Source organism: Thermothelomyces thermophilus, chromosome 4 (assembly GCF_000226095.1).
Source record: "Thermothelomyces thermophilus ATCC 42464 chromosome 4, complete sequence".
Taxonomy (NCBI): Eukaryota; Fungi; Ascomycota; class Sordariomycetes; order Sordariales; family Chaetomiaceae; genus Thermothelomyces; species Thermothelomyces thermophilus.
The window spans coordinates 2,983,942-3,038,684 of record NC_016475.1 but is presented as its reverse complement, the minus strand read 5'-3'; the positions used below and the strand labels follow the sequence as shown (position 1 = coordinate 3,038,684).

The 54,743-nt window shown below is 53.0% G+C and overlaps 10 protein-coding genes across 10 annotated transcripts; 5 read left to right on the top strand and 5 right to left on the bottom strand.

Moving 5' to 3' along the window:
• Nucleotides 1-6,032: 6,032 nt before the first annotated feature.
• MYCTH_2307097 (uncharacterized protein) lies at nt 6,033-7,906 on the bottom strand. The gene has a single exon (XM_003664307.1). The coding sequence runs from the start codon at nt 7,455-7,457 to the stop codon at nt 6,228-6,230; it is 1,230 nt and encodes a 409-aa protein (XP_003664355.1). The 5' UTR covers nt 7,458-7,906; the 3' UTR covers nt 6,033-6,227.
• Nucleotides 7,907-20,092: 12,186 nt separating this feature from the next.
• MYCTH_2111341 (uncharacterized protein) lies at nt 20,093-21,030 on the top strand (the record flags this gene model as incomplete). Its single annotated transcript, XM_003664306.1, has 4 exons — nt 20,093-20,214; nt 20,377-20,841; nt 20,896-20,921; nt 21,005-21,030. 4 exons carry the CDS (start codon nt 20,093-20,095, stop codon nt 21,028-21,030), a joined length of 639 nt encoding a protein of 212 aa, XP_003664354.1.
• Nucleotides 21,031-21,692: 662 nt separating this feature from the next.
• Nucleotides 21,693-22,865, top strand: MYCTH_2111340 (uncharacterized protein; the record flags this gene model as incomplete). Its single annotated transcript, XM_003664305.1, has 2 exons — nt 21,693-22,245; nt 22,744-22,865. 2 exons carry the CDS (start codon nt 21,693-21,695, stop codon nt 22,863-22,865), a joined length of 675 nt encoding a protein of 224 aa, XP_003664353.1.
• Nucleotides 22,866-23,101: 236 nt separating this feature from the next.
• Nucleotides 23,102-24,999, top strand: MYCTH_2063443 (uncharacterized protein; the record flags this gene model as incomplete). The annotated part of the gene is made up of 3 exons (XM_003664304.1): nt 23,102-23,354; nt 23,633-24,030; nt 24,091-24,999. The coding sequence occupies 3 exons, from the start codon at nt 23,102-23,104 to the stop codon at nt 24,997-24,999; spliced, it is 1,560 nt and encodes a 519-aa protein (XP_003664352.1).
• Nucleotides 25,000-27,185: 2,186 nt separating this feature from the next.
• On the top strand, nt 27,186-29,165 carry MYCTH_2119394 (uncharacterized protein; the record flags this gene model as incomplete). The annotated part of the gene is made up of 5 exons (XM_003664303.1): nt 27,186-27,342; nt 27,511-27,912; nt 28,078-28,107; nt 28,390-28,594; nt 28,709-29,165. 5 exons carry the CDS (start codon nt 27,186-27,188, stop codon nt 29,163-29,165), a joined length of 1,251 nt encoding a protein of 416 aa, XP_003664351.1.
• Nucleotides 29,166-30,438: 1,273 nt separating this feature from the next.
• MYCTH_2307086 (uncharacterized protein) lies at nt 30,439-32,247 on the bottom strand. Its single transcript, XM_003664302.1, has 2 exons — nt 31,920-32,247; nt 30,439-31,775 (listed from the first exon to the last, which is right to left on the bottom strand). Exons 1-2 carry the CDS (start codon nt 31,985-31,987, stop codon nt 30,461-30,463), a joined length of 1,383 nt encoding a protein of 460 aa, XP_003664350.1. The 5' UTR covers nt 31,988-32,247; the 3' UTR covers nt 30,439-30,460.
• Nucleotides 32,248-32,700: 453 nt separating this feature from the next.
• Nucleotides 32,701-33,895, bottom strand: MYCTH_2315630 (uncharacterized protein). Its single transcript, XM_003664301.1, has 5 exons — nt 33,825-33,895; nt 33,566-33,748; nt 33,425-33,476; nt 33,183-33,366; nt 32,701-33,124 (listed from the first exon to the last, which is right to left on the bottom strand). The coding sequence occupies exons 2-5, from the start codon at nt 33,693-33,695 to the stop codon at nt 32,978-32,980; spliced, it is 513 nt and encodes a 170-aa protein (XP_003664349.1). The 5' UTR covers nt 33,696-33,748; nt 33,825-33,895; the 3' UTR covers nt 32,701-32,977.
• A 2,954-nt stretch (nt 33,896-36,849) lies between these two features.
• On the bottom strand, nt 36,850-37,259 carry MYCTH_2307080 (uncharacterized protein). The gene has a single exon (XM_003664300.1). It carries the CDS (start codon nt 37,163-37,165, stop codon nt 36,956-36,958), a length of 210 nt encoding a protein of 69 aa, XP_003664348.1. The 5' UTR covers nt 37,166-37,259; the 3' UTR covers nt 36,850-36,955.
• A 6,480-nt stretch (nt 37,260-43,739) lies between these two features.
• MYCTH_82189 (uncharacterized protein) lies at nt 43,740-46,041 on the top strand (the record flags this gene model as incomplete). Its single annotated transcript, XM_003664299.1, has 2 exons — nt 43,740-44,075; nt 44,166-46,041. The coding sequence occupies exons 1-2, from the start codon at nt 44,032-44,034 to the stop codon at nt 46,039-46,041; spliced, it is 1,920 nt and encodes a 639-aa protein (XP_003664347.1). The 5' UTR covers nt 43,740-44,031.
• A 2,795-nt stretch (nt 46,042-48,836) lies between these two features.
• On the bottom strand, nt 48,837-49,457 carry MYCTH_2111332 (uncharacterized protein; the record flags this gene model as incomplete). Its single annotated transcript, XM_003664298.1, has 2 exons — nt 48,837-49,147; nt 49,211-49,457. 2 exons carry the CDS (start codon nt 49,455-49,457, stop codon nt 48,837-48,839), a joined length of 558 nt encoding a protein of 185 aa, XP_003664346.1.
• Between the last annotated feature and the right edge of the window lie 5,286 nt (nt 49,458-54,743).

The window sequence follows — 54,743 nt, the reverse complement described above, 5'->3', positions numbered from 1 at the left end:
CCGCCGCCGCCCGACGTTTAGGCACCACGACCATCCCGGATCAGCAGCGCGCCCCCGACCCCTTCGAGCCGCTGGCCCGGTTCGTCCTCCGCCCGAGACAGCCTGGGCGACACCGTGTGTGGGATACAGTGCTGCTTCGCTGACGAGAGAAGCTCGTAGAACAGGGTGAATGGACTCGCCCCAAACCTGCTCGAGTGTATGGTTGGTGTGTGTGTGTGTGTGTGTGGTTGTAAGTATGTAATCCGTACATACATCCGTTAGGTGGCTGGGAGGGGGGTGCACCGAGTGAGGGGCGGCGTTTGCGAATGCAGCCTCCCGCTTGGATTCGAACAGAACAGCGATCCCAGCTGCTCCACACCACCCCAAATCATCTTGGCTTTGCCGTCTGACAAGTTTTGCTGCGCCCGATGGCCAGTGCTCACCGCAGCCACAGGGCAACGCATTTTGGTGACTGGGATAATGATCTGATTGATGGGATGGGAGGGAAAGGGATGGCATGCCTGGGCGCCACACACCGTCGCGACTAAAAATAATTGGACGTGATGCTCTTGATGCCTGTAGTCGCGTGGTGATGGAGTTGAGATCCCTGGGGGAGCCTGATGATCTTTTCGGTTTTGGGCTGCTCTCTCTGTGGTGTGCGGAATGACCCGCACTTTCTGTCCAGCATCTTTTCCTCGAGAGTTTCCTCGAGCAATATGTCCTGCCTGAGTCACCTACTTCCTATGCACACTTATTTACTCACTTATTTACTCGCATTCATAGAGACGTTCTTGACTGTGAATGTTGGGATGGCAGATGAACGAATCCGTGCTCTATATCCGTACCTTCTCTGACCGGGAATATGACGACATCCGAGACTTTTCTAGTTCACCCTCCGTAGCATGCGATCGCAACCACTCCCCCCCAGTTTCCAGAACACCTGCAACCATTAGGACAACCTACGTTATGCGAATCTAGTGTGGTAAGTTGTGAACCTACCGCTAAAGGATACGGACTGCGAGGCGAAGACCTAAAATGGCCGAGGTGTGAACACAGGCACGCTCTAATCGCTGTGACACAGGCACAGCACGGCACCCTGATTGGGCCGTTTGTACTCACGACTGCGTGCAATTGTAGCTAGCCGCCCGTACTACCCTGTTAGGTCCCGAGATCCCATCTACTACGGTCTATGCTGCCAACTATGGGACGCTGAACGCCATAAGCGTTATACTATACTGTAAGGTATGTATGTATATGTGTATGTATGTACAGTACATACATTACATACATACAGTACAGGCGTGCCAGCGGCTAACCCACCGCTAGAGGGGGCCTGAGAGCAGCAGGGGAAAAATAAGTGAGACCTTATTGTATTAAGTGATACCAATTCACGCCGATGACAGTTGTACCAACTTGGAATTTTAGCATTACTTCTTGTTACTTATCTGTAAGATCTTACCACTTCGAAGATGAGGTGTTGAGATTGAAAGTACGATGCGCTATACTTTCTAGAGCCACGTGTTGCATGGACCTCGGAGACAACCAGGATTTCTCAGCGTTGCAGGCAGGTAGGTACTGTAACTTGCGTGTTCCATGACGATTGAGACCTAGTCTACTACCTCATTCCGATGCTGCCTCGCGAAAGTACACAGCATGAAGCCTACGCATTGATTCCTACAAGGCTATAGTAACTTTTCCAGCGGAAATAACCTACGGGCGTACACGAGATGACCGAGGCGCAATATACAGTGTTCCGCATTCCAGTGCTGTGTTCTCCGAAGAACAAAGGTGACACGGACCCGATGATGGCCTCCAACTAGACAAGAAGTCCGAGAATCAAGACTGGAACCGGAACTTGAGTGTGGGTACATACATACATACCTATCTCGTCAAAGCTACACGCAACACGGGTTAGAGCTAGGGATGGAAGTGTACGGATTGCTATGCTGTGACATCCGTACTTGCGTTCTGCCATGGTATCACAAGCCTGCAACCACGCGAAAAGCGATTTACCACCAATACCCTGACCGCAGCAGATGCAGTTTGTCCGCTCATCTCGGGGTCGAATTGAGTACGGAGTACCTGGGCAGGCAGAAAGCTGAGAGCAGAAATGCAAGTTCCATCTCCTTCCACCGGACCCGCCGCGAAGTCGCAGATCTGCGGTTTGTCATTGAGGAATCCGAGGTCGCTCGTCCCTGCCTGCACGTCAGTTTGCCTCCCCAGCCACCCCACTCTACCCGCGGCGCGCGCGCGCACAACTGCCGACCTCCCGCAGCGACTTCCATTTCCATGCGTCGCGCTAGAAGGAAAAGAGCAGGGCACACCTTAGAGAAGGATCCGCGCCGCAGGCAGGAGGCACCTATGCACTACTCAGGAGGGCGACGGTCGACGACTCGAGGCGCGGCGTAGCGAACATTCCATCAGGTGTTCCAGCCCAGCGGCGCTCAAAGAACAAACGCAGCACGTCAGATCGTTCTTTTCTCTTCTTCTCTCCATTCTCGTCCTTTGGAGTCTCCTCTTACCTAGACTACGCTGCCCGAAGCGCGCCTATATAGTAAATGACAAAAGGAAAAAAAATACAGAGATATATAGAACTCTAGGCGCCTGCTTGCATCGTCCTGTCTCATCACGCCACCCGAAGCGCGCCAAAGGACGGGGATCGACACTGTAGGTGGCAGTGATTGGGGCCGCTGTTTGGCGCTGGCAGAGTATGAATGCAGTTAGTGCGGTGTCGCGTACAGTACGCGAGTTCACTAAAGTTTACGCTACGGGCCCACCCGTAGGGCTGGGCTAGGGCTGATCGCCACCGTTGGGTCGGTCGGTCGTGTACCGTGTGCACATCCTCACCTATGGTAGGATATGTATGTACATACAGTACTTACATACATCAGGTTGTCATGGAATATCGCTTGAAGAACTTTCAAGGCTCCCTACTACCATGTTCCATCCTGCGTTGGTTGGCTCCAAACAGGAAGAAGTCATAGTCATCGCTGGTGGTGTATTGTACGCCGCTCATCAACTGAGACATGCTTCGCGGCGTAGAGCTTCAGCTGCCACAGAGGACATCACCTTATGAGAGGAGGGAAAAAACAATCAGGCAATTTCAGTACTTGACTGCGAGCTGGAGGAAGAAACATGAGTAATTTTGCCCATTACACGACAGTGCGACATGGGCTTACCAGGCATGACCTGCAACCTCCGATCATACAAGTCCAGTGCATGCGGATCAGGAAAGAGGAAGGGAAAAAATGATAAAACGGGTGCATGCATCGAGTGCATCTCTGAATGCGGTTTCAGTCATACACTACACCAACACTAGAAGACGTACGCAGACACCAACGCGCACCGGTATGTTTGTACAATTCTCGTAATAGTTTGCGTTGTAGCCTGTCAAGGGTAGTGCGAACGTCCGGGACGATGGATTCCAGGCTACGGCGACTGATATCGGATGGCTCGGAGCCAGGCTGGGCACAACGGAACACAGCAGGGTGACCGGCCGTTGTAATCGGGCCGTTCCACCCGATAGAGGCCAAAAAAAAACGCCCTTAGGTGACCTGTCTCTCTCGCTCTCTGTACATACCGCGCCGCAGCTAGGAGATGAGCCACGCTACCTACCTACCTACCTAACTTACTACTACTACCACGTAGGAAGAATTTTTCTTGGGGGCGGTATGGTGGCAACCTCCCTTGTTAGGTTTCGAAGACGAGTCGGCAAAAAAAAAAAAAAAAAAAAAAAAAAAAAAAAAAAAAAAGGGTTGGGAAACCCCGAAACCGGGAATACGGTATCTCGTAACCGGGCCTTGTGTCCCATCTCATCAATCCGGCCGTTTTCCCTGTCCGCCAAGGGTTCCTGCATAGCGCTTACTCACTATAGTATGTACACACAGTACGCATTCCACCGCAGAGCACAAGTAGCGACCGGACCCGAGTTAGGCCTAGTGTATCCGTAGGTAAGGTCTCTTTTGTGCGCCATAGTGGTACCACTGTGTACAGGTACTGTACAGCGTGTGAGGTAATCTTCCGGTCGCGGCCACCTTGCAGTCCCGCTGCCCCTCCATTTCCTGAACCCGGGAAGCCCGGTTAAAGACAAGGAGGGAGGGAGGGATGGCAGGCTTGGTCAATCGGTTCGCTTGCATGCAGTCCGGCGTTCACACATGGGAAGTCAAGCAGGGGTCCCGTCCTAGGATGTTCATCCCATCTTCTATGCAGCGAAATCCCTTCACAACCAGAAAAAGGGAAAACAGGGATAGCCTTGTCTACAGGCCACCCATTAGCAAGTGTATTATTACGAGTACTTCCTCTATACTCCGTACCTGTCAAGGAGATAATATTCCATGACAATATGACGCGATATGTGTAGCCTTAATTCGACTCTTTGTGAAGGAAAGAGAGCGGGTCATAGGAGGAAAAGGAGGGGTTCGGAGACACATGAGATCTGGAAACCAAGGAAACATGACCAAATGACAACCGGGTGTTTCACGTTTTTTCCTGCCAGCCAGGGGAGGCTGAACTTGGGTGGACGGAAGCGAGCATCCGTCTGCTGTCCGTGCATCGGGAGGCTTCATCCAGGTAATGTACACAGTAAACTAACGGGGGAAGTAGAGGGTAAAACCACACGTTTCGGAACTTATTTTGTGTTCAAAAACGTTCAGAGCGTGACAAGCTTAAGAAAGAGGTTCAAGGGAAAAGGCAACCTCATATTAGACATTGTTAAGTGTATGGTGGAACAACAAGTGAATAAAAACCAGGTACCATGGTCTTTAGCTTCTAACTACCGGGAGCAGGGAATGCGTGCCATTGTTTCATCTGAAACCCCAGGCTGCAAATAGTGAGGCGCAGAGCTCAGCGAGGTGACGGAAAAAAAAAGAAGAAAAGAAAAGAAGAAAGAAAGACAGAAAGAAACCTTGACAGGGCCAGGCACGAAATAAGCACCAATCTCAGATATTTGAGGCAGTGCATCAACCGACCAAAGGGCAAGGACCGGAAGTGCAGCGTGCCGTGCCCGCTTTAGGGTTAATGCCTAGGGTTGTGCACGGAAAAAGGCCGAAACGAAAAACCGGGCACAATCATCGAACTTCCTGTTCTTGGCTGCCATGATTTTCTGCTGCCATCTTTTGTATCCTTGATTCTGTGCGAGTTCATCGTCTTGGAGGGCTCGGAGGAGAGTGGAAGGTATTACCATAGTATGAGCGAGCCTGGCCTAGACCAAGCTCCAAGCCATATGGGTTGGGCACACACACGCCATCCCAAGACTACTGCTGCCCAAACATACACACCAAAAATGAGTGGACTATTATCAGCCAAATGACAAACAGAAACAGAAATCCAGGTTCCTTCTAATTGCTGCCCACTAGTCTATGATAGCTGAAACAAAACTCGAAAGGGTATATCCATCCTGTGAAACCCAGGAGATCAAAAACAGCGAAAAAGTGAACGGCTCGCTGGAATTGTCGGAGCACGCCGAGTCCAGGAAAATAGAAAAAAAACTGAAATCTGGTGATGTCCACAGCCCTCGTGAGGCCTTTCGAGTGTAGCAAAACAGACGACCAAAATGAAAGACAAAATCGTTCCTTCCCAAGGTCCCCGCCGAGTAAGAAATTTGCCATTAAATCCTGAAGTACCGTTGCTTCTTTGCTGAAATCCGCCGCTAAATATCCCACAAAACCGTTTCAGAACTTGAAAACAACAAAACAAAAAAAATGAAAGGAATGCCGCTGTAAAGGAGAAAAGAATAAGACACCAGCAACTTTTTTGAGTCCCTGTACACCTCCTGGAAAATAATGAACGCAGCCTTTCTCGTAGCTGTAGCTGTGTCGACGTGATCGTGTGGTTCGCTGCATCCTTGCTTCTCATAAGCATGGCTGCTCCTTGTCGTGTTGAAGAAACGACAACCGTGCGCGCTGGGTATCTCTGTAAGACAGAAAGAGAAAGACGGCCACCATGATGCGGGACTGCTCCCGACGGAATATGTCTTTTGAGTCTGAAGGCGAAAACCGGCCTCCGCAATGGAGATGAGGAAAAGAAATGACTCCCCCCGTATAAAAACCCGGATGACCAAACGACTCCGAAAAAGAGACCTAATCGTACAGCCTGGTTTTATGGGTATCCTGTTGTGTTTTGCTTTTTTTGTTGTTTTGGTAATGAGAGCTTGTCCGACCGGATGGTATCCCATGATGGCAAAGAATCCGGCACCAGGGAGAAAAGTCCAGGAGGAAAGGGGAGGGAGGGATATATCCCCATTCCTGCTTTTACATGGTGGGCTTCCTGAGAATCTCCTCGCAATTGGTGTCAAAGCGAAAGTTCCAAAGACGAACAGAAGCCATGAAGCGCTCAGTCCGCTCCATCTCGCGATCGCGGCCGAAGAGAGTCTCAACAAACTCAACACCGGCACTCTTGCCAAGCTGGCCTTCCTTCTTCTGCTTGCTGGACCTGAGCATGGGTGCTTCGCAGGCCTTGAGCAGCTTCCGGAGCTTGTCGGTGAGTCGGTAACCGGCCTCAATGAATTCCTCGACCATCTCCCGGTTGTCCTTGGACCTGATCTTCTCGACGGTTCCCTCGGCACGCTTGATCTTTCCCGCCAGCTGGATAAGGAGGAGCCACAGCTCGCCGGCCAGGTCACCGATGGGGGAGCCGGCGCCGTGGTGATAGACGGTCCAGTCATAAATCCACTTTCCTAGGGAACTGGCATCGAACACGCTTCCAAGCAGCATGATGGGCTCCTCGGTCGGGTCCCAGTTCTTCAGCGAGTAACCAGGTGGGATCTTGTGCCGCTTGGCATCGTCCTCCGTGGCCTGGCGGGATTGGGGAGGAACCGGTGGTTTCTTGTGCATGGTGGCCATGGGCCGGGCGGTCTGGGGCCGTTGGGGCACCGAGGTGGAGTTGCGGCGGGCGTGACCGGCGACTGGCGGGGGCGGCCGGCGATCGGGCTCGAACCGCGCAGACGCGAACCCAGCATCCCTGTCGAAGATTGGACCGCCCTGTGCATAGTAGCCGTAATCAGTTCCGTGCCCACCAGCGTTGACAGTGAAGTAGTCCTTGTATGGTCTCGGTCGCGGCCGCCCCGGCAGCACAAAGGCGCGGCCGCCGAGATCGACAAACTCGTCCTCGTCGGATTCGCCGTGCGATATCGAGGACGGATAGTAGGAAAAGGAGGAGCGACGCTCGCGCGTGGGGCGCGGCGGACCCGAAAAACTTGGCTTGCGTGACCGCGAGACACTCACATTGACAGTGGCGTACTGGCCGTCGCTCGTGTAACGCGGTGAGAAGGAGGGACCCCGAGGGCTGGCGTAGCCGCTGTTGATGCCGCTGGTGCTCCCGTTGCGGAAATGTGCTCGCGTTGCCGGCCGTTGAGGTGTGGCGCCGTAGTAGTAGCCCGATCCCCGGGGGGAGGGAGTCGGGGACGGGGTGGGAAACTTCGTTTCGTCGTAAAGGTACTCCTGACCGGGCGTAGACCCGTAGGGGGAATATGGGGCAGCCATGATCTCTGGATTCTGCAATGTCCAAGACGTCCAACACAAAAACACTTCTGCAGCCCCAAAACAGTTGAGAGATATGTATCTCTCCGGTAAACCCCCCCAGCCGCTGCGAGGGGTTGATGGCGGCGCTCCTGTTCAGCTCAAAATTCCTGGCAAAATCGCGCCTGTGTCGTTGCGCGGGAGAAAGTGACGCCCGTCACCTTGGTCTGTGGTCGGTAGGAAGAGGAGAGGAAAACCGTCTTCTGATTGCGAACATGTCAAGGGTCCGAAGTCGCTAAAATCTCCAGCCGGAGATCCGGGAGCACCAAAGTCGGGGCGGCGACCTTGATGGCTGCTTCTGGAAAAGTCTGGACTCTTCTGTGGCCCAGACTTTTTTTTTAAAAAAAAAAAAATCGATGGTGAACAATCGTCAAAATCAAATAGTGTTGGGGTGAACGAGGGTATTGGCAAAAGCCAAAGTTGACGGGAAAAGGGAATTTTGGGAGGCTGGACCTGGTTTATAAAGCGCAGCCAAGCTGTGCGCAACGACGACTCATTCAGGCTGGGAGGGGCACCGCCTGGGAAGGTAGAGTTCGGGGGGGAAGGCGGAACGTGCAAGGGAGAAGCCTGGAACCCCTGTCAGTAGAATTTTTTTAACATGGATTTGGTGGAGGGGCGTGCGTCTAACAGAATGTTCCCTGATCCTTGCTTGCTGGGGTGGTATTAACCAACCCCTCTTACGCAGTACACTACAGAGTACGGACGTAGTGTAACTACCTTGCCATCGCGGCAAGAAGTGACCGCCACACCCTCCCAAGCTCCAACAGTTCTATTGGCACTGTGCTTGCACGAGCTGTAATGACGGGCACTAAGCGCGGGCGCTTTGGGTCACACGCGTCGGTCTGATTCCTGTCCCTCCCATGGAGTATCGGTCCCGACGGTGAAAAGCAGCCAAAGCTACAAGCAAGAGTGACTCCTTGCGCAGTACGACTGAGCTATTTGTCTGGGGCTGATCTCGTTCAATGATTCACTTAACAAACTTTCACCGCGGAAAGTGCCCGAGATCGTTCGGGTAGGTGTGCGCTGCAAATTTGCAAGCGCGGAAACCGCTCCCGGATTTGCGGTGGGCAAGCCTCTGGAGAGCTAAGCGAAATTGGAGCGCGCCAGGACTGGGAAAATCCAGCTTTTTGGCAGGGGATTGCTTAAAAAACCAACCGCCCGTGAAAAATTTTCCCTTCGCTCACGGGCAAGCAACCAGGGCTTGGAACTTGGCGGCGATCAAAGTGAAGATTCGGTGAAGGAGGCTGGCGATATTTGGGACTGTCGACGAGCGCCAATAATCCCGGGCAAGCTGATACGACTCGGCAGCTTGTGTCGTAGGTCGATAAATGGGTATAGCGTAGTGTAGTAGTGTGAAGGTTTTGCCGAGCCTAGTGTTAACCCTCATGGCATGGCTATCTAATCAGCTCACGGAAGCCTCGGGAGGCAACTCCCCTCGGAATCGCGCGACGAGACAGACGGTTAGTTGTCCGTGACGACCGCGACAGCGCGCACATGCGACGAGGCTGATTTGTGCTCTTCTTTGGTGAAGACGATTGTTGTTGCCTCAAACGAGGGTAAACTAGGGTATAAGCCATGGGCGGATCCTCCTAATGCGAGAGGCGGGAGGGCCTCTTTCAGGTCATTGAGAGTGAGGGTGTCGGTGACAAGAGCTGACGGTTGCTCTCGTCCGTCCGCTGCTGCATTGTCTCTCGAACGTGCTTGATCGGGGTCAGGTTCACACTTCCCCCCCTTCACCATTTGACTGAACGAAGGGGAGCGAGCCCCTCACTTACACTCTCATCTCATCTGTGGAAACAGATCTTATGCTGTTGCTGCCTGTTCTAGACTCCTTCCCCTCGACTTATTCTATTCTGGCATAGTGAAATCTGGGGTTGCCAAGCACTTGATGCACATCCACTGCGATTTCAACTGCAGTGTAGTTGCGGATCCTGCTGTTCGAATTGGTCCGCGCTCGCGTGCCGCGGATGCATGCAGTTACAGGCCGCTCCCAGCGGGGTTACAGCGAGTACAGCGCTCGCATGCTACACTAACTTCGGGAAGCTAGACTAGTGTCGGGGCCAATGATGTTTACTGTGTATAAGCAAAGAGGCTCAAACTCCGTCACTCCCCATACGCGATTCATATAGGGCATCTCAACCGCCATCAAATCCTTGACTTACTGTCTTACACATCCGTCAAATTAAACCACACTGGCGACAAGCGATTGGTTTTGACGCGCGCTATTTCCAGCTCTTTAATGCATGCCCGGTACTCCCGTCGAGTCCGAGCACTCGACACCCTTCCCCCGTACGTCCGTAATAATCCGTACTCCTTACGGGTCTGTTATCTTAGCCTTGCGCAGAGCAATCTGGCCATCAGCATGCTCAAGCTGCATGTAATCGAGCTTGGCAACCGCTTCGACTTTTAAGCATTCAGAGGCCAGCCGATTTCTTGATGAATTCTCGAGACTTGTTCAGGTCCGGAAAGGCCGGTTCCAACATCCGCTACTCCGCGTCCTGGTTCTTTTCCTTGTTCCCTTCACCGCGTCCTGGGTATGAGTGCTCGGTGCGGATTTCCTTATCCAGTATTGGCACACCGTCTTCGGAGTCGGGCCGTGTTAGTTAAACGACGGCGAGATTATGTCCACTGCCTCGGGTCGATCCATCAAAGGCATTGCCAAACGGTACGAAAAATCACAAAGCGACCTTGGCCCTTTGGCGCCGTCGAGTGGACCGCCCAACTCTCCGCACCTCCCAATTCGACCCGCTATACGTTACTAATACGCAGTAGTGCACCATCGGCCTTGGCTGGCTTGGCAACCATCTCCCTTGGCCCAGCCTGGGTGTGGTTGTTTTGTTGTTTCTAGAATTACCACCCCCTCCCCCCCCCCGGCCCTTGGCCGCCCCGGTGGCTTTTACACTCGGCTCTCTGGTACATACACAGACCCTGCCCCTATGCCTTCTGTCATTTGCTCGTTTCGGCTCACCGTCACGAAGAAAAAAATTTTTTTTCTCTTGCCGATGCGATCATTTCCCAGAGGCCTTAAGGACAAGATGTCGCGAGGACAGGCCCCCCCAATCTGACCACAGCAACCGTGAGTCACGCACGGGTCCAGGGGATGTTTTGGTGCCCTAATGGGCCCCTTCTTAGGGACGCCGTTTGCTGCGTTGATGTCCAATATCAGCGGGCTGTTTGGTCTTGACCGACGGGTAGCCAATGGGCGAAGGCGGGCTAGTTCTGGCTGCAGTGTTCTCGACCCCCGATTGGAGAAGGGCGACCGACCGGCCAAGGGAGCGGCAACGCTGCAGCTTGTGCTGCTCACCCTGGATCCACAAGTTCAAGGTGAATGGCATGCTCTTTGCAGCCCATCATGGGCGTCAAAAATAGGCAATTCTCCAAGCAAATACTCGGTAATGGGGCAAAGCTAGCCGACTTCGCTCCCAGTCTGACCTTCACCGACACTCCCAGGCCTTGGAGAGGTACCGAACGTGCATGGGCCGGTGCACATGTTCACGCCGGGAGGGCGGGAAGAGGTGCGCGGCAACATCTCATACGTCGAGAGCTCTCCAGACCCTGGACCAGGGCCTCTGACGTAGCGGATTGCGCACAAAACCTTGGACGAGATGCGAAATTAACGATATCTCTGTCCAATACCCGGCGCTGCCGAAGGGAGTTTTGCAGAAGCTGAGAGAAAAAGGACGAAGGAGCACCTCACCGATGACCGGAGGCGAAGTTCGGGGTGCGTTCGTATCCTCAAGGGAGACTTACAGAGTACTCGACCTTCGGGGCCCGTAAGGTACGACACCCGGTGGCCGCCTTAACGGGCCCCTTGCCGCGACAGAAAGAGGGGCAATAAGACCAGTATGGTAAGAGAAAACAACACCTTGACGGTGCAGGCCCTTCTCGAGCTGAAAGCGGCCGTTGGGTGTGTCAATACACTACCGCTGGTGTTACGCCGGCCGGAAGTCCACACACGGACTGGATCAACCATCTGGGTCACCAAACGGACTCTCGTTCATCATGTGGAATGGCTTCTTCCAAGATTCAGCTGCCCCTCCTGATCTTAGCCTCCTGGGCCAGTTACAGGCGCACATCAAGTCGACGATGTGCGCATCTTCGGTCAGATGGCCCGGCGTCACCGCCCAATGCGCATCCGCGAAATCCCAGTTGGAGGCCTTAACTAACTCGAGCTTGGAACCAATGGGAGCAACACCACAAATGGGCCCGCAAAAGGATTCGCCGCTTTGAGAACGAGACATGGAGACGTTGATTGTCGCTTCAGGCTCAAGCCGAGAGATACACGACACGAGGGGTTATGCTTTGCTCGGAATTTCTCTGCACCGTCGTACCCAACGAAACCAGGAGATCGAACGCCGACTACCTGATGCAGATTCGGAAAAGGCGGACAGTAACACTCGGATTGTCGGATCTCAATTGCGCGCGTCACCAATCACTTCCACGTTTTGCTCATTTTTTTATTTTATTTTCCACAAGCGCATTAGCGCAGCGAGGCTGCTTGGTGTCACGCAGCCAAGTGCGTCGCGCGCAGAGGGGTCCGCAGGGTGCAGGCAGACGCAGTACACACGCAGTATGTGCAGAGTTACGGATTGTTGTGAAGCACATGCTGCCAAGAGCTGAACCTCTTGAGAGCCAGGCTGCCAGGCTGCCAGTCAGGGCTCCATGTTTGCTAAGCCAAGTGGACTCGGAGGGTTCGGGGAATTATCGAATGCTGGCGGGCTGGTTGAAGGCAGGTCCGCCCCTGCAAGCCTCCAGCAACTTGGTCAAGCCTCCGCTTCCCGAAGCCACGGTTCCATGCTACTGGGGCTTGATGGTGCCTGTGCACTAGCCACTCGGTGGCTCATTCAAATTCATGATGACGTTTGCTTCCGCTGCCAGCTCCGGCAAGCTCGCGGAACCCCCTGTCGCTCTTTCCACCAACGACCGGATACCCCACAAGCCGAGACGGCAAGATGCCTGATTTGCCCGGCGTCCATCCGAGCCTTCGAAAACCTTCCCCTGTGTGGCGAGGGTTCCGAACGGTTGGGGCTGTGCTTCCCGAGGTTTCACAGCTTGTGTCCCGTTTAGCCCATTCGATCTTGAAAAGCTCGGTCCACTTTTTGTTTGACTTCGTTCTGGCGTGGCCTTGTCGCCCAACGTCAACGTACAACGTACCACAAGAATTATCATGGCAGGCACTTTTCTTGGACGCGAGTTGCTTCGCAGCTTGAGCCACTAATTCGCCGCTCTGACAAATCTACGCTGTTCCATACGTCACCCGGTCTCGCCTTCCCCATTGCCCTCGTCTCGACACCCCACCCCGCGTCCCTCTGGGATTCATTCTTTCCTTCACCGCAACCGGAAGAGGTGTCGGACTGATAGCTCTGCGGCGCCTTAGGCCGCAATAGGTTCACGCTTGCCCTGTGGCTGGGGCCAAGACTTTTTTTTCTCGTTGCCACGGGCAGCGTTTGACTCACAGTCGCAGAGCTGCCGCAAGTGCGGTCATGAGGTTCTCGAGCGAAGCTGTTTGCCCTGCATTTCATGGTTGCCAGAGCTTCCAGCTCTTCGCCGCCAGCCATGGAGGCCGTTCAAGTTGAAGGCCAACCACAAACTTCGCTCAGAGAGACGCGAACACAAATTTTGGGGGTGCAAAACAACGGCAACTACCAGCGTGGCCTTGAACGAGACATCCACCGCCCCGTCATGCTTCACCTAGTCGTCCGCTCTACGCAGTATTCCTTGGCTCGACCTTTTTTTATCATGACTCACACACCCCTCCCGTGCATACTCTGCGGGTAAGGGCCGAAATCCCGCCGGTGTCCTGCACCAGCAGACACCGCCGATTTCCTGTTGTCTTTTCTTGTCTTTCTCGGCGGTGTGTTGTCCATTTGTTGATTTTCCCCCCTCGTTCCCCTTTAATCTCTTTCCCACTTTATCCTCCCTCTGCGATTCGCCCATCCAGCTCTTAACTTGGTAGTCCCGATTGCACCAGTTAGTCCCCGGGTTTCGCCACTTTGGGCCGTGTTGTCTACAATAGGGGCTCTGCCCTATCTGCCTACACTGTTGGTTGGCGTTACCCTCCCTCACTTCCGGCTTTCCCACATTCCTGTGTCTCTCTCTTCTGGCCTATGAAGGGAAAAGAGGGGCTCCCGCCACTGAGTCGAACCTGTTTTTGTTATGGCTGACGCGGGCTGGCGCTGACGGGGCGCGATGGTAACGGAGGACGATTCTGCTGGTGGTGGTGAAGGCTGCTTACCAGGCAACAACGACAGGAGCAACTGTAACAGTGCAGCAGGACCACAAGACGTCCCACCTGTCCATTCCTGCATCCCATTCGGTCTGGCTCCGTCCCGGATGCCTTGCGACCCAACAATGACCGGGTTTGCTGGTTCCTGCAGGCGACTTGCAGTGTCAGTGCCTGCCTGGGCTGTTCTTTCTGGGTTGATCTGCGTTGCCACGAATCTGTCGATGTCCCAACTGCCGAGGTCGGTGTGGTGTGGTGTGCAGAAGAGACCTGGGCAGGCTCGGCCCCGCGGCAAGCGTCGAGGTGGAGGATCGAGGTGGAGGATCAAACTGGCTCCCCACGACATCATCGCTCCGGTATCCTGCCACTAGGCGTCCCCTCATTGCAGGGCTGTGGTCCTTTTGATGCCGTTACCTTCTGGCGTATTGGACCAGTCATGACCGAGCCACCTCGTCCCCCACGGCCAGTCGTCCCGACTCACGCTTCACTCCCTCCAGGTGAGGACGTCGATTGGTTTCTCCGTAAAGGCGCTGCAGGGTCTGCTGAGCATGGCAATGACCTCCTGAGCCGCTCCCAATTCCACATTTGAGATAAGTACACCCCCTTCGTCGGTCCCAAAGGTATTGACATCACTGAGGTGTGTTGTCGAGCATGAAGCACAAGCAGGTGTATCTGCTTGACACCGTGCAGATGCACTGTGGATTTTCTCGACTCTCAGAGGGGCTGTGTCGAGAAATTCCATCGTGCTGTGGTGATAGGTCGAGCCTGTGTCAGAGAAAGGCAAAAGCAACCGTCACGAGACTCGGTTGAGATGTGCTTTTCCATTGCCCAGAGATGGAATTATTTTTAGTGTCAGGACGGATATCTGGATGTTCTTGAACATTTTTCGCTAGCTGGAGGGATTGACATTACCACAGGGCTGGAGCCGGGGGGGAAGGGGGATGCATCAGACGGCCGTTGCCTCGTCTGGGGCCGAATTGTCAACTCCAGCTCTCTGAACAAGGTGTCGTGAGTCGGATACCTCCGCTCACCTTTCTTAACACATTTTCCGCCCGTTCTCCGCCTTGGGAGCTCCGACTTGCAGCCTGTCACTGTGCCCCCTTTGCGGTGACTCAGCTTGTGTAGCACCCCCGGGCTCAATCACCTCCGCCTTCACAGTTGCTCAATATTTTTTTTTTCCCCGGGTATGGCTCTTCACTCCTCCCCCCGCTCTCTTTTCTCCAGGGTTTCTGTTGGTTGCCTGGCATTGTGCGACCCTGGAGCCTCCAACTTGATCCCGTCCAAGGCGAAGATAGCCCCATTGGGTCAGGGGCCACTCTGCACGTCTTCCACTCATCAGGTCTTTATCATGACGCATCTGTGAGGCCTTGCTTGAAATGCAACTATGTACCTCGTCCACTGGGCTTGTGTTACCTGAATCCTGTATGACACCGAAGTCATTGGTTGGAGAACCTCCGGAACGGGCTCAGCGCAGCACTCACCTGCGTGTCGTGTCGGATACGTGCTGATATGACGGAGAGGTGTACAGCGACGATGCCGAACTGCGCTCTTCAGTGGCTCAGTTGTGCTGGAGCTCCCCTTTCCAAGACCCGTCCCGCAGCGTCAGAATGGTTGAGGGCGGTTTCTCCTGATGATAGCATTCCATGTCATGGTCGAGCGGAAGGCAGGGCGGGCCTCATTCTGGCCTTGATGCTGCCACGCATGCGTCGACATGTTCAAGGTTGTAAATACATATGCATTAGGCCCGGAGCAGAGAGCCATAGGGTTTAAGTGCATTCTTATCGTTGACGTCTCGTTGAGCTACCTAAACCCTTCCTCCCTTGCTCATGTTACAATCCATCCCAACCAGAAGCGAAGCGAATGGGGTCTCAGAGACGCTTTGGCGTCATGTAGTCGGGCTATTGTGTGCACACTGCCACGTTTCTCAGACAGAGCATCGAGTCTTGTCATCACAGACCCCCCCCCCCCTTTTTTTTTCCCCTCTCGTCCTTCTCGTAGCCAGCGCCGCCCTTCACCGGCGTACGTCGCGTCTTGTCAAATTTCAATCGCTCTGAATCAGCAGAGACCTAGTCTCATCTGGTGAACCTTGGTACCAAATACGGCATTCTTGCCGCTTCACCTCCCCCATAGAGCGCCGAGATGGTTTTACCGTCCTCAGGTGTTCAAGTGCCTGCCTCACTAAACCTGCCAGATGTCCACTTGGTTGAACGGCGTCTGGCTTCCTCCCTAGCGCGGTGCGCAGCCAGAGCCTTGATTTCAACCAACTGGACATCCGCAAACTCGTCGTCCTTCTTTTCCGGCTATTGTCTGCCTCAATGGACTTGATTGATACTTTGCCAGCCGGGAAGAATGACTCTGTCCTTCTTCCTTGTCCCACTAGGAAGCGAGTGTTTTTTTTATTGCTCACTCGAGCTCTGGGCTATCCTCTGAAAGCCCGGCTGCTAGGGACCGTTTTTCGTCGATTAGGACATTCCGTCTGCGGCCTCAGAGAATGTCTAACTGCATCTCATCATTAACCTTGCCATCTCCTTACTAGGTCCCAACCCAGCCGAATATGTCTGACCTCGTTTTTTGCTCCTTCTTCCGGCAGAAAAGTATAGCGATGCACTGGGGGGCATATTCGTAGGTAAAGAAAAGAGAAGAGAAAATGAAAGATTGTCTGGCAAAGAGGCACCCTGCCCGCTCTGAGGAAGGAATTGATAGATGTAAGAAGCGAAATGAAATTCACAGAAAGAAGCTTTGGACCTCCCGGGGTAAGAAAGAATGACAACAAGGGATGTTGACCGGCAAGTTCGAGTGGCTGAGCGGCCTACTTCGTCGAGACACTTGCCCCATGAAGTGCGTGCTTTGCTCCCATTGTGCGTATTCGACAAGCCGATTGACCAGCGCGCAGGGGAAAAAAAGAAAAGGAAAGAAAGGAAAAGGAGATAGGCCATAATATTGGGAATGTCTGCGCGTCTTTGAGCGGAGAGCGAACGTGTGGGCCGAGAACAGCAGGTTGTGGTTCCTCAGACAGCAGCGTTCGATGCTAGGGAGGGAACAAGCCCCCGAGTCGAACAAAAGGAGTATCTCTTCATGGTAATAATAGCTACTCGGTGAGAAAATATTTTGCGCCATTGTAAAGGCTGGCCAGGCCTTCACTGATTGCGCTTGAGAGCCGTAGGTCATCATGGGAGCCGCCTGGAGATGAAATGGCACAAAGAGCCAGATGGGGAAAGCCGGAGAAAGAAAGAAAGGAACTGGAAAGAGCAGCAACGTTGAAAACATGAAAGGAAGGAAGAACGATGAAGGATGCGAAAAATAATTAAAGGTTAAGAAGGGAACGAACCAATGTGCCCGACCTACTAAGCCTAGGGCAACAGATGATTGTTAGCCTCCTCAGTGAATGATTAGCCCTGGCTTTTTTATCCCGAACCCACTGGGGCTGGGTAGCCGCAAATTTCTTTTTAGGCACTTGCTGTCCGAGAAATCGCTGTGCATCGCTCAAGAATGACCAGGTCTCTCAGCGAGCGGCACAAGGACTGCTTCATCATTGGAGTGTTGTGGCGGTAAAAGACGGTATATGAGCGGTGAAACGGGAAGAGGAAAGGAAAAAAAGCATGGACGATCCGGATTACGTTCCTTCATGGCGTATAATGAGGAGATAATGAAGATTGTAAAGCAACACCAGACTCAAAGCGAGAGTAGCCCACCAGGCCAGATCGCACTCTTTTCTGGCGCTTGTTGGAAGAACCGTAATAAACACTGAAAAGGAAAAGGAAAAGGAAAAGGAAAAGGAAAAGGAAAAGGAATAAAAAATTAGAGGGAGAACTGGATAAGAAATGGTAAAGTGGCCTCCCAGTAGTCAATTCGCTCCTCAGAATGAGTTCTGTCCATGGGCTTCCTCTGGTCCGCGACACCACTCGGTGCCTTAGACGGGCACGCAGCCTCTTCCCGAACGGAGAAAGACCCCTTTTGGTACTTTGTGGCTGCGCAAAAGTGGTTCATCACGGGAGCTGTGCCAAGTGATTCTGCTCTGGGGATGGGTCAAGTTCTAGAATCTGGAGGTGGAAAACTTCGAAAGAAAGAAAGTGAGAGAGAGTGTGTGTGGGTGGGTGGGTGGTTGGGTGAGTAGGTGGATGATGTTTGTCTGTGTCTGTGTGTGCTGCTGTCTGGAGGCCAATAACTAAGCGAACGAGGGGAACGATCCCGAGTGTGCACGACGCGGTCTGATGTCCGCGTCTCATCTGATCGGGTTAACGGGGGCGCCCGGTCACTCGCGGGGATGTTGGACCCGCGCGCGGAGACCATGTCAAACCTTAAACCGACGACGACTTTGCAAAGCCGACGACGTCCGTTGGGCTGGGCATGGGTGTAGAGTGTGAAAAGACGATTATCTTGCGGCAGCAGATGCCCTGATCGGAAATAGGGGGTATGTGGGAGGTGGCTTGTCAGAGACGTGAAAAGAAAAAGAGTTCGTTTGGGTTCCTGTGGGCGTGTATAATCAATATTAGCCAAGGCTTTCGGACCTAGGGAGCTCCGCTGCAAGATTGGGCACATGTCTAGAGAGAGGAAGAGGCAGTCGGGCACGCTGGATATTGTGCTGCTCACCTTCGGGTTCTAGTGGAGGAGCGTTGTGTGCGTAAATCACGCGTCAGACGCGAGCGCACGATCTGAAACAGAGAGAAACTGGTTAGGAAAGGAATGGGGAAGGCAGGGGACGTCCGATGGCGAGGGACTTGTTGCTTTGTTTATGCTGCGGTCGCGCTCACGTGAGTGACTCGCTGGTTGAGTTTGAAGGGGAAAGGAACAAAGTCTGGCGAAGAAAAGAACGATGGAGGAGGAAGAGAGTCGAAGGAGCAGAGTATCGAGAGAAGTAGTAGGACTGGCCTTGAAGATGAGCGTGGAAGAAGTGTTTCGAGCCGGGATTGAGCGGGATGAAGAGTGGAAGAGAGTGTGGGAAAAGGGAAAACGACTCGAGCTGGGCAATTTATGGCAGAGGTGAGGGATCTGTGGCCAAGGGGAACATTGGGCGCGACGGGGAGAATAGCAGAAGGCAGTGAACAATGGATAAGCAGGGAAAATAGTAACAAGAAGGTGGAAAGATGGAGAGAAGGATAATAACGAAAAGGAAACTGGGTAGGGGGACTTACGAAGGAAGTAATTGGAAGAGTGGTACAGTGGAAGACAATGGAGAGTCAAAATCAATGTAGAAAAAGTAAGGGGATGGGCGCCAGGCCTCGAAAAGCAGCGCAAAAGGAAGATAACACCTCGCAAGTGATTGATTGATTGACTGATTGATTGATTGATTGTTGCTGCCACGGATGAACGAGGAGAGTGTGGAAGAGTAATTACGTATTAGATACCTTAGGTAATTAAAGGCAGGGGCGCGGAGGAAGCCCACTTCTGATCGAGAAGGTTAGCAAAGATTGGAGGCCAAGTCTCTCAGAGAGCCGGGCTAAGGGGATCAATCCGGGCTAGAGAGCTTCCAGTTTCACAGGCATTTTGGTGTCCAACGCCTGAATGGCCGTTTCGTGCCGGCAGCTAATTACAGCCCGGCTTCAATCGCCGGTACGGCTTTTTGCTCTCTTTTTGGGGTCCCATCCGCAGGGTCTGATTAGGTACAGGAACTGGTGGTGAAGCGGAACATCGAACACATCTTTGCCCGTTCGACTATTTATCACTCGAGTCACCCTTGCACTAGTTACAAGTCGTGGATGATTCGAAATATCTGACTCGACTGGGAGAGACCGTGTTTCACCGGCAGCAAGACCAAAGGTTAGGAGCGCGCCATGTCATGGCAATGCCAGGTCCCTCGGGCCATAGCACCGAACTTGGCTACCCAGTACAGAGCAATCCCGTTTGCAGTGGAGAGCTTGGAAGGGCCCGGAAACTGCCTGGCCCGCCCAGTTCATTGCTCGATTGCACGTTTCCCACTGCCCCTCGCAGCGGTGATGCATTCATTGCCCGCAACAACTTGGGCGACCTGAAGTACGCCTGAAGCCCCCCTCAACTGCCCCTCGGAAACTTGGAAATGTGAATTGCACTTTGTATGAACGTTGGCTGACCCGTTAGATGCCAGAAGAATTGGTATCAGCGGATGCGTTACCCTAGCTGACGGGAAGGACGACGACACCGCGACGACCCTCACTACCATTTCACAACACATCAATTACAATCACTGGAATGGAGCAATGCTAAGAGAATAGACACCGGTGAAAGCGTTTCGGAACATAAGCAGGAGCTTGAGCAACTTCCTAATGAATCTGCCAGAATGTCCCACCAGCAGCCAATCTATGGGCCAGGGCCGTTCCAGCTGCGCGACCATTTCTTTGAAAAAGTCAAAGTCAGACACGGAAGGCTGTAACAGTGTAAGAGTTGGATGTTTACAACTAACATGGACTCGGGTTCCAAAGACAATGAGCAGGGAGAAGTGAGGCTGAGCAGACAAAGAAGCGAGCGCAACAGGAAGAAAGGATCTGGGCAACTTGAAGAGCTGCTCGGAGCAGGACAGAACAAGTACGTCGCAGGATAAGGGTATTGTTTGATCTCCTGAATTGCTGACAGCGGAAGGACAGCAGCATGTAGTTAGTGATTGATGATATTATAATTATAGCACCACGCCGGCAGCCCGCATGTCGTCTCACAACCGACACTCCTGCTGCCTCCACCCCCCTCCAGGACGAGATATCCCAGCCCAAGAATAACCAGCACTATGACCGGGCCGGAGTCCCAGAAAGGCGACGCTACCACCACCACTACCGCCAACAACAACACCATCATCATCATCAACAGCAAGAACGACTACGACACTCCTGCCGGCCTGCTCGCGCTCCAAGCGACCGCGCAGACCCTCGTCGCGACCCTCGACCGCCATGCCCGCCGTATCCTCGCCGCGCTGGGCTCCGACCGGGCGACCCCGCGGGCAGAGGCCGAGGCCGAGGCGGAGGCGGTGCGGAGGATGCTCCGGGAACTGGACGCCGTCCGGCACCGGGTCTGCGTGGGGAAGGCGGAGAGGCCGGCGGTGGCGGCGGTGGCGGTGGAGGACGTGGCGCGGAATGTGCGGTGGTTGTGGAAGGTTGGGAACGCGCTGGGGGACCTGGAAGTCTGGGGAGGGAGAGAGGAAGGAAGGAAGGAAGGGGGGAGGTGAGTAGGTGTGTGGGATGTGTTTGTAATTAGTCTTTTGCTTAGGTTAATTAGAGCCAGAGTAAGAGGCAGAACCAGAGGTGAGATTGGAATAGAAAGGGATTACTTTTTCATGATGTTGTATTGTGGCATCGCTTGGGGTCGTATACTTAATTATGTGAAGAATCAGCGCAGCCGCATGACGATTGATTAACTATCCTTATTCGTGTGACTGACCCCTCTTTCTGTTCTCCCATTATGTACAGTACATTAAGCTTCCGACCTGAATGGCGTCCATCCCCAAAGAGACTTGTTCTGGGTCTGTCACGTTCGAGGGAGCTCAGGGACGGCAGATAATAATTAGCGAAGAATTCTGGGAGACAGTGGCTACATTAATTATCCCTCCGGAGAACTTACAGCGAAGCGGAATAGTGGAACACTGTTGCTGAAAGGGCCAGCAAAGGGAATGGCGAAGGCCCATCACGGGAGAGCATTCTTCTCTTGCCAGAAGTTCATTCACAGCTCAGGTCCGGAACAGAGGGACAGCCATACTGATCCGAGATCCTCTTGTGGGCCGGCCAGTCAGTCAGCGGTAGCCCAAAACCCAGCGGTTGACTCCAAGCGAAGCTTTAATCAATAACAGCACCGGCACTTCCCACTCATTCTTGGTACCATACTTATATTGTCCCCTGGCTACTTATCAGTGACCTTTAGTTTTTTAGTTTTTTTTTATATCGATCTATCCATCTCCCTCGCTGCGAAGACTAATTACCCCCCAAGATTAATTAGTACAAACACCATAATTACCTCAATCATTTCCCGCCAAATCACCCGGGGGAAGGGCGTCCCGAGTACGACGGATCTAGTTCGCAATGAGCAGCAGCGACAACATCAACACCACTCGCCTGCATGTCCTTGCCGCGGTCGCCAGCCAGGAGGAGCATCTCCCTGCCCACGAGCGCCTCCACTACGATTGCCTGCTCATCCTGGCCGAGGCCGCAAACCGGGCGCTCGCCGGGCTTATTAGTTCAGAAGAGGGAAGCGAGAAAGAAGAAGAAGAAGAAATCGACGGGGGTACCTGGGAAGAGAACCCCCCGGGCGCCCGCACCACTGAATCCGACTATGACGGCGGCGGCAGCACGAGCGAGGCTGAAGACACGATTATCGCCTGGGCCAAGACGTCCACCTCCGTCTCCCGCCGGGACCGCCGCCGCTCTCCACCGAACCTGCGCCGAGAAAACAAGAACATGGCCACGCGACGCCGCCGCCGGCGGCTGGAGCAGCAGCGACGGGGCCGACAAGCCCGCGGAGGCGGCGACGACTGCCCGCGGCGGGACGACGACGGCCACCGGGTAGCTGACGGCGCATCCCGGGCCTTGTGCCAGGTCGTCCGGCGGGACGGGTTAGGCGGCGCCTCCCTGCGGTGTGCGTCGCGTCGGGGGAAGGGGGGGAGGGGGCGGCTGCGCTGACGAGTGCAGCCTATAACGAGAGGGAAAGGTCCCGGAGGGTGCCGGGATCGGTCCGAGGGACAGAAGGGGGGGGGGGGGGGGCCAAGGGGATCGATGGGCGGCGGCCAGGAAGAATAATTAGGCTTATCGGCGAGAGAGGAGACTGAGGCGTGATATGGTGTAAGAATCATAGGGTTGAGGGTTCTCGGAGCGAGTGAGGTTGGCTATGTCAAACGGACTTCGGAGAAGTCGAGGGAGGGATGGGTATGACAGACAGGCTGAGCGCGTCTTCTTGTCCTGATGAGGGGGTGCGATGCATGGCTTTCCAGGAGTTCTGAACTGAACAGACTAAGAGACCGGTATGGGGCTGAAATCATGACTCGGGTCTCGTACATACATTGCATCCGCTCCTGAGACCCTTGCGATTCACGATCAGCTTGTATTCCCAACAGGTTATTTCTCCATGTACTAACAGATCAACGGCAAGCGGCAATCGCCTTTTCTGCCGTAGGAGACCGTACCGGTCTGATCTTGACCATGACCGACGCGGGACACGTCCGAATAGAGTTTACCCATGCACGTACCGAGGACAAGTAGCACATACCTGCAAGCAAGGTGACCCCCACGAGGGCCCTGTGAACTAGCCAACCATGAGCCAGGTCGACGGCCAACCAACGAACGGCCCGTCGGACGGCCTCACTTAATTATCGCTTCCCCGCTCATCAACATGCACGGAGGCATTCTGAAAGAAAGAGGGAAGACGGGATAAACGAACAGACACAAGAAAGAAAAGAAGGCAGAAAAAAACAAGAAGAATAAAAGCCTCCGTTCCAATGGACGAACGCGCTAAGATCCCCGTCTCTCTTCCGTGCGACAAGCCGACGGTCAGCTACTGGCAAGACCCGCCTGATCCCATCGCCGACCACCGCACCACGCCCGACCTGCCGCCCACGGCCGACACCATCATCATCGGTAGCGGCATCACGGGGGCCGCCGTCGCCTGGAACCTACTGCAGAGTCGCAACCCGGGCACCATCGTGATGCTCGAGGCCCGCCAGGCCTGCTCCGGCGCCACGGGCCGAAACGGTGAGTTGGATTCTCGATTTCTTGTAGACGGAAAAGAGGAGGAGAGGAAGAATAAAAAAAAAGAGAGAGAAGCAAAATTATCAAAAACGCGATCCTGTAGCTAGTGTGCCGCTGCTGACACCGAGGGCCGAGCCGGGAGCCCCGGGGGGAGGGGGTGGTTTGGGTGGGGGGGGGGGAAGGAAAATGTCTCTTTTGTATTTTTTCTCCTTCCCGCCCCCCGCCCCGCCCCCCTTCGGCCGGCGCGCTTGCCCTTGCCCGTGCGCGCAAAAAAAAACCAGGCGGTCACACCAAGGCGGCGTCGTACCGCACCTACGCCGCCCATCGCGCCGCCCACGGGGCCCGCGTCGCCGCGCAGGTCGCCGCCCTCGAGCTGCGCGGCATCCTCGCCCTGCACGACTTTGCCGACGCCCACGCCATCCCCTGCGACCACCTGCGCCCCGACTTCGGACCCGGAGGGCCCGGCGAGAAGGAGGGAGGAGGAGGGAGAGGAGGAGAAGGAGGAGGAGGAGGCACTGCCAGCACCAGTACCATCGACGTCATCTACGACCCGGCCGAGTGGGCGGCCGCCGTGTCCGGCGTCGCCGCCATCCAGCGCGACTTCCCCGCCGGCGCTCCCGAGGCCACCTACACGCTCTACTCGCGCGAGGAGGTGTTGGAGCGGTTCCGCGTGCACGACGTCGTCGTCGTGGGCAGTGGCGGCAGCGGCAGCGGCAGCGGCAGCGGTAGGGAGGAGCAGGCGGAGGAGAAGGTGCAGGGCGGGGTCGGGTACCCCGCCGGCTCGCTGTCGGCGTACCGCTTCGTCATCGGCGTGCTGCGGCTCTGTCTGGAGCGGGGGCTCAACCTGCAAACTGGGACGCCGGTTCTGGAGCTTGCCAAGGTAGAGGCGGCCTCCTCATCCTCCCCCTCCTCGATCTCGACCTCGACCTCGACCTCGTCGCCGCCGCGGCGGGTGTGGGAAGTGCGAACGGCGCGGGGCGTAATCAAGGCCCCGAGGGTGGTGCTGGCGACCAACGGGTACACGGCGGCGATCTGGAAGCCGTTCCAGGGCGTTGTGGTGCCGGTGCGCGGGCAGGTCACGGCGCAGAGGCCCGGGCGGTCCATGCCGCGGGGCGGGTGCCTGGAGACGACCTACAGCTTCATCTACCGGCGCGGCTATGAATACATGGTCTCGCGGCCCGACGGTGCCAGGTTCGCGGGCGACGTCGTCATCGGGGGCGGCCTGGCGAGGGCGGAGCGCGGGGGCCTGTCCGAGTTCGGAACGGCGGACGACGGCGCGCTCAACGACGGCATCAGCAGCTATCTGAGGGAAGCGGCGGCGCGCTATTTCGGTCCCGACTGGGGCGACGACCATCCCGACGGGCGGGTCCGGAACGAGTGGACCGGCATCATGGGTTTCAGCCCGGACGGATTCCCGTTCGTCGGCGAGGTGCCGGGGGAAAGCGGGCTATGGACCAGCTGTAGTTTCCAGGGACACGGCATGGTCCTGTGCTGGATGTGTGCGAGGGCTCTGGTGGACATGATGGAGGGTCGGGACGACGAGCAACTGAGGGACTGGTTCCCGGACGTCTTCCGCATCACCAGGGAGAGGCTGGCACTAAAGTTTCAAGGCCGTCTGGACTCGATCCCCCACGTCGGAGACGACTAGTGTAGTAGGAAGCGAGAGGGGGAGGTAACCGACAGTGATGTAGCTTGGCTAATTAAACGCTAGCTTGATGGTAGATCATTAGTAAATGGAGTACTGTGTAGAAGAGTACGGAGTAGACCCTTGTGCCGCCGATATTTCGGCTCCTTCGACTCTCAGAACAGAGAAATTTTGAGGCTCGAGTCACTTCGAACATGTGAAAAAACCCTCCCCCTCTAACCAACCCAAAACTTTATAATATAAAAAAAAAAGGGAATGCAGGGAGCATTGTTCAATGCTCAAACGTTGAGGGTTTTTAATCAAGCGAATGAGCAGCCGGGCACTGTCTGACTGGAAACTTTACCGGGCTGCTGCTGCGAGCAGTTGTGTCAGGCAATCGAGGGGGTGCTTCCGCAGCTGGCTTTTGCTATCTTTGGCTGCAAGATTTGGCCGGGATGTCGATCCGTACTGTGTATGGAATTAGTCTGCGTTTGACGTCTGAAATCCCCGTACCTGTCCTCCGATGCCTTTCGGCAGTCGTATCCATCCCGTACAAGTATGGTACACTACTATGATACACATCATACACTACGCTAGTCGGGTCGGACGAAATTGCGAGGAAGGGGTACGGAGTAGGACTAGTGTGTCCGGCCAATTGGGACGGGGAACCGAGCCGTGGGTCTTGAGAAATTATGCGAACGACCGAGATGGAGAAGCAGTGGAACTGGGAAGTGAGGTGGCTGCAACTCCACAGGAGCTACCGACCCGCTATGGGCCCGGCCGATTGGGACGTGACTTCCCTGCAGCCCTAACATTTGGTACTCGGCTGTGGCACCACAAAAGCAAAACTCTCGCGGTAAATCGAACGTTACACTGCTGCGTACTCTGTAGCAAAAACCACGTACTGTACGGAGTACCGTACGTATGTATGTCCGTACCTGTTGTAGGTACCTTGGGTACCTCGTCCATTAAAACGAAAATCATCACGGTAAATTGAGCCCAACTCTTGTCCATCCTCTATAAGGACTACGTCTTCGCTCTGCCAGTTTCCTATCCGGACCGTCGCATTTCATTTCCTCAACGATCAACTCAACGAGACGAAGACGGGAACACCGCCGACGAAGCCTGCCCGCTTTGGAACACGAACCGACCGATGCAGCTTTCGCCAACGAACGGGTGGCCCACCCGTCCCAGCGGCACGTCTCTCTGCCAAGGAACGGGGTACTGCGTATGTACTCCGTGCATAGTGTACAAGCACACCACAACCAGACTGTTGGGACGGGTTTGCCTCACCGCCAACCCGCGACCAAAGGGGTACGTGCCGAGGGCGACGGCAGACTACAACAAAGGATCGAGGCGATGGTGAGAAGCGACTTGTGCACGATCTCAGATTCCTGTCCACTGCTGGGTTTGTATACGGTCCACCTATTGTATTTCTTCGGACCACAAGCATCTACATAGTACTTCTTGTGTCTTGTGTCGTCAATTGATGATTGATGGCAGTAATGCCGATTGGCACTCGCCCGGAATTTGGTGGACACTGACAGCGTTCCCCTGGCAAGTGGTTTTCCTCTCAGCCTGTTTTCCTTCGGTCCACTAAAACGGATAGGATACCACCCTGTACAGTACTATGTATGTAGACGGAACGGGCATGGCCGACCCGTGATCCCAGCACCCGCATCCTGTTCTTTCCCCTCCTCTCCCGCACTGCAGAATCCGTTCAGTTTTGCCCTCGGATTGGGGCAGCCGGAACCAAAGCAGCGGGCCCTGTGGATATCGCTTGCCAATGAGCCACTCCCGCTCTTCCATCCCTCGCTTCCGAAGACGGCACCTCCCCGACCCTCTCCCTTGGACCACACGTTACCAAATTCCCGGGTCTCAGGGTTCAGGAGCCCTCATCATCTGCTGCCGACTGTTGTGCACATCCCGTATACACACACGCACACAAACACACACGCGCGCGCTCAAAACGTCAGTGCTTCGTTGCACGTCACGTACACAGTAGTCGCTCCAACGGTAGCGGAGGACGGGGAAACTTTGGCCATCTCCACTCCCACCGGTGCAGCCCCTTTCATGTATGCCCCTGATATTACCTACCCCCGGGCCGGACAGAGAAAAGGGCGAGAAGAAACTTTTTTTTTTTTAAAAAAAAGTTTTTTTTTTAAAAAAAAGCCGAAATATTACACTCGGAAGGTCACAACAAGTCCACCATGAACCGGGACAATACTTCTGGCGAACTGTCCCAAGGAACGGTCTCGCCTTCACGTCCATCTACTAGCTCCACCGAGATTGCAGTGGCCGTGAACCCGACGCCGGAAGAGGACCTCTACGCTGCCGCACTCGCCATGAGGGAGGCCATTTCTCAGGGTAGCAGCAGCAGCAAGCCAGTCGCACCAGGAGGAGATGAGAACACAGCGAACAGGACAGCCTCGCCACCGCCCTCGGCATCAGATTTCAGCATCGCACAGCAGACTACCACCACCGCTGCCAGCAGTTACCCTGCCAGCGGGTCCGGTCCGGATAAGGCCGTACCAGACGACGACCCAGGAGAAGATGGCCACGAGGGCGACGACGAGGACGACGACGAGGACGACGACGACGATGAGGAGGAGGACGAGGAGGAGGAAGAAGAGGAGGAAGGGCCGGGAGGAGGAGGAGGAGGAGGAGGGGTCGACGACAGCAACAACGCATTCGCCTTTGACGACGACATGGACCGGTACCCGGCCTCCATGACCAGCTCGGTGCGCGACCACCTGTACGAGGGCGGGCTGCGGTACCACGCCTACCGCGCCGGCAAGTACGCCTTCCCCAACGACGAGACGGAGCAGAACCGCGACGACATGAAGCACACCATGACCCTCATGCTGTGCCACGGCGCCTACTTTTACGCCCCCGTTGAGGAGGTCCTGAAGAGGGGCGGCGAGGTGCTGGATCTGGGTACGTTCACCCGTCTCTTTTTGTCTTTTTGTCTTTTTGTCTTTTTGTCTTTTTGTCTTTTTGTCTTTTTGTCTTTTTGTCTTTTTGTCTTTTTGTCTTTTTGTCTTTTTGTCTTTTTCTTCTTCCCTTCTTGAGAACAGCGGCTGACTTTCCGGGCTCCTGCAGGCACCGGGACGGGAATATGGGCGATGGAACGTGAGTAGCCTGGCTTATTCCCTCGTCTTTTCTTTTCGTGTTTGTTCTCGTCGGGGAACGTGATGTCCGGGAACAACCGGTCGAGTTTGCGTGGACCGCTACAACTCCCTGTCTCGCTGTCTCACATGGGTGCCGTGTTCATGCGCCGCTCGGTGCGTGCGTGTGTGTTCTATCCCACTGGGTTCTGCAGAAACCCCTGCGAGGCTCGAAAACCCCTGGACGTATCCCGCCATGCTCCCGGCTCAGGCGGTGACCAAACTGAAGAAGCTAATCGTGTACCAGTTGGCGACAAGTACCCAAACAGCACCATAACCGGCATCGACCTATCCCCGATCCAGCCCACGTTCGTCCCAGAAAACGTCCACTTCTTCGTCGACGACTTTGAAGAAGACTGGGTCGACCCGCCCAATAAGTACGACTTTATCCACATACGCCACACTCTCCATTCCGTCAAGGATGTCGACGCCCTCCTGAGCCGAGTAATGCGGTAGGTCAACCACACAACACAACCCCTTACCCCTTCCCCCGCCTTCCCAATTCTCGTCTCGTCCACCCCACGAAGCTAACCACTTCCCTCCCCCCTTGCTGTTTGTTTCCACAGCCACCTCAAGCCAGGCGGCTACTTTGAGATCCAAGAACTGGGCGCCACCCCCCAGTCGGACGACGGCACGCTGACCCCCGAGACGCCATACGCCCTGCGCGACTACATCAACTTTATCATCGCCGGCCTGCGCGTCCTCGGGTCGGACGGCCACGCGGTGCTGCGCATGCCGGAGCGGATGCGGGCCGCCGGGTTCGAGGACGTGCGGCGGACGACGCACAAGTGCCCGCTCGGCGCCTGGCCGCGCGACCGCCGCCTGCGCTTCTGCGGCCTCTTCCTGCGCACCGCCCTCATGGACGGCCTGCGCGGCCTCAGCCACCGGCCCCTGACCGCCCTCGGCTGGACCCAGCTGCAGATCGAGATGTTCCTGGTCGACGTCCGCAAGGCCCTCATGGAGTCCAGCGTGCACGCCTACTTTACCCTGTACATGATCCACGGCCGGAAACCGCTGAGCTGATTTGCTCCCACCACACATCACCAGAACATTTTTTTTTTCCCGTCCTGCGCTTTCATCTTTCCATTCTATCCGGACACGCATAGTGAAGCCGGTGATTCGTCGGTCTACCCGAGATGGCGAGGGCGGCCCTCGAGAGACAAGTAAAGACGGAGCGGAAAAGGGATCTAGACGGAAGGAACACAACGTCTCCCCCGGACGATCCCCCTATGAACGGCGCCAGAATCCAGCACAAGGGAAACAAGACGTCGGTCGTCCATCATCCGGGAAGAAATGGGACGACAGAGTCTGGTCGCCCCGAGGGGGGAGACGACCGTTGTGGGGAACAACACTATTACAGCAAGGCCGGAGGCCTCGCCGCACCTCGTGTCGATCGTCATTCCTCCGCTGGATCCGACGCTTCATCCGGTTCCGAGCACGCAGAAAACAGAGAGGGGGTTTGACCTGCCCCGTTCGGAACGTCACGTACTTCAGCAAAACCGTCGTCACCACCACACCAGACGAACAAGATTCTCGATATATTCCACCTTAGAACCGATCTTTTTTTTTGTTCTTTTTTTTTTCTCTTTCTACATAGGACATGGGTGCATCACGGAATCTCTCGGATGACAATATGGTGACACATCATAGAAAGGCACAAGAAAGTTTTGGAGCATGCAAAAAGGATCGGTTGGCGTTTTGGCGTTTCTGCAGCGGACCTTTTGTTCAGGGGGGAAAGAGAAAAATATAATACTCGAATGTGAGGAGGAACAGACTGAAGAGGCTATTAAGGGTGGTCTTGTTGGGCAAGGCACGATGGTGTCGAATAAACAACTACATGACAGACTATGTGCAGCAGAGGAGATAGAGGCTGGTATGACTTTTGTTCTAGAGGAAGAAAAAGGGGGGGGGGGGGGGGGGCGCTCGGTCTGAGTCAGGATTGGTCACAAAGTCAGCAGCATTCTTAAATGCGGTAGCTCTCGGGGGATTTGATAGGCGAGCATGCCGGCTCGTTGGACCAAAAGCACCACGGATCTGGAGCCAATAACGATACTCATTCTGCCGTGGGTCGCGCACAATCACTTCCTGTAGTGACTATAGACTGATGATGGCTTGACAGATGTCAACCAGTCCAGTAGGCATCATCATATACGACGGCTACGAGGAGGAAATCGTGGAGGCCTGGCTGTGCTGTTCTTCTGCCTTTGTCCTCCTTGATGTTGCCTCCAATTCATTGTACCCGCGCCAAGCAAGGACACAGCGAGTAACAATTTAGGTATCTACCTGAGATCCTAGTGATACAGACATACCTCCCCCCCTTAAGAAGTCGTCTTCTTCCAGTGCACCTTGACGCCACCCCAGCTGTGCTCTGAATACTCGGCTTGCACCTTCTGGCAAGTCTTCAGACCCCAGTCCGTCACCCCGACCATCAGGCTGCTCTCAAACATGAATGCGCAGCTACCCTCTCCCACCTTGGCCGGCTTCAGCTCCGCGTTCCTCGCGCCCTCGTAGCTGTCTACGTCCGGCCCATGCCCGCTCATGACGTTGTGCAAGCTGGCACCCCCGGGCACGAACCCGCCCTTTCCGCCCTTCTTGGCGTCATACGCGCCCTGAATGAGACCCATGAACTCGCTCATTGTGTTGCGGTGGTACCACGGCGGACGGAAGGTGTCCTCGCCGACCAACCACCGCGGCGGGAAGATGACAAAGTCCGCGACCGACGTGCCGGGGTGGTCTGACGGCGCCGACAAGACGGTGAAGATGCTCGGATCCGGATGGTCGTACGAGATGGTGCCGATGGTGTTGAACCGCCCGAGATCGTACTTGTACGGGTAGTAGTTGCCGTGCCAGGCCACCACGTCAAACGGGGTGTGCCGCTGCACCGCCCGATACAACGCGTTGTTAAACTTGCCCGTCACCACGTACTCGTTGGGCCCATCAAACGCCGTCTCCCCGCAGTCCTCATCGAAGCTCGCGACGGGCGCCTGGAAGTCCCTCGCGTTCGCCAGCCCGTTGGACCCGATCGGCCCCAGCTCCGGCAGCACGAACCGGCCCTGGAACAGCTCCAGCGCGTACCCCCTCGCCGGCTTGCCCTCCTCGGCCAGCCGCACCTGGTACCTGACCCCGCGGGGGATCACGCAGATCTCCATCGGCCGGACGAGCAGCCAGCCCATCTCGGTCCGGATGTCCAGCGCCCCCTCCTGCGGCACCAGCAGCAGCTCGCCGTCGGCCGAGTAGAACGCCTCCCTCTCGCCCATCGACCGGCCCGCCGCGTACACGTACATGGCGCACCCCTGCTTGACGGTCGGGTCACCCGCTCCCGCGAGCAGGTGCAGCCCGCTCACGAAATCCGCCTCCGGATCGTGGTCGAACGGGTCCCAGCGCAGCTGGTTCGGGATGTGATGCAACTTGCGGAACGGCTCGCCCCCGAGACCGAGCGACTCGTTGGGCGCGGGCGCGGGCGTGAAGGGAGGGTGAGAGCACGCGGGCAGGATGCGGTAGAGCCACGACTGCTTGTTCTCGCGGCGCGGCGCGGTGAAGGCGGTGCCGGAGAGCTTCTCGGCGTAGAGCCCTAGCGGTGGCTTCTGCGGCGAGTTTTGGCCTGTGGGTAGAGCGCCGGGAACAGCTTCGGTTCTGATTGTCGAGCGGGGTTAGTGGTGGTCATGGTTAGTATTTGCGGGGGGAGGGGGGGGGTGGAGGAAAGAGAGAGAGGGGATTGAGGACAGGAGTGTGAAGAGAGGGAGAAAGAACAATCAATCGATGGAAGAAGGAGCGTACTCAAAGTAACAATCGAAGCCATTCTGGTACTTATACTTCTCCTTCAGAGCAAAATTTGTAACCGGCATCTTGAACGGTAGCTCGAGTCCAAAAGCGGCGAAGGCACAGTAGTGATTAGTTAGTTGATGGTCGAATTCGTACCTCCAGGACGTTATTTCAAGTTGGAGAACTGGGAAGCGGCTGGAGAACTGAGGAGGCGGGACTATGTATTGAACTCATTCTACCAATTCCGAGGGGCCGGATCCTCCCGCTTATTATTGCACATCCGGTTCACTCGGACCCGTTGTGCGGTCATCGACTTCGATCCTGCAGTCGGGAAGCTTCGTCGAGCTTGCCAATTCCGCGCGTGACGGCACGGCACGCCGCTGCGGGGCCGAAGATAGCCGCCGGTATGCGACCTTCAGTATCCGTCAACACTTAAAACCATCCGGGCTCCATACCTGAACCCTGCCCCGACCTGCAGGAGGGGGACCGGCACCATTTCCACAACTCATGCCGAGAGAAGTGTCAGACTGGGCAACTAAAGTAGTAGTAGTAATAGCTCGATTACCATGATGAAATGCTGGGCGTCGAAGCAGCTGCAGGTCCGGCATGCAGCAATCCCCACTCCGCTCCATCGGCTGCTGTTCTGGGGTCAATCCGTACCCTCCCAAGTTCACCTCGCCGCTGACCTCGGGATCAGCTGCGTTGTGCATTCATGAATAATGCGCAACATGAGCAACCCAACTTCATCAAGGGAGTTTCGACGTCACCATATCACCACACATCTTGGAACAGAATTGGGGACAAGGCAGCTGGATTGACGGGGAAATACATAAACCGGACGACCTATGACGACCATCCTATCCCGTCACCGACTCCGATCCCCTGCGGATGATGGCTCAAAGAACCAAGTTTGATGAGCCGGCTGTGTGTCCCAGCACATACAACAACCGAAGTATCAGCCCCGTTCCGAACGCAGGATCCCAGTCTACCGAATCGATTTTGGACAGCCCGAGACAAGCCAAACACCGAACCGAAGGAGGAATTGTCGGAAGACGTGCATTATGAGTCGTTCACTACTCATCACCACCCTTGTTCTTCTTTTTCTTACTTGAGGAAGCCACGCCGGCGTCCTTCCGCAGGTGCACAATCAGACGGGTCCATGACTCCTCCTTGTCCCACTCGAACCCTGCCAGGTACGGTAGGTCAAGCTCGTCATCGGCCTGCACGACACGTTAGACAATGGCGAGCCAACCACTGCTGCGCATGGCAGACACTCACCCTCTTCTTGAACTGCTTGTGGATGGCATCCAGGGCGTCCTTGATGGTGACGCCCTTGAGGTTCCGTGCTGTTACCTCCAATCCCAGCGGGAAGTGCAAGTCAATCTTCTTGACCGGTGGTGTCGTGAGCATCTTCTTGAGAATCTCCTTGTCCTCTATTGTTGTAGGCGACGTGTTAATCTTCCTGGGGTAGGGGTTAGAGGTGTCCAGCCGAACATTACCCGGGCTTGGGCTGAACTTACCACCCCGTGGCTTGCGTCTCCTTGGCGATTTGCAGCTCAATTCCCTGGGCCTCTGCGACGAGGGGATTGTGAATTAGCAATTGCCGGGTACTCTGGAACTAGGGAAGGTGCGATGCAGACAGGACAAAAGAGGTAACTTACCCAGGTCGTTGATGTTCATAACCCCGTTCGCGCTCGAGCTGGCCCGGCGGTGCTTGGCTTCTTTCTGCTCCTTGGGGGGTACATCGATGCCTTGAACGGCAGAGTCGACCTTGGTGAGTGGCTCGGACATGTTGCTTGCGTGGTGTGCTGGAAGCTGAGTGTATTAGGTGGATTGACAAGTCCCTGCGGGCAACGGGACCGAGTGAGCAAGCCAGGATCAGGCGAGCAAGAGGCAGGTGGTCTGATTCTATCAACCTACGTTTAGAGACTTGAGATGGACCAGGGAATGGGCGTTTTGTTTTCGAATTGATGGTTTACGATGGATTTCGTTGGACGGAAGACCGATGAGGGGAAAGGAGAGGAGAAGCCCAAAGAGGGGGTCGGAGGTGGCCTTTATTAAGAGGCGGCCGGCCGGGCAATGGGCAGATCAGCCATCTTTGCTGCATCGTTCCTGCGACTGTTTCGTCAGACCGGGCGGGGTAATGTCAGGAGAGCTCCCTGGTAGGTTGCGGGCAGCGGCAGTGATCACGTTGACTGGCTCACGGGATCGCGTGACGAGTACATCATGATGGCACGACCTCGCAGGCGAGCCCTGCGTGGCTTAAACAGGCCAAGGTACCTGGCCCGAGCGTCCTGCAGCCAGCGCTAACAGCCCAGCCCAAGCCAGAATCTGGGGTAATCTGGGGTACCGGGGTGCCCGACCCACTGCGGGCAACCAGCGCTTGTGCACCGCGTAAGGCCTCAACAAGACATCAGTTAGTATCGATGCCGAGATTCAGTTGGCAATTACATACGTCTAACTTTTCCAATGCTTATTTTGAGTTTCTTGTAGTTATGCAGCTGGTGGAAGTTAGGACAGGAACCTTGAGTGACAAGCAATCCGGCCGGGCCGGGAAGGTGCCCGCTGCACGATCAGTGGGGCAAAGGTGGGGTATCCCGAGCAGGAGCGAACTCCAACAGAGTATTCGATCAAAAAAGGCAAGTCCTCCCCCACCATCCTTTGTAGCTTGCAATGCATCTCCTTTTTTGCAATGGATTTTGCTTCGCGAGTGCTAATGCCTTGTGAAGGACTATGTGGTTGGTTCAAACCTGTTGTTTTGATCCATCTAGTCCACGTTGCAGGCATACAAATACCCGACTAGTGACTATTGATTCTCCGGACTGAGGCAGTGGTGGACGGCAGCTGTCTAGCTCCAGGCAGGAAGCGGGGAGACGGGAGCTCGGAAATCCTATCAATTGAGCCCGTTCTGGAACCGTTAATCGACCCCTCGCCCAGAGCAAGCCACCCCAGCCCCTCACGCTCCTGACTCGAAGCTGGAGCTTGAACTGGCCGATACCGTAATGGACCACATTGAAAGTTGCTGCATAGCTGGGCTGAACAACAATTTTATCGTACAACCGTTCTTGGATTTCTTCTTGGTACCCGAGGGACAATGTTTGACGATAAGTGCATAGCGCAACATATACCTGTTGAAGATGTCATAGGTAGATTTCGCTACCAGTCTGTTTCTCGGCTTGTGCTAGTTCTGTCACCGCCAGCCATTCTTCCGAGGTGAAGGTTCCGAGAGTTGGCAGTGCTAGCCGACGAAAGAAAGCCAGCGGGCATCTAGGCGGTTTTGCTCGAGTGCGGATTCAAGATATTAGTCTTTCTAATCTTTCGTTAAATTTTTCGGCTTCAACTATAAATTCGTACATCCTAGGTATAAACGCCCAATGCCGTATCAAAGAACTTCTGTGTCACATCGAGAACTAGTGTAACTCGACTCCTCCGCTTCGATGTGGGAAATTATTCTTCGCTCGTAATCCGTCCGGTCAACCCCGCGAGTTCGCGCTGACAACTGAACAGCTATGGGTGTCGATGTCATCGGGAGCTTGTATTCCCGCACCTATGTTATTTACAAAGTCTCACTTGTTCAATTTCTTGTCTGATATATGTAGCACAAAATTACATTTGACCAGGCATCAGACAGGCTGATCTCTTTGACGGGACTATTGACCACACCTTGAGTTGATATCGTCACAACGCACTGAAGATAGGCTTTAACGGAGGTTGCCAGATTTTAGACTAGAAACTCGCCGCAGTTCAGCTGAATTAGACGACAGACGTTTTGATGCGCGTACCTTCGGTAATCACAGAAATTCTTGAGTATGGTCGGAGCTAGCTCCACATGACAGCTACAATTGAGGAAGAGGTTCGATTAACCCATCGGGAGTCAGTTGGATGTCCGGCTCTAATTAGACGTCACAGGCCGTGAACAGAGACTTCTGAAACCGAGGTTAAGGTTTGAAGACGCTTGCTGACATGCCACGGCATATAGAGAACTTGAATTTAGCAAGTAGGGGTTTAACAGAGACGTATAGAAAATTTCGGACGATTCTTTTAACCGCAAAGGATGATGGAAATGAAGCGAGAATCAGTAGTTTGACTAGCAGGCGGTTCTGGTGTTGGCAGCCCTTACTCAATGTCGTAGCATGTGCGTGGATGGATGATGTGATACGGAATCGGTAAGACACTTCCAATTGAGACTCGAGGGTGAACTACCTCGGCTTTTGAAAACCCCGGAAGATGATAAGCAGTGCCGAAACTAGGTTAGATATCTTCAGTGAAACTTCGAGGTACACTAATTAGTTGACGTCTTTTTAGGGGAATGTTGAACCAGTGGGAGAATGAATCTGACCGCATCGTTGAATTGGCAATCCCGGGCTGTTGCTACCTTGTAACAACTCATCGCTTCGATGGGTTACCAAGACAGAAACAGTGCATGTTGCATTCCATCGCTGTTTCGTAAAGCCAAAAATGAAAGACCACTGGCAAAGTGGAATTACTCCGTTAGAGACGTAGGGTTATCAATTTGACTTTAGATTGATGAATGACAAGATGTGACTTGAAGTACGAAGCCACGAAGGAAATAAGCTAAAAAGCTTCAGACAGCGTGCGAGAAGTCTATTTGATTAATATCTGGTATTATCTGGTGTACCAGGATTCCGGCCATGGCTCGCAAGACAACAATCTCATCTTCAAACCAACTTGATGCTCATGCCAAAAATGACGTGCTTCATCATCAATCTTGGTTCATCATTCGTGACCCATTTCTCATGACTCATGAACACCCTGCCGAAAGTCAAGGGTCAAGAAAACGAAAAATGCAGACCACAAAACCCACAACGCCTCAATAATGCAGTCCAAATCTCCAAGTGATCAACACCTCCCCAACCGCCCAACTCTCCCGCCCCGGCTCTCGTGTAAGAATTCAGGCCTTTTCATGTCGTTCATCGTGTCGCTCGTCGACTCGTGAGAATCCCTCCACTCCAAACCTTCTCGTGTTTTTAATTCCCCTTTTATAACGGGGTCCTCCGCAGATGATCACCACCTAGAGAGTACCAACCCACCTACTGGGAGCAGCCAGGGTGGAAGAAGTCCGAGTCGTGACTCCGCCGGCGACCGGCGAGCCGCGACGACGCCACGGCCCCAAGCAGCCCGCGCAGGGCGACGCCCAGCACCATGAGGGCCTCGACGCTCAGCAGGCCGATCCAGATGTTGTTGAGGAGCTGGTCCTCGCTTTGTTGTGCGAGGAGGCCGAAGAGGCTAATGTCGAGCATCTTCCTCTTCTTTAGATGTTCTCCAGTTTAGATTGGACCGTCGTATTATAATAGTAGGAGGAAGGGGCCAAGGAGATGTGAGTTGCGGTCCGGCGGTGTTGAGTCGGGCCGTGGATGGTCGGTGATCAGAATGGTGTTGAGGGGGGGGCGCCAAGCACAGGTGAGGATACTTTGAAGAAACTTAAGGATGATTGTGACTGAATGTCTCCCGGTATTTGCTTGGTGCCGTCGAGCGAAGGAGACTGGCGGTGAGGGAAGAAAATTTCTGGGAGCGTCGGCAAGAAGCGTAATTGATCCGCCCAGGGCATGCACTCGGTTCGGTAATTACAGGGGAACTGGGATGTGGATATCCCCTTGCGGCAACAGCTCTTGGAGTCGCCGTTCGAGCCCGCGATATGAGGCCGAAACGTAGTTGAGGTGCCTACTGTCGGAGAAGAGAGTTGAGGTTTCAAGTTGCGCAAAAGTCGAGCGGGTGTGCGAGTGATGTGGCTGGGGTCGCTCTAGACCCCTGTGGGAAAACCCACAACTCCCAATGCGGTGAAGCTAAAATAGAGTGGAAGGGCACACCGCCATTGAGAAATTGAGGACACAAATGCGAAGGACCAGTTGAAGTAGGTTGGTATTGAGCGGGAAGGAGCATGGACGAGCGGCTGCTCAAGAAAAGAACACGGTGGAAACTGGTGACGGTAATTAAGAGCAATTATTCTCCGCCCTCTGATTCTTGGAACACTCTCGAGAGTGATAATAACTCGGTTGGCTGGTGCTCCGAGTTGCCACCATCCTCGCAGCGCGAAATGACTGGGTATGCTTGGGTGCGGCAAAACGTGCCCCGGATTTTCGCTTGTGTTGTGCAAGTGTGACAGATTAACTTGAGGCCAACCTGGCTAATTACCGAGTCTGGAATCGACACTAATATGGGCTTCATGAAGCTCGGAATAACTCTCGAGAGCTGTCCATGGAGCGGCAAGATTGGGGCTTGGCACGATCGGCTGATTGCCGGATTTCTATTTTCGTCTCTGTGGGGGATCTAACTGATAATTAGTGATTACTGTACGGATTATTGAAAACTCGCTCTGAACTTACATTATATTCGTCCTAGTGTTGCCTTCAAGGTTTCCATTCCAGTGGTTCTTGAGTTCTAGCCGGCTCAGCTCTTAGACACATCGTACTGATAAGGTCGCAGATCTCAAGTGCTGAGCAGTAGCGACCCATATGAATTGAAAACTGAAGCCATCGTTTCAATCCCGTCTTGACAGAAAAAGGTTGAGGTGCCTCAAGCCCATAAGTACCCGAGGTACGCTTATTGGTGGAACGAGTGATGAAATTGCGGCCGGAACAGAGGGGAACAGACCAGGCAATGAATTCTAATAGAGCACCAAAAAGGCAGGGTGCCCGCGGAGATAATGGACTTCTTGGCACACCTTTGGCTGTCTTAACTCAATTTGAGCTAACCACTCGAGTCTTATCTATGACTGATGCCTAGGTTAGTCCATAGAACAGTGGCAAGGCAGCAGCGGGGCTGTTCATTCACAGCGTTGAAATCATTTCTTTGATGGGGTCAATGCCAAACACCCTCTATCTCGCGCCCAGAGCTAATTAGGTCGGAGTGTCCTCAAAGTTTCTAGGCACCTTTAATTAACCACTTCTTTGTGTCTAGTAAGTATGTATGTACAGTACAGTACATACAATTGGTTCAATAAAGAGGAAAGGCAACTATATTGAATGATTAATTAATTATTAGGTCCTCTAACCTTCTGTAATTACATTAGTGACAGCGCTAGCGCACGTCCTCGTTTTGTATGTACTGACGGTAGATGCGTTGCCGCGCGCTTGTAATTATCCATCCCATCGCTCAGCACACACATTTATTGAATCAGGCCCCTGAGATGAGATTACCAGCAAATACTCTCTGCAACCTCAGCGACGAAGGAGCGACGACACCACCACCGTTTCACCGATACGCACCTCCCACCAGTTTCCCAACTCCGTATCCCGACCACAAGCATTGGGTTCTCTCTCCTCCTCCTCCTCCTCGGCATTCTCCTCGTCCGGGTCCCACAAGCAGATGACCTCTGAATTGGCTGGATTTTGAGCCATTATCTTGGCGTATTCGCTCGGCAGGAGCTCGTTTGCCTCAAGGGCTTCCCACACCATGTCCGCCATGTAACGACCATAATGGTGGGCCAATCTGTCATCTGTGTGCGGTTCACAGTTAGCATGGCGACCGACCGATAAAAGCTTTGCTTGCTCAACAACGGGTTTTATGGACGTGAGTTCCGGCCACTGCCACGAACTGCTGCCACCAGCTGCTGCTCTCCGCCCTCTTGCCAAACAGCTAAACGGGTACGGAAACAGCCAAGGAATAACTCACAACAACCCGATGACTGAATCAAGCGTGAGGTTTAAGCCAAAAACAAAAAAAAAAAAACTAAAAACGAAATGATTACCCACAAATCCGCTTCTTGCCCTCCCGAAAAGCCTCCATAAACCCCGCCACCCCTTTCTCAAACTCCACCCTTCCCAGCAGAACCCCCCTGACGGGCCGCTCCGCCGGCTGCTGTTGCTGCTGCTGCTGCTGCTGCTGCTCTTCAAGCTGCTGCTCCCGCGATCCGGACCCCCCAGCTGCTGCTGGCGCCGCCGCCGCCGCCGCCACCACCGCCCGCCGCTTGCGCGCGCAAAAGTCCGCCACCCGGCCGTCGGCCTCCCGCTCGAGCCGGCCCAGCTCGTCCTCGGCCCGCCGCGTCATGGCCTGTAGCACCGTGTCGGCGCACCCGTCTCCTGGTAGCGGGAACGGCTGGGTCGGGTACCGCGGCGCGGGCCGGCGCGGACGGCGGCGGCGCCGGTCGTCATTGTCCCAGACGTCGTTGTTGTTGCTGTTGTTGCTGTTGTTGTTGGTGGTGGTATAGAGAGGAGCCGGGGGCTCGATGCCCATGGTGAGGTAGTGGGCGCGCGTCGGAACTCGCTGCTGGTCGGTTGGGTACTCTGAGTAGGGGGGCGGGGCTGAGGAAAGGGGGAAGTCGTTGGTGAACCCCGCGATGGTGTGTTGGTGGGGATCGCATAAGCGCATTGTTACTTTGTGGGAGAAGGTGGAAAAGATCAAAGGTATGGTCCGATCACGTCATGTATGGGAAGCGAGGAACTGAACTTCTTTTGGTATCTTCCAACCCGTCAGTAGCGGCTGGGCTTCTGATAAGTGACGAGAACGAGTGGTGGTCCAGGGGTTAAAGCCGTCAAGCTCAAAGAACGTCTGGCCCGATCTGGTGCTTGAGCTGTATTACCTGCCAGAAGATGGCTCGTTTTATACAGTCTGGTGGGAACTCAGTGACCCGCCGCGGAGACACAGACGCTAGCGACGACAGACAGAGCGTTCGTAAAGGTCTCGTTCGTGTCCTCGGATGTGGCGAATGAGCTCTGGGAATGGCGGGATGGCAGGTTGTTCGTCGTGCAACAAAACAAACCAGCCTCTGTCGGTGTCAGAGCCTCAGATCGGCCTTTACAAGAGATCTGTTCACAAGAAGGTCCAAGCAAAGATCCCTTGACAGAGCTCGTATCTAGTATACAACAGCTGACGTGGTGTCCCTTGTCCTTGATCTCCAGTAGGATCCAGAGATATTACAAAGTCCAGCATCGTTCCACTTTCCCTGGTCGGCCCAGCCTAAAGCGCGAGATCTCCTAGTGTAAGGCGCTGGTGGTCACTTGGACAAGGCTTGTACGTACGAAGGGGATAAACATGTAAGCAGGGGAGATATATAATCAACTCCCACTGCACGATTCTTGTCCCCAAGCGCACGTACTCGGGATCAGGTGACTGCGTACCGCCTCCTTTGCCTCGAGTATGCACGCGCATGTACCCTCGATGACCACATGTTTATGCGTGCTAACATCATCAGTGGAGGTTATAGACAGGATCTCGGATCTGTCTGTCATACCTGTCTGTCATGGCCATGAAGCCTGTTGCCTATAATAGCAGTAGCGACACGATGAACTCGAGTACTTTGGACCCGTGACCTCGCGGGGCTGTGACTTCAGTTCTTGCTGACGACCTGTAAGAGGGTGGCTGAAGAAGCGATCATCGTTTACAGCGAGAATTCTTTCATGCCGCCTCACATATCATCGTGTGTTGGGGAAGTATATACCTCCCGGCGATGACCGCATGAACCTTCGCATATTAATCACGCAATGGTGCGCCTACACAATGGCGACAGTGAGAGCCACGAATTTCCCAAGCAGCGTGATGCCGCATTCGGTGGATGTCCGCTGTTACCGAAGAACCCTCTTTCAAGGCCGAGTATAGGCTATTCGTATCAGATTGAACGCATATATATATGTCAACCCCATAATTACCCCATGAAACGTCACATCCATTTGCCGACCAAAGTCAAGCAGGGACCAGCATGACGTCCACAAATCGACACGCGGGAACGAGCAAGGCCCGACGATTACCAAGCAGGGGACGTCGATCGTGGGGCGCTGTGCAGGATTGAATGTGCGACCATTGTTGCATCAGTGCATGCATGCATGGAATGATATGGGGACCGTTGGTCCCTCGACATCATGCTGCAGCTTGGCCACCTAAGAGTAAATTTATATCCGGCCACCCACCCGCCCACCAGACACAACATTTGCCATGTAGCAGTCTCGACACACAATTATTGGACGATCCCTTGGGAGATTGGACCACTGCAGTCCCCCCAATCTTTGTCTCTTCATCCGAATTTCCGCGAGGGTAAAAAGGAGAAAAAATATTGATGGAGCTGGGCGGGGACCGAGCAACGGAATTGCGCTTTCGTTTTTCTCGCAAATCGGCAAGCATCGCTTCTCGACCAAAGTACCACAGCACAGAGCTACGAAATCCGAACAGAGCACATGCAGAGCCAAGACCGCTTCGGCTCCCTACCATACTTGGTTAGAGCCCCGAGCGGCGGGGGCAGCATGGCATTCCCACTAATCTGGGACTGAAGCGGACTTATTGGGGTGAATTAGCCCGGCTGACGCGAAGTAGGGTAGTGCGTAGTGAAAGACGATACACCACAAGGACGAGTAGCTTGTTATATGAAGGCAACACACTAGTTGTATAGAACATCGTTAGCTCTACATTGGCGTTGGGTAGAAGGCGGCTGAGACGGCATACGCAGCGAAAAAAACCTCGGGCAAACCCAGGAGCTCCGTAATGTGCCGATGTTGCGTAGCGAAGTTCTCTAACGTTGTATGAACAGTATGTTACATACACTCGGAGGTGGAGTGGAAGCGTCGTGATCTGGGCTCAGGCCCCCAACCACGCTGTAGACTTGTGGTAGTGTAATCCGTAGAGTGCTGGAGAGTCCGTGTGGCGGCCAAAGGAGTTGCCCCCGAGCCGGTTCCGGCCGGCCAGAATCGCAGGGTTCTTCTCCGGTGAGGCGGGGAAATAAGAGGCTTTTTTTCGGCACGAGGTGAATGCCTTGCAGTGACCGGTCGTGGCTAGCCACGTTTTGCTGCAAGGCCCAGGCCATTTCAAGGTTAGCATGGCCGGTTAAGAGTCCAACTTGGAATGGTTGCATGCTTCGGGCCGTTTCCCCAAACTCTGCGGCCATTCTGCAGCCAAGGTGCCATGTTTTTCACCTGCGGAGATTTGCGCTGCACTCCGCACTATTGTGCACTTTCTCTTCGATGACGACGGGTTAGAAAACGACGTCAGACAGAGGATGGCAACTCGAAAAGGGAAAATGCCCTGAAAAATTGGGCAATCACAACTCCGCATTTGTGACTGCTTCGGGCAAGAACTCTCTCGGTCCGAGCAATCAAAAGGCGCGACTCGCTGCACAACCGGGGAACTTTGGATGCTGACTGCATTCAAACCCCCCCGCCCCACCAGGTCAGGCCAGTGTCTGCTGGAGGCAAGATCTATGGGAAGGCAAGTGACGCTGTGATTTCGGAGAGAACGGCCCTACCACTAAGATGGGACGTCGGAACGCTACTGAGGTCCCATGGGGTTGGCGGCCCACAGAACAGATTACACACACTACAGATTACACTAGTGCGCTGTAGCGTCGATACACGAGAGTTCCAGACTGCTGGCCGAAGAAGAAGCCAGTCAGTTTGCCGCAAGACTCACGTTCCCAGGGACAGGCCGGGGGGGGGGCTCGGTGGGCGATGAAGCGACTCCAGGTTCCACGGCTCCACCTGCACAGGCACCGGGCTGGGGCCCCATGGTTAGGGTATCGGGTTGGGTGCCGCCAAGCGAGGATCACGGCAAGGATGGCCTGTGATGGCCATGACTGGATGCGGTGGAAAGAGCCACCAGGAGGGGAACACCATCGCTTCTCGCTAGCAATTATTGGCTGCCCTTCCGTTCTAGCCTGAAAGCCGCCAAATGAGGGGGGAGAGAGGCTGCGACCAACAAGCAGCTAAAAGCGATATTTTCCTACTTCGAACACAGTACAAGTTGAGCCTCCCCCAGCTCAACCCCAGTCTAGCGCAGCCTGGGAACCTGATCAGGGACTGGATCAGGTTCTGCTCTCTCGTTCTTCTTCCCTTTGCACGCAGGGTCGCCCTCATCATACCCCTCCTGCTGCTGCGTTGAAAGCCTGCCAAACTCGCGGGCTGTCATCCTGCGTGTTCCCGCGCGCGCCTTCGTCTTAGCTGGAAATAGTTAACCGCCGTTGAAGATCTTTCGACAAAGTGTGGAGGGGGCTATCAGGGTTCGACGGACCCTTCCCGCTGATCCACAGCCACGAGCGCCGATCTCCCTCCGCCCGAGTCAAGGCGGGCGGTCACTATCGAAAGCAAACCGGTCAGCGGTCCCGAACTTTTAGAAGTTCTTTGCACGCTCCATTTGTTTGCACCATCACCGCCACCACCATCACCACAATAACGACGACGACGCAAAGATGGAGCCGCACGCCTATACCACGGACGAGATGGACGATATGGCGTAAGCTTGCAATCCGAACCCCACGGCTGGAGGTTCTCGCGCTGAGCTGCGCTGCGAGGCACATTGGAGTCGGCTAACACGAAGCACCAGGGAGAGGCTGAGCCGCTTGAGCTCGGGAACGTCCAACATGTCGCGCCATGTGCCATCACTGACTTCATCCATGGACGAACGATACGACAGCCGGCGCAGGGTCCCGTCGGGCGGCGTGGCCCCGCCTCCCACTCCTGACTCGCCACGCTATCTCGGCCAGGACGACGTCTTCCGCATACCGACCTACGACCCGGCCGCGCGACCTGGCATGGCGCTACCGATGCAGCCTCCCGTGGCACCGAGAACCCCGGCGTTCCACAGAAAAGATTCGTACACGTCAGAAAGACGCCCGTCCAAGGGCTCATCAGCCGGCTACAGCCTGTACCCCGCAGCGCCCACGCCCAGACCTACCAAGCCGCTGCCGCCGTTGCCCATGCTGAATCGCCAAACCTCACGCCGTTCGTCATCGCAGCCGTCGCTAGAAGAATCCGACATCGGATCCGGCGACACCTCCCGGTATTCGCAGTCGTCGAGGGGGAGCACGCTGGAGCGCGTGCCCACATCCGGCAGCGCCACGCCGTCGTCGGGTGCCGCCGGGTTCAGCCCAATTCCCCCAATGGTCAGCGAGTTCCGTGCGCGGCCCCCACAAATGCAACCACAGGGTGCACAGCACGGGCCCCTGTCTGTCTCGCTAGTGCCCTGGAAGCAACTCATGGCAACCAACGACAAGCCGCTCAAAGAGCCGGCCGTCTACTACTTTGACATCTCCACCACGTCTGCGACCCTTGCCAGCAAGCATGGCAATAACATCATCAGGATATGGTCCGTCGGCAGTGGCGAGGTGCAGAACAGCCTCAAGGTATCCTGCTACACCAACGCTCAGCCGCGGTCCCGCGAGTACTTTGTCCGCAGCCACGCCATCCTGTCGGAGCCCTCCAATTTGATCGCCGTCGCCACCGGCTTTGGCGACACCCTCGAAATATGGGACTGGGGCAAGAAGAAGAAGCTCCAATCGATCGTTTCGGCCAACCGCTGGGCCGCCGTCCGCTCCAACGTGATGGAGGCCGGCTGGTGCCCGCTCGTGACCTACAATGGTGATGCAGACACACTCGACCTGTACGCGGCCACGCACAACCCCAAGAAACCCTTCAAGAAGACGCGGTCCATCGAGCTCCGCAAGGCGCCTGGCCTCCCGCTCATCCCCAAATACCCGGAACTCGCCTTCTCCGCCACGGGACCCCTCCTCGTCACCGCCTCGGGTCCGCGGCCGCCCCGGCCGGGCCACCCCCCACCCGAGCGCGAGACCCTGCTGACGGCGTGGGAGATCCACGACGGGGCTCCCGTTTCAAACACCCCTTACAAGGTGGTCGCCCCCTGGCAGCACGCCGAGCTGGACACGGCCCTGCCGTCGGGACTGGCCACCTACGGCTCGGTGGCCGTCTCGATCTGGATCCCGGCGTCGTACCGCGCCGTGCCCATCCCGCCCGACCGCGCCAGCGCCACGGGCCGCGGCGGCTTCAACCTCGCCCCCGTCCCCGTCCACCACAGGTACGTCCTCGTCTGGGACTTTTCGGCATCGTCGACCAAGACATTCCGCATCCCGAACGCTACCTCGTGCGTCTCGCCCGACTGCCGCTTCGTCGCGTACTGCGACGCCTCGGGTGTCGAGAGTGGGGCGCGTGGATGCCTGGCGCTGCTGGACGCCATGACGGGGCGACAGTTGTGGTGCTGGCCCGATCCCGAGGCCGGCCTGCTGGACGCCACGGGGGATGGGTCCAAGGTGCAGGCGGCGCTGGGGGACCTGAGCAAGATCACGGAGATGTGCTTCTCGGCGGACGGCGGGTTCCTGTTTATTGGCGATTCAGACGGGAAAATTGCCGTGTTCGAGGTTCGGGAAGGGGGCGGAGATGGGGTGAGTTTGAAGGGATTCAGGTGACTGTCTGTCTGTCTGTCTGTCTAGTCTAGCGAGGTGAATATGGCAAGTGTTTGTTTTAAGTTTAATGGCTGGTGGTAGTTGGGAATTATGGATGGGGTTTGCGGGAAGAGGGATAGGGAATATGATCAGGTCTGGAAAGGCGCTAGGTCCGATACTGGCTGGATTGGGTATGTATGTACGAATGGCGTGGAGTTGGAGTTTTCTGGAAGGTCGGATGCGGCGTCGAGTCGGGGAGACCCACACAACCTGAGGCGCCCGATATTCACAGTACCTTAGTTGTAATACCATACACTCACAGGTCAGGACGGTTACCTATACACTATGTATACCCCCAGCGTCAACATTCAATCTCCTTAACAAACAAGCTCAATATTTCGAAGCAGCACTCGATTTTACGTACTTTTTCTATATCCAAAAAAGCTTCAATCAATTCAAACTTCTTATTAATAAAAACTATAATTAACCCTGACCCTAGCCATGACCCTTGATTAACTGCTGACACTGACCCTAACCGCTGACCCTAAACCTAACCGCTAGCTGAGAGGTTCTAGCCATTTCTAGTATAGTGGTGTGCCTAACTCTACGGCGGGTGTGGCTGGAAGGAAGTCTCGGGCCTAAACGTTCTATGTGGATACCTGATAGAAGATGGTGGTTCCGATAGATGGAAGAAAAGGTTGTAGTATTGTAAATAGTTCAAAAGTGCGATGTCACCTTCTGATGGAAGATGGTGGTTCCAATAGATGGAAGAATGTTGTAGTATTGTAAATAGTTCAAAAGTGCGATGCCTCCTTCCTACGTTTGCTGGCCCTGTGGCTCCGTATAAGTAGAGGATAGGAACAAAGAACCCTCCGTTTGCCAGCCCGTTTGCCAGATCCACAGGGCTTATCTTATCTAACCGTACATAAACGCGTCCGTAGACAAACGAACTGTATCAATACCCCTTTTTGGCACTATCAAGTACTATGTAAGCGCCCAGGAAGTGCGAACATGACGTTTTACCGAAATATCCGAGGCATCATCATATCTACAGAGTAGTGTTTGCCCTACATTATGGGTCCAAGCTCCAAGAACTAACACAAAGCTGATGAGTCCTTACTTACAAGTATCACGTTACTATGGTCGGGTCCTTCGGGACCTGACTCGACTTACGAGGCGCTGGCTCGTGAAGGCATTCCAGAAGCAATGCATGCGTTCGAGCTAAGATAGCCAAGACGGACGAGAGAGCAGAGAGCAAGAGGTACTTGTCTTCCGTATCCACGTGTTCAGACGTATATTATACAGAAAAAGTCGTCTAGAGGGTCCGGGGAAGGGGGGGTTGGGTGTTTCTGGGGGAGGAGAAGGGGGGGGCCGGAGGGGAGAATAGGGAGTAATAGTTGCCGGCAGAAATGACGAAGGCTCAATTGGTGACGCGAATAGACAGCAGAGCTGGGGTAGACTGCTGAACCAAATAACCTTTCTTTTTCGTTCTTTTGAAGGGAAGGAGAGGAGGGGTGGGTGGTTCCAGGTTTTTCGAGGGTCGATGCGGTAGATGGCATAATGAAGCGTGTATAGCGCTCTTTAGGCGTCTCTCCAGGGTTAAAATAAGACCTTGATAGTCAAATATCAGGTAGGTCAGGTAGGTAATGTATGATGATATGAAGTTGGTAAGTACCTAGCGTCGAGACTCCCGCAGACCTCAACGTCCCATTGGTCTTTTGTTAGGGTCAAGGTCCACGTTATTAGCAGTCTTGATTGCCAGCTCCTTATGTTGATTGCTACTTGGCCCGCCAAGTGAATGCTCAATGACCGACTTTTGTAAAGTTCCTAGTGTCGAGGATACTTTGGGCCACGTATAATACCTAAACGATCGTGTCAAGCCCTAGAGCTTCCGAGTCAAGTAGGTAATATAGGTGCAACTTGATATTTAGAAGCGATAAGCTTAGGAGTCGGTAGGAAGAAGAGGCGAATCGACGAACGACAAAGTTCCAAAACCCCTATAACACTCTACAGTCAACCCCAACTTTTGTCTATCTCTATATAGTTAAGCTTTTTTCTCTCTTTTTCCCCTTGTCTCTTTCACACCCCGCTTTTTGATGTTGTTATTGTTGTTATTGTTGTTATTATTGTTGTTATTGTTATTGTTATTGTTATTATTGTTATTATTATTATTATTGTTGTTATTGTTGTTATTATTATTGTTATTACTATTGTTATTGTTATTGTTGTTGTTGTTGTTATTATTGTTGTTGTTATTATTGTTGTTGTTATTGTTATTATTGTTGTTGTTGTTATTGTTGTTGTTATTGTTGTTGTTATTGTTGTTGTTATTGTTATTACTGTATTCCGATCAAAGGGAAGGGTAGCTGGAAAATCCTAGATTGAATATCGCAAAATTGGTAGCAAAGGTAGTAATTGTGTATGCTACCGCCCAATGGCAATCCAACTAATAGTCTCGTCCTTAAGCTTGAGCGTGAAGGTCGCTTACGACTTGGGGCTGGTCAAGTGTTAGTATCGGGGTAGTAGGAAGGCGAAAGGAGACGAGGGGAGGCTAGGCAGCGGCTAAGGGCTGCTACTCAAGAGCAAGGACAATGTGGAGGAAGAGATGAATCACCGTGGCATAGCAAGAGTGGAGGAGGGGTGACGGTCGATGGGACTAGAAACAAGGGGACTAACGGGGAACGGGACAATGGGAAGAGGGGAATAAGCTGGTAGTAAGAGAGCTTGTAACAAGAGGAACACAAAAGGGAAAAGATAGGGGCACGAAAAGCAAGTGAAAACATAAATACCGTAGGCAAGTCGTCGTGGTACAGCTCCTGCTAGGTTGGGTTGGCATCGTCACCAGTGGATAAGGGCATAGCGCCAGTGTCCTCACTCCGGGAAGGACCAGCGACCTCGACCTCGAAGTCCGGAGACGGTGACCAGCCGTGAACCGAAACTTTGTGTGGGCCGACCCTTGAGGATACGGGCTCGAATTGCGGGCGCTCAGGTACCCTGCGATGACTGCCGTCGGCGGTTTTCTTTCCCATCAGTTTGCCATTGTGCCTAAGAGACTCGTTGCTCTCCGCAACCCATTCGCTGTTCACATCATCCTTGCCATTGTTCTCGACCACTGATTTCAGCGGACGGCCTGGTGTGAGTGTCTCGCCGTGACCACCGAGGGACCATGAACCCAAAAAGGGGCACAACTTACCCCTGTAACCCCAGTTCCGAATTATCTCCTCTACGGTGGGAGGACGGCTACCCCGGTCCCACATGTGGCACCGAGCGTTTCGGGCCGAGAAGTGTCGGGCCAGCTGGGTGCGATTTCCGTACATCCTTAGCGGGTCCTTTTCGAAATGGTGTTCTATTCGCTGGCTGTCGCAACGGACGACAAAGAAGCCAGGTCCTAGTGGTGGGTATTGGAACATGAAGTCTAGTCCTTCGACCTCATATTTCATGATGGTTCGCACGCCGGCCTGCGAGAAAATTGTATATACATCGTCAGTATGAGAAGGTACTTGTATTAGAAGACACCGCAGCCGACGGTAGCAGTGTGTCAGGGCATTTGAACGGAGAGAAGTACCGTAGCGCGATTGTTCTCTAACCCCAGAGTAGGATTATCGTATAGGTTACGGTTTCGGCGTGTCCTCCGGTGTCGGGAACGGGGAGATGTGTGCTGGTAATAGTGGTTGAGTGCTTGTGATATCTGTAATGGAACCGTGATAACAATTAACTTCACCTCTAGTGAGAACTATCCCCCCTATATCAGACCAAACCAAAAAAAAAAAAAAAGAAAAAAATGCAGGGAAAAAAAGGAGGAGAAAATAGACGATAGCATATGACTTGCCCCGGAGGTACCTCCATCATTGTCTCGGTCGGGTGGATGTTCACGGTGATGGTCTTGCGAGGCATCAGCGCCCCCCGGTTCATTGGTCAAATCGATACTATGAGGGGCGTTGCTTCGAACAGATGGACAGAGAGATGGACCGGGATCGTGACCGTTCTGAAAGTCATCGAAGATGAGTTGTAAGAGTTTGCGAAGGGTGCGCTCTGCGTCTGGCGCTGGCGGAGCGTCACTCGGCAGGCTTCCAGGCTCATGTGTGATCCTTCGAGTCCAGAATTTCCAGAATCTGGAGTGGTGTGTCAGGATCTCCTCTATAAGGGGTCTAATTCCCGCTATAGTCCGACGATTGATGTGGTTGCCAAGGAAGTTGGTCCATATCTGATGCTGGGTATTGTTGACACGGCAAACGTGAAGAGTACTCTCCATGTACGGTCCGTACTGGTTGTCGTCCTCTGAGTCGCCCATATTGTCGAGTTTCAGTAGGAAGCCGGGCACTAGCGTAGAACGAGCGGAAGTGAACGAGGAGAGAAAGAGAAGATTCACTAAACGGAAAACGAGAGCAGCACTATAACTCGAGTCTATACCTAGTATATAAGGTTTCCCTAGATAAAGACCTATTAGTTATAATTAGAGCCGATGAAATCTCTATTAGCTATAAGGATATGTTCTATTATGCTCTTCTATACTACAAAGAGTTCCTTTTTGCCGTCGAAAGGTTATCTAGTTAGGAGACGCTTCTACTACGGCCGTTAAGCTTTAAAGGGTACCCCGGCTAACTTAAGGGTCGGGACAGGTTAGGTTTAGGATACCCGGAGGGTGTCGATCGTGGCATTCTACTATTCTACTATTACTTAAAGGGAGTAGATAAGCTCCTATAATTCCACTAAGCCCGAGGGCCTATATACTCCCGAATCTGCTATAACTATGGTATCGATAACTTCCTTAGGCAGTTACTACCGGCGAGAAAGGTAGTCAAAATGTAATATATTAGCCTTATAGTATTTATAGATAAGCATATAATGTTTTATTTAACTACCTTAGAGAGGAAAAAGAGGAAAAATATAAGAGTTATATAGAGGAGTGCCTTTTAACTAATATATATATATATAACCTAGGTAGGGCCTAGTTAGGCTCCGGGTCGGGCCCTAACTAGGCCTTGGCCGTATATCTACCGGACAAGTTACGAACGAGTAACAAACGCTCTATAGACTTATAGAGCCTATATAAGTAGGGCGGGGTAGGTCTGCTCTAATGCCTAGGTAAAGCCTAGGATTGTCTAGCCTAGGTATAGCCCGGGCCTATAATAGCTAATTACTAAAGTATTAAAAGAACTAAGATATTTTACCCCTAATTACTTAGAATAGGATAGCTCTTCTTACTTAGTAATAAACTAACTCTTTAGCTTAGCCTATCTTAGCTATTTAAGCTACTTATAAATTCTTTTATATTCCTTTTTAAAGTATTACTTATTACTATATAAGGCTTGCCTAAGCATATTATAATCTACTAGATCTTACTTATATCTAGGTCGCTTATAAGGATACTTATAATCTTTCTAATAAGTCTAAAAGCTTCCTACTTTCTCTTTATTACTCTTTTCGGCTATAGCAAGCTATAAAGTTATAAATACTAAATGTTTCCACAAGATCGCTACTAAGTTATTATTATTAATAAAGATCTCTAAGGTAGTTATGACGAACCTAACTCAGACTTCTTCTAAAAGGGTTCAGACGAAGGTAGATTAAGCGGGACAAGTAGGCAGGTCGTCTAAGGGATTCGGTAAAGCCAAAGGGTTCATAACAACACTTAGAGTTGTCTCTCACAGTAATTAGCAATGCTTAGTATAAGTACTATGATTATGATTGTTACCACTGGTGAACTCCTAGAGTCTACTATAACGAGTGACTATCTATATATATATATATTCCTTCTGACCGCTTATGGCCTTCTTCGATCCTGTCCTTGGATCGCCTTTGGTAGCTAGCTATCCTCTGCTATCTTTCCCTTTTTGGCAATTGTTTGCCTGTGGTAGCCTGCGCTCCCTAGCGATCTGTGTTAGCCTCGCTTTGTGCCCTTCTTGATTGGTAGCTCATCTAGCCTGTTATACCCTATTGGGTTGTAGTATATGGTTGGCTTATGATATAATGCCCCCTCTTTAGGGCTTTCGACCTAAAAGCTTCTTATAACTTGTTTTAAATATTACTAATACCCCCTTTTTTTAATAGGTAATGTCCTTCTTCTACTAACTTCCTTTCGCTATGGCTGATTATATTCCTAGGAATTGTCGTGATCTTAAACGCGAACGATACACTATTACGATTAAGATTAAGCGAGAAGGTTACAAAGTCGCTATACCTTATAAGTATTATTAGAATACAAAGCTATAGAAGCGTTATATAATAATAGAAGGTTTAAATAAGTATTAAAATTATATTTATATAGGTAAGAAGTATAATAGTCTAAACGTTATAGATACCTATAAGTTCCTCGTTATTTTCCTTTGTAGTCTTAGGTTACTAACTATCTTAGTCCTTTCGAATTTGTTAGAGCAAGAGAAGGTTTTAAAAGAGATTGCTAAGACTAAGGCATTACTTGCTTAGACACTAAGCCATTTAAGTCGATTATATCGTTTATAGTAATCCCTATACGATCGTAATACCAAAGTTTTTCGTCGTAGCGTAGCTTATCTAGAGGAAGAGGAAGAACTAGATACTCCTCTGCCGATATCGGAGATGTAGACCCTTATAGGTCAGGCTTAGGCGTTAGGTACTTTTGACGTGCTTGATTAGGAGTCGATCAGGTTAGATCCTGGTCCTAATTCTAGCAGGTTCCCTTCTTTTTCTGTTAGGGAATAGGCTTTGGAGTTAGTTCTTGTAGCTGGTTAGGATTCCGCCGGTAGAACTGCTCTAGCTTCTTAGGGCAATTTAGGTTCTTGACTGGTTCCTATAAGTTGTCTTTTAGTCTAAAATTGAGCTATTTAACTAGATACTATAGTTCTCTATTAATGATATATAAATCTAGAATTTCTTTGACGTCCTATTCTTCTTCCTCGTCTTCTGCTTCGATATATATAGTAACCTTAGCGTTCTTTGGTGCTAGTTCGAGAAGTAAAATATAAAAAACATCTGTCTATAGTCGTATAGACCTTGGCGTTCTTTGGTATTAGTTTGAGAAGTGAAATATGAAAAATATCTGTCTATAGTCATATAGATGATAGTAACGATAGTTGGTAGTTAGATGTCGAAATTCGTTCTTTAATAATAAAGGGTCCGACCTTCTTAAAGTCTAGCTTCGTGCTTAGTCGTTTAGTTTGTAGGTTTTATATAATTAGGTAGACTTTGTCTCCCCTCTCTAGGTAAGGTCCCTCGAGCCTATGTTTGTCGTAGTAGTTCTTTATTCTAGTTCTGATAAACTCGAGTTCCTTTTTAAGCTTTTTATATAGTGTGTACATTTGTTCTGCTTTGACTATTACTCTTGGTACTATGACCTCTAGTCCTTACCTAAGGTCTGCTTTATATCTGTAGTTTACGAAGAATGGTATGACTTTGGTCGTTTCTATTGGCGTTGTGTTATAAGCGAGTTATACTATTAGTAATAGTATGACCTAGTCGTTTTGCTGGTAGTTAATGTAAGAGCGGAGGTACTGCTTAATAACTTGGTTTAGTCGCTCCGTTTGTCTATTAGTCTATAGGTGATATGCTATTGATAGCTTACTATTAACGCCTAATCGTTGTATTAACGCTTGCTAGAACTTTAATATAAACTTGGTGTCTCTGTCGGTAATCTATTCTTACGGCTAAGCATGTACTGATGTAACTTGCCGATAGATTACGTCTACTAACTGTTCTACTATCTAGGACTCCTTGTAGGGAAAGAAGTATACCTATTTGGTTAGGCAATCTACTATAGTAAGAATACTATTGTAAGTTACTCCTATGGCTATGTCCTTAGATTCTGGTAGCTTTGTAATAAAGTCTATTGTAACTAAACTCTATAGTTTGTCAGCTATTAGCAGTGGCTGAAGTAGCCTATATGGCTTATGTCATGCCGTTTTGCTCCGATTATAAATGTTGTAGTTTTATACGACTTCCTTAACTTATGCCGTTAACTATAGAAAGTCGTAGTGTTTCTTGACTTATATAATAGTCTTCGTAACTCCTTTATATTCTCTAAGTTTCGACTTGTAGAGTTCTCGAATTATCTGTAACTATTAATCTTTATTATAGATATATGCTTTGCCTTAGTACTAGAGTTTCCTATCTCTTTCTTCCACTTCGTTAGGTACTATTAGTCTGGGTGCTACTTGATACTATGCCTCGTTAATCCTTTCTTCTCGAAAGATTACGTAACATTCTAGGAACGAGTCAAGTAGATCATCTTCTATAGGTGTCTACGTTCCGTGATATAGCGTTCTGTCTGTTCGTTCCTTAAATAACGGTGGTATTATTCCTGTTCGTCCTTCTATATGATCCGTTCGTCGACTTAAGATATCTGCTTATATGTTCTCTTTACCCTTCTTATAGCAGATCTCAAAGTTAAATTCCGCGAGGAACTCTGCCTATTATATTTGTCGTCTGTTAAGCTTCTTTATCGTTATAAAGTATTATAAATTCTTATAATCTATATATACTTATACCGGTTTAGTTATGCTACTAAGGTATAGTTGCTATTCCTTAAAAGCTTTGACAATTGTAAGTAGTTCCTTATCGTAGATTAGATAATTAAGATATAGTCTATCAAGCTTCTTTAAAAAGAAGGCTATAGGATATAGCTTCCCTTATTTGTCTCGTTATCCTAATTATCCTCTAGTAGTATAGTCTAAAGCGTCCGTTTCTACCTCGAATAGCTTCTTAGGGTCTAGTAGTACTAGTACTAGATCTTTAGTAATGGCGTCACGAAT

Coding starts and splice junctions, on each gene's coding strand:
- MYCTH_2307097 (XM_003664307.1), bottom strand. CDS start 7,457: ATGGCTGCCCCATATTCCCCCTACGGGTCTACGCCCGGTCAGGAGTAC.
- MYCTH_2307080 (XM_003664300.1), bottom strand. CDS start 37,165: ATGCTCGACATTAGCCTCTTCGGCCTCCTCGCACAACAAAGCGAGGAC.
- MYCTH_2315630 (XM_003664301.1), bottom strand. CDS start 33,695: ATGTCCGAGCCACTCACCAAGGTCGACTCTGCCGTTCAAGGCATCGAT. Junction 33,367..33,424: donor GAGACGCAAGCCACGGGGTG/GTAAGTTCAGCC, acceptor CCCCTACCCCAG/GAAGATTAACACGTCGCCTA. Junction 33,125..33,182: donor ACAAGCAGTTCAAGAAGAGG/GTGAGTGTCTGC, acceptor CGTGTCGTGCAG/GCCGATGACGAGCTTGACCT.
- MYCTH_2307086 (XM_003664302.1), bottom strand. CDS start 31,987: ATGCCGGTTACAAATTTTGCTCTGAAGGAGAAGTATAAGTACCAGAAT. Junction 31,776..31,919: donor GGCTTCGATTGTTACTTTGA/GTACGCTCCTTC, acceptor CTCGACAATCAG/AACCGAAGCTGTTCCCGGCG.